Consider the following 72,089-nt stretch of genomic DNA (forward strand, 5'->3'; position numbering starts at 1 on the left):
CAAGACTTGCATCGCCATCATCATCATTCTTCCTCTCCACAAGTCATCGCACGTCAATATTCAACAAGCTGCACACACGTGCAAGTAACCTCTCGACCCGCCACCTGCACAGTTAACGCGATCAGACCCGGGGATCAAATTAAAATTGTGTCTTTGGTGACGTATTGCAATCGGTGACATTGACAATGGTGTCCGCTTTTGCGGTATCTGCGTGCGGTCTTTTAATTATATAGATACGTAGTCAGTTCATTAGTATCGGGTTCCTCTATAAGGAATTGTAATTGTAAAATGTATTACTTAATAATACGCTTCCAGGCCGCACTTAGCTTGTAGCAGTCAGAGCAGTTAAAATGACTGTACCTGTGTAGGTATAAAATAAAATAAATTTAATTAAAATAAAATAAATTTTAGTTATTAAAACATTTAATTTAACGTAGGTATAAAATAAATTTAAGTTAAACAAATTTACTAAAAAATAATTTAGCATAGGTATAAAATAAATGTAAATACATGTAATTTATTAAAATTTTAATTTAACGTAGGTATAAAATAAATGTAATTTATTAAAATTTTAAATTAAACGTAGGTATAAAATAAATTTAAATACATTTAATTTATAAAAAAAATGCAATTTAATTTAACGTATGTATGAAATAAAATTTAATTTATTACAATTTAAATTAAATTTAACTTAGGTATAAAATAAATTTTAATTAAAATATAAAAACTCATTCATTTACAAAAAAATACGTAGGTATAAAATAAGTTTCAATCAACTTAATATAAATTTTAAATAAAATTTAACGTAGGTATAAAATAAAATGTAATTAAATTAAATAATAAATACATTTTATTTTCTACCTCCGTGACTTCACCGAAAGAAGCAAAGAGTGTGGACCCACGTGACATCAAGGCTGTCCTAGTCTAGGCAAGGCCTCAGGGTGTACCGGGACTTTCACAACAGCAGCAGCAGCAACAACAACGGTTCTCTTGAGAAAATGCTTTTAAAAAAATCAACGTAGCTTACCTTGACACTCGCGAACTTTAAAGATTAAAATAATTTAAACAAAACTAAACACTCACACGCACATGGGCACGCGGCGTTCAGCGTGTAGGGCATTAAAAATGGTAGCGTCCTCCCGCGATCTGATTGGTCGCCGCGTGCCAAAGTGGGGAGGGGGGGGCCAGCGATCCGATTGGTCGAGAGGCAAACCTGGGAGCGTCTCCGGCGATGGTGCGCAGCGATTGGTCAACGGTTGTCCTATGCTAATTTTGGTATGCTAATTAATTTTAATCTGTATGCTAATGCAGTATATTTATCCATACTCATTAAGTTTAATGTTTATCCTAAATTAGTTAAAAATGTATGCTCGTTTAGTTAACCTTCTATGATAGTATCGTTATATTTTTTTATGCTATGATAACAGCAGTGCATATTGCTGTGGTGGTACCTGCTATGATTACAGCAGGTATACTGACTAGTGGTACCTGACACCTCTCCTTCTTTCCACAGAGCTACAAGACAATCAGAGTCTAGTCGTCCTTCACATCGTCAGCAAGACGGATGAGGTGAGCTACGTCTGGCTGTGTGTGGCGCCGAGCGTGAATATTTTCTTCTCTTCTGCAGCGTGCGTCCACGTCAACTTTCACCATCAAGCGCGCCCAGACTCCTCCACGACTCCGCTGCCTCTCCTGCCCTCATCCTCCTGCTTCCGCTCCGTCCGATCGCCCCCCTCTCCTCCCGCCCCTTGCCGTCTCTCTTCACACGCGCACTCCGACCTCCCTCGCCTTCCATGTCAGGAGGTACGCCAGAGATCAATCGTCCTGGCCGCACCAACGGCTCACCCATCGTCCGACCGCGTTTCCGTTCATGCAGGTAAGGGCACCATCACGGCGTAGCGGTTAGCGGCGCTGCGCCATTCTCGCTCACGGCCAATACCAGCGACAATTAGGGGCCGTCCGTGAATGACGTCACGCACCTAGAGGGGGGGGGGGGGCAGGGTCAGACATTTGTGACGATGTGACGAGGGGGGGGGGTTTGAGAAAAGTGACGTCACATCAAATTGCGCAACTTTAAATAGACAATACGTTCTACTTAATTAGACTTTGTAATAAATGTTTTCTACCTACATCAGAGTGCAGCGCCACATTAACGACGCACTACAGTGACAACAATAGTTTAAAGCGATTTGAAGCATGTTTTCTTTTTTTTGGGGGGGGGCAGACCTTTGTGATGTCATAATTGAGGGGGGAGGGGTCTGACTGTGACGTCGTGTGACGATGGGGGGGGGGGGGGGGGGTCAAAAATCCTCTAAAATCACGTGACGTCATTTAAGGTCGGCCCCTTACCTGAAGCAGTCCCGAGCGTCACTTAGGTGGACTCAGCCATAATTAAGGAGGTGGTGAGGTGGGTGGGGGTGCTAACATCAGAATGTGAGAGAAGAGCGGCCAGCCGTGGTTCTGTCCACACCAGCCCCTGGTGGTGTTCCATTGCGACCCTCACCGGTGCTCGCTAACAGCGCACGCCCAGTGGGAGTCGATGAGTCCGTGGGTTTCTGTGCGAGTTCGTAGGTCCATGAGTGGGTCTGTGGATGCGTCAGTCTACATTGGGGAGCCTTTGTCTTTGCAGTTTGGGGACTAGTGCAGCACTAGTGTGTAGTAGTGTATAGTGTACTGTAGTGTATAGTAGTGTGTAGTGTAGTGTATAGTGTAGTGTATAGTGTAGTGTATAGTGTAGTGTATAATAGTGTATTGTATAGTAGTGTATAGTGCAGTGTATAGTAGTGTATAGTGTAGTGTATAGCGTAGTGTATAATAGTGTTTAGTGTATATTGTAGTGTATAGTCTAGTGTAGTGTGTTGTAGTGTATAGTAGTGTGTAGTGTAGTGTATTGTGTAGTGTATAGTAGTGTATATTGTAGTGTATTGTGTAGTGTATAGTAGTGTGTAGTGCATATTGTAGTGTATATTGTAGTGTATAAGTGTAGAGTGTAGTGTATAGTAGTGTAGTGTATTGTATAGTAGTGTTTAGTGTAGTATATAAGTGTATAGTGTAGTGTATAGTAGTGTATAGTGCAGTGTATAGTAGTGTAGTGTATAGTGTAGTGTATAATAGTGTATTGTATAGTAGTGTATATTGTAGTGTATAAGTGTATAGTGTAGTGTATAGTAGTGTAGTGTATAGTGTAGTGTAAAGTAGTGTATAGTGTAGTGTATAGTAGTGTATAGTGTAGCGTATAGTAGTGCAGTGTATAGTGTAGTGTATAATAGTGTATTGTATAGTAGTGTATAGTGTATAGTAGTGTATAAGTGTATAGTGTAGTGTATAGTACTGTAGTGTATAGTGTAGTGTATATTAGTGTTTATTGTAGTGTATAGTGTAGTGTATAGTTTAGTATACTAGTTATCACGTGACTAGTGTAGCTAGCAATGTGGTGACCACACTCGTGCGTGCATCTCCACTCGTCCGTGTTTGCACGTAAGCGCTCGTGTGTGTATGTGCACCCGCGTGTTTGTTCGTGTCTGTATGTACGCACACTGTTGCACATGGTTCGCTCGTGTGGGTGTGTAGTGGAACGCACTGCTCATGAAAACGTTGCCTCGTTACGCGGTAAATGCTGCGGCACAACAGGAGGGAACTGCAGGGATGGAGAAATTTGAGACTGACGCCATCCAGACTGCCACTCTGCACCCAACCTTATGGAAGAGGTACGTGGATGACACTTTTGTCATCTGGCCACATGGCCGGCCTGCTCTAGACCAATTCTTCGACCACATCAATTCCATACACCCAGCCATCAGATTTACCATGGAAGTCGAAATAGATGGCAAGCTACCTTTTTTGGATGTCCTAATTAAAAGAGACCTGATGGTTCAATGAGCCACTCTGTCTACAGGAAAGCGACCCATACGGATGCTTATCTGAAACCGGATTCCCACCACCATCCATCACAGAAGAATTCTCTCATTAAGACTCTGTATCATAGAGCCCAATGCATATCCGACCAGGAACACATAGGCAGTGAACTCAAGCACGTACACCAAGCTCTTAAGGCTAATGGTTACTCCGACTATACAATCCGCAAAGCTATCACTCAAACCATGAATAAGGACCCCCTTGAGGAGCCTTTCAAAACCATCACTTTACCCTACATTGCGGGGATCACAAAATAGATCTCCAAAATCTTGAATAAACACAAGATCCAGGTCCGTTTTAACACATTACATAAAATCCGTGATCTGGTTCCGTCTGTAAAAGATGTGATTCCGGACATACAATACCCTGGTGTCTACAAACTAAGTTGCCTCTGTGGTAGTAGTTACATTGAAGAAACCAAACGCCATGTCTCGGACCGCATTCGTGAAGACAAAGCAGACCTTAAACACGGTAGGACCAACACCTCGGCCGTGGCAGATCATTGTTATAATTCAGTAGGCTCACATGCCATTGACTTTTCCAAGACAGAGGTTCTTTGTAAGCCATCTGGCTACCATGAGAGATTCGTTCATGAGGCTATCCACATATACAAGCACAGAGACAATTTCAACCGAGAAGATGGATTCTATCTTAGCAATCATTGGAAAGATTTGATAAACCATTTCAGGTCTTAATTGATTGTTCACGCTTACAGTGGCTTTCAGACAGCATACATTAAAAAAAAAAATTTGTCTCCCCCCTCCTCTTTTCAGAATATAGATGGACTAGTCCTAAATAAACTGGCAAATCGCTGCGCGTGGCGCTAACGTTTTTTCTCTTCAAATAAATAAATAATTGCAACGTTTAAAAATACATTTATGCAAACCAACACACCTGAAGACGACCGTTTGTGTTATGGTCGAAACGTCGTGAGAATTTTTATTGTTTTATATATATTTTATTATTTTGTTGTTTCCCTTCAACGTGACTTTACCGAAAGAACTAAGAATATGAATTACTGCAGTCACGAAAGCTTTCAATCAAAATTTAACCGCCTCTACGGGGAGGGTTTTCACATAACTTTAAGATCCTTCAACAAACTCCGGGATAAGAAAGCTCAGCTGATCGAGTCTCTCACCTTCCTGAAGCGATGACGCGACTCTGGGGTAATACCAATCGCATTTACACTGACCTCTGCAGGCTGTAACTTCTTCTAATGCGAAACGAATTCTTTTCAAAACTAGCTTAGCTCTTATCTCAGACAAAATCAGACTTATACGCACCGAACTAGATCTGTTAGACAAGACACTCTACAAATCACACTTATCATTGAGGGCAACAATGTCCACATCGGATTGGGAACATGTAGACAATATGACTGCCTCTTCAGCTGCTACTATGTCGACCAAATGTAAGGAAAACTTGATTTCCAAATTTAACCTCCTCTTCAACAAAAGACCGGACCCACACACCAAAAAGTTAGACGTTAACAAAGTTGTAATTAATCGCAGTAACAGTTCTATTTCCGATTGTCTGAAATCCGTTTTAGCTAAAGGTCTAAACTTTGCAGTCACACCTAAACACATACCAGTTAATGATATAATTGCCCAAGTAGACATTGCTCTCAGGGGCCTGGGTCACATTGCTGCAGACATAGCAAGATCTGAAATCGCTGCAACCCTCAAAAACGCTAAGATGCCAGCTAGCAACCTCAGCAAAGATGAGCGTTTTGAATTATATAAATTAAAAAAGAGGGATGATATTGTAGTCCTCTCAGCTGACAAAGGCAATGCTACTGTCATCATGGATAAAATAGAATACAACAACAAAATTAAAGAATTACTCGACGATGGTATTTATACAAAAATAAAAAAAAAGATCCCACCAACAGCCTCGTCACACAAACCAACAAAATAATTTCTGATTCAACCGCATTAATTGATCAATCTAAACAGTTTTCGTTGAAACCTTCTGCTGCCAGGCCACCAAGATTATACGGCTTACCAAAAATACATAAAGTAGATACACCCCTTCGTCCCATCGTCTCTACTATCAACTCCCCCACCTACAAACTAGCTCGTTTTTTGTCTGAAATCCTGCGTCCTTTCACTGGAAAAACCACCTCTGCGGTACAAAATTCTACTCACCTGGTATCGACAATCAAGGGTATTTCCCTGTCCCCAGACGACCTGCTTGTCAGTTTTGATGTAGTTTCCTTATTCACCAAGGTTCCTGTACCTGACACCATTGCAATCATTGAAGACTTGGTTCATCAAGGACTAAACACTGAGGTACCCACCCTGGTGAGACACTGTTTAACCAATACATACTTCACTTGGAATGGAACTTTCTACAAACAAACTGAGGGCACCCCAATGGGCTCCCCGCTTTCTCTGGTTATAGCTAACATTTTCATGGAGAAATTTGAGACTGACGCCATCCAGACTGCTACTCTGCGCCCAACCTCATGGAAGAGGTACGTGGATGACACTTTTGTCATCTGGCCACATGGCCGGCCTGCTCGAGACCAATTCTTCGACCACATCAATTCCATACACCCAGCCATCAGATTTACCATGGAAGTCGAAATAGATGGCAAGCTACCTTTTTGGATGTCCTAATTAAAAGAGACCTGATGGTTCAATGAGCCACTCTGTCTACAGGAAAGCGACCCATACGGATGCTTATCTGAAACCGGATTCCCACCACTATCCATCACAGAAGAATTCTCTCATCAAGACTCTGTATCATAGAGCCCAATGCATATCCGACCAGGAACACATAGGCAGTGAACTCAAGCACGTACACCAAGCTCTTAAGGTTAATGGTTACTCCAACTATACAATCCGCAAAGCTATCACTCAAACCATGAATAAGGACCCTCTTGAGGAGCCTTTCAAAACCATCACTTTACCCTACATTGCGGGGATCACAAAAAAGATCTCCAAAATCTTGAATAAACACAAGATCCAGGTCCGTTTGAACACATTACATAAAATCCGTGATCTGGTTCCGTCTGTAAAAGATGTGATTCCGGACATACAATACCCTGGTGTCTACAAACTAAGTTGCCTCTGTGGTAGTAGTTACATTGGAGAAACCAAACGCCATGTCTCGGACCGCATTCGTGAACACAAAGCAGACCTTAAACACGGTAGGACCAACACCTCGGCCGTGGCAGATCATTGTTATAATTCAGTAGGCGCACATGCCATTGACTTTTCCAAGACAGAGGTTCTTTGTAAGCCATCTGGCTACCATGAGAGATTCGTTCACGAGGCTATCCACATATACAAGCACAGAGACAATTTCAACCAAGAAGATGGATTCTATCTTAGCAATCATTGGAAAGATTTGATAAACCATTTCAGGTCTTAATTGATTGTTCACGCTTACAGTGGCTTTCAGACAGCATACATAAAAAAAAAATTCGTCTCCCCCCTCCTCTTTTCAGAATATAGATGGACTAGTCCTAAATAAACTGGCAAATCGCTGCGCGTGGCGCTAACGTTTTTTTTCTTCAGATAAATAAATAATTGCAACGTTTAAAAATACATTTATGCAAACCAACACACCTGAAGACGACCGTTTGTGTTATGGTTGAAACGTCGTGAGAATTTTTATTGTTTTATATATATTTTATTATTTTGTTGTTTCCCTTCAACGTGACTTTACCGAAAGAACTAAGAATATGAATTACTGCAGTCACGAAAGCTTTCAATCAAAATTTAACCGCCTCTACGGGGAGGGTTTTCACATAACTTTAAGATCCTTCAACAAACTCCGGGATAAGAAAGCTCAGCTGATCGAGTCTCTCACCTTCCTGAAGAGATGCCGCGACTCTGGGGTAATACCAATCGCATTTACACTGACCTCTGCTGCTGTAACTTCTTCTAATGCGAAACGAATTCTTTTCAAAACTAGCTTAGCTCTTATCTCAGACAAAATCAGACTTATACGCACCGAACTAGATCAGTTAGACAAGACACTCTACAAATCACACTTATCATTGACGGCAACAATGTCCACATCGGATTGGGAACATGTAGACAATATGACTGCCTCTTAAGCTGCTACTATCTCGACCAAATGTAAGGAAAACCTGATTTCCAAATTTAACCTCCTCTTCAACAAAAGACCGGACCCACACACCAAAAAGTTAGACGTTAACAAAGTCGTAATTAATCGCAGTAACAGTTCTATTTCCGATGGTCTGAAATCCGTTTTAGCTAAAGGTCTAAACTTTGCAGTCACAACTAAACACATACCAGTTAATGATATAATTGCCCAAGTAGACGTTGCTCTCAGGGGCCTGGGTCACATTGCTGCAGATGTAGCAAGATCTGAAATCGCTGCAACCCTCAAAAACGCTAAGATGCCAGCTAGCAACCTCAGCAAAGATGAGCGTTTTGAATTATATGAATTAAAAAAGAGGGATGATATTGTAGTCCTCTCAGCTGACAAAGGCAATGCTACTGTCATCATGGATAAAATAGAATACAACAACAAAATTAAAGAATTACTCGACGATGGTAGTTATACAAAAATAAAAAGAGATCCCACCAACAGCCTCGTCACACAAACCAACAAAATAATTTCTGATTCAACCGCATTAATTGATCAATCTAAACAGTTTTCGTTGAAACCTTCTGCTGCCAGGCCACCAAAATTATACGGCTTACCAAAAATACATAAAGTAGATACACCCCTTCGTCCCATCGTCTCTACTATCAACTCCCCCACCTACAAACTAGCTCGTTTTTTGTCTGAAATCCTGCGTCCTTTCACTGGAAAAACCACCTCTGCGGTACAAAATTCTACTCACCTGGTATCGACAATCAAGGGTATTTCCCTGTCCCCAGACGACCTGCTTGTCAGTTTTGATGTAGTTTCCTTATTCACCAAGGTTCCTGTACCTGACACCATTGCAATCATTGAAGACTTGGTTCATCAAGGACTAAACACTGAGGTACCCCCCCCCTGGTGAGACACTGTTTAACCAATACATACTTCACTTGGAATGGAACTTTCTACAAACAAACTGAGGGCACCCCAATGGGCTCCCCCCTTTCTCCGGTTATAGCTAACATTTTCATGGAGAAATCTGAGACTGACGCCATCCAGACTGCCACTCTGCACCCAACCTTATGGAAGAGGTACGTGGATGACACTTTTGTCATCTGGCCACATGGCCGGCCTGCTCTAGACCAATTCTTCGACCACATCAATTCCATACACCCAGCCATCAGATTTACCATGGAAGTCGAAATAGATGGCAAGCTACCTTTTTTGGATGTCCTAATTAAAAGAGACCTGATGGTTCAATGAGCCACTCTGTCTACAGGAAAGCGACCCATACGGATGCTTATCTGAAACCGGATACCCACCACCATCCATCACAGAAGAATTCTCTCATCAAGACTCTGTATCATAGAGCCCAATGCATATCCGACCAGGAACACATAGGCAGTGAACTCAAGCACGTACACCAAGCTCTTAAGGCTAATGGTTACTCCGACTATACAATCCGCAAAGCTATCACTCAAACCATGAATAAGGACCCTCTTGAGGAGCCTTTCAAAACCATCACTTTACCCTACATTGCGGGGATCACAAAAAAGATCTCCAAAATCTTGAATAAACACAAGATCCAGCTCCGTTTGAACACATTACATAAAATCCGTGATCTGGTTCCGTCTGTAAAAGATGTGATTCCGGACATACAATACCCTGGTGTCTACAAACTAAGTTGCCTCTGTGGTAGTAGTTACATTGGAGAAACCAAACGCCATGTCTCGGACCGCATTCGTGAACACAAAGCAGACCTTAAACACGGTAGGACCAACACCTCGGCCGTGGCAGATCATTGTTATAATTCAGTAGGCACACATGCCATTGACTTTTCCAAGACAGAGGTTCTTTGTAAGCCATCTGGCTACCATGAGAGATTCGTTCACGAGGCTATCCACATATACAAGCACAGAGACAATTTCAACCAAGAAGATGGATTCTATCTTAGCAATCATTGGAAAGATTTGATAAACCATTTCAGGTCTTAATTGATTGTTCACGCTTACAGTGGCTTTCAGACAGCATACATTAAAAAAAAATTCGTCTCCCCCCTCCTCTTTTCAGAATATAGATGGACTAGTCCTAAATAAACTGGCAAATCGCTGCGCGTGGCGCTAACGTTTTTTTTCTTCAGATAAATAAATAATTGCAACGTTTAAAAATACATTTATGCAAACCAACACACCTGAAGACGACCGTTTGTGTTATGGTTGAAACGTCGTGAGAATTTTTATTGTTTTATATATATTTTATTATTTTGTTGTTTCCCTTCAACGTGACTTTACCGAAAGAACTAAGAATATGAATTACTGCAGTCACGAAAGCTTTCAATCAAAATTTAACCGCCTCTACGGGGAGGGTTTTCACATAACTTTAAGATCCTTCAACAAACTCCGGGATAAGAAAGCTCAGCTGATCGAGTCTCTCACCTTCCTGAAGAGATGCCGCGACTCTGGGGTAATACCAATCGCATTTACACTGACCTCTGCTGCTGTAACTTCTTCTAATGCGAAACGAATTCTTTTCAAAACTAGCTTAGCTCTTATCTCAGACAAAATCAGACTTATACGCACCGAACTAGATCAGTTAGACAAGACACTCTACAAATCACACTTATCATTGACGGCAACAATGTCCACATCGGATTGGGAACATGTAGACAATATGACTGCCTCTTCAGCTGCTACTATCTCGACCAAATGTAAGGAAAACCTGATTTCCAAATTTAACCTCCTCTTCAACAAAAGACCGGACCCACACACCAAAAAGTTAGACGTTAACAAAGTCGTAATTAATCGCAGTAACAGTTCTATTTCCGATGGTCTGAAATCCGTTTTAGCTAAAGGTCTAAACTTTGCAGTCACAACTAAACACATACCAGTTAATGATATAATTGCCCAAGTAGACGTTGCTCTCAGGGGCCTGGGTCACATTGCTGCAGATGTAGCAAGATCTGAAATCGCTGCAACCCTCAAAAACGCTAAGATGCCAGCTAGCAACCTCAGCAAAGATGAGCGTTTTGAATTATATGAATTAAAAAAGAGGGATGATATTGTAGTCCTCTCAGCTGACAAAGGCAATGCTACTGTCATCATGGATAAAATAGAATACAACAACAAAATTTAAGAATTACTCGACGATGGTAGTTATACAAAAATAAAAAGAGATCCCACCAACAGCCTCGTCACACAAACCAACAAAATAATTTCTGATTCAACCGCATTAATTGATCAATCTAAACAGTTTTCGTTGAAACCTTCTGCTGCCAGGCCACCAAAATTATACGGCTTACCAAAAATACATAAAGTAGATACACCCCTTCGTCCCATCGTCTCTACTATCAACTCCCCCACCTACAAACTAGCTCGTTTTTTGTCTGAAATCCTGCGTCCTTTCACTGGAAAAACCACCTCTGCGGTACAAAATTCTACTCACCTGGTATCGACAATCAAGGGTATTTCCCTGTCCCCAGACGACCTGCTTGTCAGTTTTGATGTAGTTTCCTTATTCACCAAGGTTCCTGTACCTGACACCATTGCAATCATTGAAGACTTGGTTCATCAAGGACTAAACACTGAGGTACCCCCCCCCTGGTGAGACACTGTTTAACCAATACATACTTCACTTGGAATGGAACTTTCTACAAACAAACTGAGGGCACCCCAATGGGCTCCCCCCTTTCTCCGGTTATAGCTAACATTTTCATGGAGAAATTTGAGACTGACGCCATCCAGACTGCCACTCTGCACCCAACCTTATGGAAGAGGTACGTGGATGACACTTTTGTCATCTGGCCACATGGCCGGCCTGCTCTAGACCAATTCTTCGACCACATCAATTCCATACACCCAGCCATCAGATTTACCATGGAAGTCGAAATAGATGGCAAGCTACCTTTTTTGGATGTCCTAATTAAAAGAGACCTGATGGTTCAATGAGCCACTCTGTCTACAGGAAAGCGACCCATACGGATGCTTATCTGAAACCGGATACCCACCACCATCCATCACAGAAGAATTCTCTCATCAAGACTCTGTATCATAGAGCCCAATGCATATCCGACCAGGAACACATAGGCAGTGAACTCAAGCACGTACACCAAGCTCTTAAGGCTAATGGTTACTCCGACTATACAATCCGCAAAGCTATCACTCAAACCATGAATAAGGACCCTCTTGAGGAGCCTTTCAAAACCATCACTTTACCCTACATTGCGGGGATCACAAAAAAGATCTCCAAAATCTTGAATAAACACAAGATCCAGCTCCGTTTGAACACATTACATAAAATCCGTGATCTGGTTCCGTCTGTAAAAGATGTGATTCCGGACATACAATACCCTGGTGTCTACAAACTAAGTTGCCTCTGTGGTAGTAGTTACATTGGAGAAACCAAACGCCATGTCTCGGACCGCATTCGTGAACACAAAGCAGACCTTAAACACGGTAGGACCAACACCTCGGCCGTGGCAGATCATTGTTATAATTCAGTAGGCTCACATGCCATTGACTTTTCCAAGACAGAGGTTCTTTGTAAGCCATCTGGCTACCATGAGAGATTCGTTCATGAGGCTATCCACATATACAAGCACAGAGACAATTTCAACCGAGAAGATGGATTCTATCTTAGCAATCATTGGAAAGATTTGATAAACCATTTCAGGTCTTAATTGATTGTTCACGCTTACAGTGGCTTTCAGACAGCATACATTAAAAAAAAAAATTCGTCTCCCCCCTCCCCTTTTCAGAATATAGATGGACTAGTCCTGGGTAAACTGCCAAATCGTTGCGCGTGGCGCTAACGTTTTTTATAAATAAATAAATGCGCCGTTTAAAAATACAATATTTACAATAAAACAAAGTTACAAAGTGGCGAGCCGGGTGAAGACAAATTAAACTTAAGCGAGATCATTAAAGTGAATGCAATCAGGCGAGGGCAGGAGGCAAGGCCCCGCGTGGCTAGGCCCCACGTTGTAAAGTTCCAACCTGGACATCGATTCCCATGCTCGCTGCTACTCAACTGACATCCCTGAGAGAGAGAGCGAGGCTCTACCTTGGTAAACAACAACCACCACCACCATGAGAATTTCTCACCTCGGATTTCAGTGCAAGCGCGGATCGGCAGCCTCCTCTTACTTCGCGACGTCACGCGGGTAAACAGGTAACATGACGTCACTTCCAGGGTAAGAGACACGCCCTTCCCACGAGCGGCTCTGTAACAGAATTAATTATGTTAATGAGCCTAGCCCATATGTCGAGGGATGGGGCGTGGCTGCTGAACGCCTCGCAATCAACTCTCGACGGCTTCAACGGCTACATTATGTTAATGAACCGCCAGTCACTGGGCGAAGCTTTGCCCAAATAAGGATTGCCACTGGACCGATATCGGCAGCGACCCAAGCGGAGGTGACGTCACGCTCAAGAGCGCGGTGGACGGGCGAGGGGTGAATACCTTGGTGACATGACGTCACTAGCGAGGTACACCTCACCCTGGCGTTTCACGCCGATGAGGTAATGCAAAGTGGTGACGTCACAGAGTTGAAGTTTAGATTCATTTTCCATTGCTCCCTCCCTTGGGTGTGTGAGCTCAGCTACAACAACAACGTGGACATTATTGTGTATACACTGTGTGTGTGTGTACACTGTGTGTGTACACTGTGTGTATACACAGTGTGTACCCTATGTGTACACTGTGTGTGCACTGTATGTACACTGCATGTGTGTACACTGTGTGTGTATACACTGTGTGTGTACAGTGTTTGTGTACACTATGTGTGTACACTGTGTATACACTGTGTGTACACTGTATGTGTACACTGTGTGTACACTGTGTGTGTACACTGTCTGTGTACACTGTGTACATTGTGTGTACACTGTGTATAAACTGTGTGCACACTGTGTGTGTACACTGTGTGTGTGTATACTGTGTGTATACACTGTGTGTGTACATTGTGTGTACACTATGTGTATACACTGTGTGTGTGTGTGTGTACACACACACACAGTGTGTAAACTGTGTGTACACTGTGTGTGTACACTGTGTGTGCACACTGTGTGTGTACACTGTTTGTGTGTACACTGTTTGTTTCCACATTGAACCGAACCCCTGGCAAGGCCATCTACTTAACGTTGAGAGAAAATTCACACGAAATGTCCTTTGCAATGAAGTCTTCCAGATGTAAATTGATACAAGCTTTTAATGAAGAAATAAAATCATCTAATTCAAAACACAACACAATTCAAAGATGTTTCATTTTAAAACTTCAAAACGGAGCATGGGGTACTTGCGTGAATGCGTCCTTCGTGTGCAAATGTTGTGACTTTCCTGGCCTGAAGGCCATCAATGTGTTGGACCATTATTGGTGCACAGCGTCTCAATAACAGCAGTGGGGTTTGCTTCAACCGATAGGTACGAACATCCAGACGTCAATCAGCAAGGAGCATTTATAGTCCTAGCTAGACAAAATCTACGTCAACACGTAAGACAAAACTACAATTCGTGTTGTAGAGAATGTACCTCCTCCTATACGTGTAACTTTCAAGTGGTATGCCTTGTAACTGATTAATGATCCGAGCGTGCTCCCTATTTCAAAGACAATGAGTTGCTGCAGAGGCAGACGCTTCGTGAAACACAAAAGTACCCTTTGACCTGTATCACAAGAACAACGGGTCTCACCCGAGTTCTCTGTACAGGTTACTTACAAAACACACCCACGCACTTTGTCCTAACATCACATATTCAATGTTTGACCCCCAGACAAAATGTTACATGTACGCGCACAATCAGACAAGTATAAATTCTAAATGATTGACGGGCATATTAACATTGATTACTGCAGCGAAATTGACTGCATCACGTTACATCGTATTAACAAGAAAAATACGCACCGTCTGCTTAACAGTGTATGTACAAATCATTTCTGTTCTTAATTAATTGTATTTTTACGATGACCTTCAGACCGCAGCTCTTTTGCCAGCATTGCCTCTTAATACCTCTCACACCACGGTTAATGGTATAGTTTTACAATATGGAGCATACTAGGGCCTCGCAGCTGTCTCTCTCCCCCTCCTCTGTTCCGACCATGGACGAACTCGTCCGTCTGAACGGGACCCGTAGCTATCCGTGGGGCTGAAATTTGAGGGTAAGAATCCACCCATTTTTTCGCCATATAGCATTGTGATATATAACGACTTATTGTTGGTAGCTTAGCTGATTGGAGAATATAGAGTTTATTGATAACATGAAGGTAATTTATATTTTAGTTTTTATTGGTTCACTATATAGTACTGTGAATAGCTCAGATGTGTAGTCATTTCTGTGACCAGTCACTAGCTAATCACTCAGTTGTTTCAATGCTGGATTCGCCTAGTTATTTCAATGCTAAATTCTCCTGTTTGATTTGTACTAAGGGCCTCGGTGAATGTGTATGCTCTGACTTTAACGTAGCTATTTCTGCAGCAGGTACAAACTAACCACTCAGCTATCTCAATGCTAAATTCTATGCTAATTCCATTGTCAAGATGTGTATGCCTTAACTTAGCTATTTCAATGCTAAATTCTATGCTAATCCCTTTAACAATGGGTGCCTCTGCGGGTGTGTATGCTTTAACTTTTAACATAGCTATTTCTGTGACCAGTCACAAGCTAATCATTCAGCCATTTCAATGCTAAATTCTATGCTAATTCCTTTGTCAAGGCGCTTTGTTCCTCTCACACAGCTTAAAGGCCGTATCTGAACGTGGCTCTTTCACTCCAGCGCTGTCCTACCAGACAGTCTCGCTCCCTTCACCTGATGAAGGCCGCTTGTGTTGTGGCCGAAACGTCGTGAGAATATTATTGTGTTATTTTATTTTATAAATTTATTATTTTATTATCATTCTACGTGACTTTACCGAAAGAACCAAAGAAGATGAATCATTGCAGTCACGAAAGCTTTAAATCGAAATTTAACCGCCTCTACGGGGAGGGATTCCACACATCCTTAAGATCATTCAACAGACTTCAGGATAAGAAGGCTCAACTAATCGAGTCTCTCACCTTTCTGAAGAGATGCCGCGACTCTAAGGTAATACCAACCGCATTTACACTAACCTCTGCTGTTGCAACTTCTCTCAATGCAAAACGAATTCTAGCTAGAACTAGCTTCGCTCTTATCTCGGAAAAAATCAGACTTACACGCACCGAACTCGATCAGTTAGACAAGACACTCTACAAATCACACTTAAAATTGACAGCAACAATGTCTACATCGGATTGGGAACATGTAGACAATATGACTACCTCTTCGGCTGCCACTATGTCGAACAAATGTAGGGACAATTTGATTTCCAAATTCAATCACCTCTCCAGCAAAAAATCGGATCCACACACCGAAAAGATAGACGTCAACAAAGTCGTAATTAATCGCAGTAACAGTTCCATTTCTGATGGTCTGAAATCCGTTTTAGCTAAAGGTCTAAACTTTGCTGTCACACCGAGACACTTACCGGTTAATGATATCATTGCCCATGTCGACGTTGCACTCAAGGGCTTGAGTCACATCTCTGCAGACGTAGCAAGATCTGAAATCGCTGCAACCCTCAAAAACCGTAAGTTGCCACCCAGCAACATCAGCAAAGACGAACGTTTTGAATTATCTCAATTAAAAAATAGGGATGATATTGTCGTCCTTTCAGCCGACAAAGGCAATGCCACTGTCATCATGGACAAAACAGAATATAACAACAAAATTCAAGAACTACTCAACGATGGCAGCTACACAAAAATAAAAAGAGATCCCACCAACAGCCTGGTCACCAAAACGAACGAAATAATCTCTGATTCAACAGCATTAATTGATGAGGTCAAACAGTTCTCGTTGAAGCCCTCTGCTGCCAGACCACCAAGATTATATGGCCTTCCAAAGATACAAAAAAGATACACCCCTTCGTCCCATCGTCTCTACTATCAGCTCCCCCACCTACAAACTGGCACGTTTTCTTGCTGATATACTGCCACCTTTCACTGGAAAAACCACCTCTGCGGTACTAAATTCTACTCACCTGGTATCGACAATCAAAGGCATTTCCCTGTCCCCAAACGACCTGCTTGTCAGTTTTGATGTGGTGTCCTTGTTCACCAAAGTCCCGGTACCTGACACCATCGCTATCATTGAAGACCTGGTTCATCAAGGACTGCATACTGATGTACCCCCCCTGGTGAGACATTGCTTAACCAACACTTACTTCACCTGGAATGGAACTTTCCACAAACAAACTGAGGGCACCCCAATGGGCTCCCCCCTATCTCCGGTTGTAGCCAACGTATTCATGGAAAAATTTGAAACTGACGCCATCCAGACTGCCACTCTACGCCCGACCTTATGGAAGAGGTACGTTGATGACACCTTTGTCATCTGGCCACATGGCCAGCCTGCTCTAGACCAATTCTGCGACCACATCAATTCCATACACCCAGCCATCAGATTTACCATGGAGGTCGAAAAAGATGGCAAACTACCCTTTTTGGATGTCTTAATTAAAAGAAGACATGATGGTTCAATGAGCCACTCTGTCTACAGGAAAGCTACCCATACAGATGTTTACTTGAAACCGGATTCCCACCACCATCCATCCCAAAAAAACTCCCTCATCAAGACTCTATACCATAGAGCCCAATGCATTTCCGACCAGGAACACATTACCAGTGAACTCAAGCACATACACCAGGCTCTCAGGGCTAATGGCTACTCCGACTACACAATCCGCAAAGCCATCACTCCAGTCATGAAGAAGGATCCTCTTGTGGAGCCACTCAAAACCATCACCTTACCCTACATTGCAGGGGTCACTAAAAAGATCTCCAAAATCCTGAACAAACACAAGATCCAGGTCCGATTCAACACAGTACATAAAATCCGTGATTTAGTTCCATCTGTAAAAGATGCTGTTCCAGACATACAGTACCCGGGCGTTTACAAACTAAAGTGCCTCTGTGGTAGTAGCTACATTGGAGAAACCAAAAGACATATCTCGGACCGCATCCGCGAACACAAAGCAGACTTGAAACACGGTAGGACGAACTCCTCTGCCGTGGCAGATCACTGTTATAATTCAGTGGGCTCACATGACATTGACTTCTCCAAGACGGAGGTTCTTTGCAAACCAACCGGCTACCATGAGAGATTCGTTCATGAGGCCATTCACATATACAAGCACAGAGACAATTTCAACCGAGAAGATGGATTCAGGCTTAGTAACCACTGGAAAGATGTTTTAAATCATTTCTGTTCTTAATTAATTGTATTTTTAAGATGACCTTCAGACCGCAGCTCTTTTGCCAGCATTGCCTCTTAATACCTCTCACACCACGGTTAATGGTATAGTTTTACAATATGGAGCATACTAGGGCCTCGCAGCTGTCTCTCTCCCCCTCCTCTGTTCCGACCATGGACGAACTCGTCCGTCTGAACGGGACCCGTAGCTATCCGTGGGGCTGAAATTTGAGGGTAAGAATCCACCCATTTTTTCGCCATATAGCATTGTGATATATAACGACTTATTGTTGGTAGCTTAGCTGATTGGAGAATATAGAGTTTATTGATAACATGAAGGTAATTTATATTTTAGTTTTTATTGGTTCACTATATAGTACTGTGAATAGCTCAGATGTGTAGTCATTTCTGTGACCAGTCACTAGCTAATCACTCAGTTGTTTCAATGCTGGATTCGCCTAGTTATTTCAATGCTAAATTCTCCTGTTTGATTTGTACTAAGGGCCTCGGTGAATGTGTATGCTCTGACTTTAACGTAGCTATTTCTGCAGCAGGTACAAACTAACCACTCAGCTATCTCAATGCTAAATTCTATGCTAATTCCATTGTCAAGATGTGTATGCCTTAACTTAGCTATTTCAATGCTAAATTCTATGCTAATCCCTTTAACAATGGGTGCCTCTGCGGGTGTGTATGCTTTAACTTTTAACATAGCTATTTCTGTGACCAGTCACAAGCTAATCATTCAGCCATTTCAATGCTAAATTCTATGCTAATTCCTTTGTCAAGGCGCTTTGTTCCTCTCACACAGCTTAAAGGCCGTATCTGAACGTGGCTCTTTCACTCCAGCGCTGTCCTACCAGACAGTCTCGCTCCCTTCACCTGATGAAGGCCGCTTGTGTTGTGGCCGAAACGTCGTGAGAATATTATTGTGTTATTTTATTTTATCAATTTATTATTTTATTATCATTCTACGTGACTTTACCGAAAGAACCAAAGAAGATGTATATTTGGAGTTTGCGCGTCACTCCGTTTAGCGTCTTTGACCGATAGACATTGACACACGTATTCTTTGTTCTTTCTGTAAAATTACGTGGACAGAAAATAACAATAACAGATAATACAATTACATTAAATAAAGACCACTTATGTTGCAATCAAAACGTATTTTTTTTTGCTTTATTTACTATTTTTTACGTTTGTTATGTTATTTTTATTTTATTTTTCTATCTACGTGACTTTACCGAAAGAACCAAGAATATTAATTCCTGCAGTCACCAAAGTTTTAAGTCAAAACATTCACACACGTTGACAAAGCCTCACCTTGTGTTGTTGTGGGCAGGTCGCTTCTGATAACAAGAGCGGTATAGCAGCTCAAGCGGGCTTGGCCTGGTAACAAAAGAAAATCAAAACTGCGTGAATATTTACAATAAAACAAAGTTACAAAGTGGCGAGCCGGGTGAAGACAAATTAAACTTAAGCGAGATAATTAAAGTAAATGCAATCAGGCGAGGGCAGGAGGCAAGGCCGCACGTGGGTAGGCCCCGCGTTGTAAAGTTCCCACCTGGACATCGATTCCCATGCTCGCTGCTACTCAACTGACATCCCTACGAGAGAGCGAGGCTCTACCTTGGTAAACAACAACAACCACCATAACCACCACCACAACAACCACAATCGCAATGAGAATTTCTCACCTCGGATTTCAGTGCAGGAAGCGATAGCTTCCTGCAGCAGGTGACATGACGTCACTTCCGGGGAACGGGACACGCCCCTCCTACAATGAGCTTCTCCGTAAATAAATAAATTAGAGTATGAATAAATTATGTTAATGTGCCTTTCGATATTAGTTCATTTTAGTTCATTTGTTCATTTGTTTGGTATAGCCCTGTGAGCCATTCGGCTCTTGAATCGGGTGCAACCGCAACAAACAAAAAACATGAACAAGAAAACATCTTAAAATGATTATGTGACTGTGCAAACAGAAAATACAGGAAAAAAATATCAAAATATTCCTGAAATAGCACCGTACACCAACTCTGTGTGCAAAAACCCCAGTGGGATGCAAGTCAAATAACAACAACCACAATAGAATCAGAATCAGAAAGGGTTTTATTCGCCATGAAAGTTCACACCGACACGGAATTTACTTTGGCAGGATGGTGCATACATTCAACATATAGGAATCTAAAATCTTAAATAAGTTTTAAACAAGTCTTACTATAATAATAAGGGTTAAAAGTATAACACCAAGGGGCTAAAGTATATAAAATTTAATAAATATCGAATATAAAATAGCTTTAAGATATAATTTAAAAATAAAAAAAATACAAATAGGTTAACATAGTTAATATCGGCAAGGTGTCATTATGTAGATAACTAAGATTAAGGCCATCAGTCTAACTCCGTACTACAATAAACATTAACATGGCCTAAACCCAAAAAACTTTTCGAAATCACCAAAATAAAAGCCATAAATGCAATGTAACAGTGATCATAGGGAGTGTGACCGAATTTTTTACAATAAACTACATGAATAAATTATAACACCAAAATCTAGAGCCATATTTTAGGCCACTGAATAGCAGTGGCAGCTAGGGGTGTACAACTCCTCTAGAGCAGTTTTGAGTGAAGATCTCATAGGTAGTGATTCAAGTTGCAGTTTATTGGCAATAGCATTCCAGACCCTGGGGTCATGAATAGCAAAGGCCCTTCCTCCAGTTTTTGTACGGCAATAGGGAATGTGAAGCTGGTAAATGAGCGAAGACCTGAGGTCAAATTTGTTCTTTGAAACAGAGAGGAAATCCAGTAGGTAGTCTGCGGAATTTTTTGTAAGTACATCGTGAATAAATAAGATCTGGTGCACAAGCCGTCGAACATTAAGAGATGTTAAGTTTGACCCAAATGTAGAGATCACAGTGGTGAGTCTATGGGGCAGTGTTGAGTCTATGGGCAGTGTTGAGTCTATGGACAGTGTTGAGTCTATGGGCAGAGTTGAGTCTACGGGCAGTGTTGAGTCTATGGTGCAGTGTTGAGTATATGGGCAATGTTGAGTCTACGGGCAGTGTTGAGTCTACGGGCAGTGTTGAGTCTATGGGCAGTGCTGAGTCTATTATGGTGCAGTGTTGAGTCTATGGTGCAGTGTTGAGTCTATGGGCAGTGTTGAGTATATGGGCAGTGCTGAGTCTATGGGCAGTGTTGAGTCTATGGGCAGTGATGAGTCTATGGGCAGTGTTTATCAATTCTACAGAATCTGAGCCTCGCTCGCACTGCGTGTTCGCCTATCCGCACTACGATTTATAAAAGCGCCCTGCTAAGGCCTCACGTGATAACAGCCCCGCCGAGTCGCCTGCCCGTGATTCGAGGCACGGAACGTCGAATCTCCTCCTCCACCACGACCACACGAGGACATTGCTTTGTTTGTAACCTCACCACGAAGGAGGATATAGCTCAAGACCCCCCCCCCCAGACACCTACGCAGCGTTGCGCTGGTGAGTGCCGTGTTGAGGCCTATTCCGGGAGTGTCACCGGTCTCGGCTAGATTGCCCAGCCGGCCGAGGCGGCACTTTGGCCGGCTACAGATGCCGCTGTCATGCGATGGTCTCCATAGAGACCTGGAAGATGGTCTCTAGGTTATGTTGTGGGTTAGCAAGCTTCCAAAGGATGCCTGAAGGCTGCCGCTAGGCTTTTGTAACGAATCTTTGCTGCGTGTTTTAAACTTGAATTGTTTGCGATGCACGCGTGTCAATGTGGTGATGCGTCGCTCAAAGACTTCACTCGAGCGCGTCGTGTTCAAGCTCGCTTTGTCTACCTTAGGAGCTTACAAAGTGCGCCCAATAATTTACCGTGCGTCTGCCTCTTAGACCCGAGTGAATCGCTTGAACAAGTGCACATTCAGAAGCATAAACTCTGCGAGTATCTCGTTTTAAATTTTGATTTGAAGCTTTCGTAACTGCGGTAATTCATATTCTTAGCTCTTTCGGTAAAGTCACGTTGAAGGGAAACAATAAAATATATATAAAACAATAAAAATTCTCATGACGTTTCAACCTGATGACGACCGTTTGTGTTATGGTCGAAACGTCGTGAGAATTTTTATTGTTTTATATATTTTATTATTTTATTGTTTCCCTTCAATGTGACTTTACCGAAAGAGTTAAGAATATCTCGTTTTATTCATAGTCCGTGTTTCCAAGGATAAAACAAATTGCACATTCTCATTACCAATACATCGACCTGGCTGGCGGTCACAGTTGCCAGGAGCCCCTTTCCCTGTCAGCTTGACATTTTTTTCGACTCAATTGTTTTTATTACACAGCTCTTGGACAGACGTGCGGCAGTGTTGGTTTATATCCTGGAAGGTGCTCTCACTTCAGGGGGTGTTTCATTGATGGGAAAAAAAACCTGAGCTGGGGCTGTAATCAATGTTGTTTTATTGATCTAGTTTAAAACATCAGCACGAACATCGGTGCCAAACTAACACGATGTGAGGCGCTAGATTTGAAGCTTTCGTGATGTGCAAGGATTCATACTCTTTGGATTTTTTTCGGTAATGCCGCAGAGGTAAAAAAAATAAAGTTAAACCCAAGTTAAACTTTAGCAGCCTTATAGTTTACAGCAGTATGCTCTGCAAGGCAACCAGTTTGTCAGCTTAACTACTGCCCCCTGCCTCTGGTTCATGTGTGTAACGCTCTTCAACCTGCACACGGCCATCTCTCCGTCCCCCCCAACCCCCTGCAGCATAACAGAAGGCGGCTTAACTTAGCCCCCCCCCACGGCCCTTCTTATCTCCCCCCCCCCTTAACCTGTATACAATCTCGGGTGTCTTAGAGTTCTCTTCACCTGATGCAGCAATTTTGCCGTGACGGTTTCCACCTCAAGACGGAAGCTTGTGCTGCTGCCTCCGAAACGTCGTGATTTTAATTGAGTTGTTTTTTTCATTTATTTATTTTATAGATTTTTTTTTACCTACGTGACTTTAGCAAAAAAAACAAAGAGTCCGATGCGAGGAGGCGTTTCCCCCAACGTTCGTTTTCTGCGGTGGCAAAAAATGCAGCCTCTGCGAAACGATGAGAACCTAAACATTTTGCTCAACACAGGAGGAACGTGTCCATCAGTGAGGGAGCCTTAGGCATGACTCCAATTGTCCCGTTGTGAAGGAGGAGGTCTTTAACCCGGCATGGTTGTCACCTGGTGTACAGGAGGTCGTGGGGTTTGATACCGACCCTGACATTCCCTGCTCTATCTTTGGAGTTGACGTTTCTCGCGCCCCGCGGCCGCGTGGATTTCTCTCCCAAAGTCCTCCGGTTTTTTCCCCTCCACATTCAGAAACGCCACGCGTTTAGAGTATTTTGCCCTAAATGTCCACTTGATATCAGCCCACCGTTTATGGGCCAATGTCTCTTCTTAAAAAGAGCTATGTAGCACGGTGGTGTGCTTCGCGTGGCAAGATTAAACATTGGTTAGTTTTATTAGTATATATATTTTTTTAAAGTGATTTGTTTTACTCTTCCTGTAACTCTGCACTCACGCCGTGTTTTTGTTTTGTGTTTGTTGTCATGTTTCTGACCCAGCGCCACAGCTGGACATCTGTGAAAAAAGAGCTTCATAGCGCTTTGGATTCCTCCTCTTGCAGTCTAAATAAATATCATTCCCACTGCTCCTCCTACTCCCTCCCCTTCACCCCTCCTAGCCAAGTGAAGGAAGCCGCCAGGCCGACCATCTGTCACCCCCCCCCCCCCATGGAGACTTTCCACACCACCACCCGTTTAGTGGCCTTGCTGGTCGTTGTGCTGGGCGACCGTCACAACCCCTTCGCCCTGCCCCTTGACCGTGAGTAGCAAACAGTGCCGCTACCCCACTTGAGACGATGCCCCCTCTCAACGCTACTCCCACTAAAGGCCATCGACTAAACTCGACTCTTTTGACTTCACCAGGCAATGCCCACTGAGCTTCGTGGCTCTTTTTTTTTCAGAAGCACCCCGGCTCTTGCAAATGATAGCTTCAACGAAGCACTTCGACGTTCAAGCGGGGCCGAGTACTCGAAACACTTGTGGGTATCTGTTTGAGTAGTGTGTGGGTCTCTGTGTGAGTAGTGTGTGGGTATCTGTGTGAGTAGTGTGTGGGTCTCTGTGTGAGTAGTATGTGGGTCTCTCTGTGAGTAGTGTGTGGGTCTCTGAGTGAGTAGTCTGTGGGTCTCTGTGTGAGTAGTGTGTGGGTCTCTGAGTGAGTAGTGTCTGGGTCCCACACACAGAGACACACAGACTACTCACACAGAGACACACAGACTACTCACACAGAGACTCACACACTACTCACTCAGAGACCCACACACTACTCACACACAGAGACCCACACACTACTCACACAGAGACCCACACACTACTCACACAGAGAGACCCACACACTACTCACACAGAGACCCAATACACTACTCACACAGAGATCCACAGACTACTCACACAGAGACCCACACACTACTCACACAGAGACCCACACACTGCTCACACAGAGAGACCCACACACTACTCACACAGAGACCCATACACTACTCACACAGAGACCCACACACTGTTCACATAGAGACCCAGACACTACTCACAGAGAGACCCACACACTACTCACACAGAGAGACCCACACACTACTCACACAGAGACCCACACACTACTCACATAGAGACCCAGACACTACTCACACAGAGACCCACACACTACTCACACAGAGACCCACACACTACTCACATAGAGACCCAGACACTACTCACAGAGAGACCCACACACTACTCACACAGAGAGACCCACACACTACTCACACAGAGACCCACACACTACTCACACAGAGACCCACACACTACTCACACAGAGAGACCCACACACTACTCACACAGAGACCCACACACTACTCACATAGAGACCCACAGACTACTCACAGAGAGACCCACACACTACTCACAGAGAGACCCACAGACTACTCACACAGAGAGACCCACACACTACTCACACAGAGACACACACTACTCACACAGAGACCCACACACTACTCACACAGAGACCCTACTAACACTCTGCTGTATTTTCGCCCGCAGCTGCGGTTATCATCTCTGGCCACGTACGGTACCAAAGAAGCTCACATCAGGTGTATGCAGCAAAGCAGCAACCTCCGGACACACGACGGAAAGGTGCACGGTTGCGACATCACACACACACACGTACAGGGCCCAGTTGAGTACGCAGTTTGTTAAGGTGCAGCACTGCAAGTACTTGCTCGGCCCGGAGCGACCCCCCCCCCCACCCTCGGGAGCGACCTCTGCCCGCTCGCTGTCTCTGCCCCCCCCACCACCGCCTCACACAGCCAGCCCCCCGTCGATGCTGACGGAGCCAGACAGGATGTACAGGGCGAGAGAGGGAGAGGCGGTGTACATGGAGTGCTCGGTGTGGCCGCCCGCCACCATCCTGTGGTGAGACCGAACGCTGCGCCTGAGCGTCCGTCCCTCTCCGCCTCTCCTCTCGCTCTCCGCTCGCTGGAGACTCTTTTTGTTTATTTCACCGCCTGATGCCCACCGAGCCGTGCAGCTGTTTTTCAGAAGCTACCCGGCCATGTCGCAAACGACAGCCCTGACGACGAAGAGGCTCCTCGTTCATTCGGCACACCGTCATCGCGCTTCGACGCTCCCTGTCGCGAGGGCTGTACGTGCCCTGAACTTCTTTCGCACCCTACGTGGCCAACCGTGCTAATCAGAGGTACGGGGGTTGAGTCTGTTTTGTGAATGCCGCCAGCGGGTTTGCATGGCTGGCCACGTACGGAGCGAAAGAAGTTCAACATAGAACACTCCCATAGACTTCAATGTTAAAGACTCCCATAGACTTCAATGTTAAAGACTCCCATAGACTTCAATGTTAAAGGTTCCCATAGACATTAATGTTAAAGACTCCAATAGGCTTCAATGTTAAAGGCTCCCATAGGCTAACATTTATAATTTCGCGCGCGCGGGGGTGGGGTTGGGTGACTGTCGATGGCCGCCACGCGGACGTGGCTCAGAGCAAGAGAGTGAGAGGGGCACTCAACGCGGCGGAGGGCCGCGTGAACCTCGCCGCTCCAACGTCCCGCGGGACGTTCGCCTCCGCGTCTCCCGAAGCCGCCGACCCCGGATCTCAAATCCCCCGACGGCATCGCCGTCAAACCGCAACGGTTCACGCCCCCCACGCCCCCCACGCCCCCCACGCCTTCCCGCGCACCGCCAGGTTCAGGAACTACCGGAGCTTGAATGTTGAGGGCGAGCGCTTCCAGATCTTCGAGAACGGCACCCTTCGCATCCTGGACTTGCGGCGCGAGGACACGGACACTTACACCTGCTTCGCCACCAACAACCTCAACACAGACCAGCTGCGGGCGCACCTCTCCGTCGAAGGTGAGCAAAGTCGCCGCCGGCAACAAACCCGCCGGCCGGAATCCCTCTCCGATCCGGCGCCGAGCCATTAACCGCCGCCGTCGAAGACGAAGATCCTCCGCCGTGTAGCCTCAACAGGCCGCGGGGGCGAGCGCCGTTAGCGAGCGGCGCCTGTGAAGGCCGGCACGGCGCACGAGGGGGCGGGTGGCCGGCGCCACGCCCGACCGCCTTTGTCTCCCCGGTGCTGGCGATGTTCGCCACACACCGCGCCGGGTGCTCGTTTGAGGCCGAGTCGACCTAGGGGAGGCCCAAGACCGGTTCAGATAATCGTCACCGCGTGTTGGTGGCCGTGAGCGGGAATCGAACTCGGGTTCGCAGGGTTCGTAGCGCGGTGTAGCGCGGTGTAGACCGCTACACCCGCCACCGCCACCATTAACTACCACCACCATCACCCCCACAACCACCCCCACAGTGGCGCCGGGCGGTGAGGAGGAGGACGAGGAGGAGGACGAGGAGGACGAGGAGGAGGACGAGGAGGGAGACGAGGAGGAGGACGAGGAGGAGGACGAGAAGGAGGAGGACGAGGAGGAGGGCCAGGACGATGGCAAGGAGGCCTCTACGTCCTCGCCATCGGCCCCCAACGCCGGTAGCGGCCGTGACGGCGGTGCTGACGATGGCGAGGATGACGACGACGAGCTGTTAGCTACCTCGCCAGGTACGCGGGAGGGCGGCGGCTTGGATCGTCTGACCACCCTGACGATGCAAATGGCCGTGGTCAGCCCAATGAGATCGGCGGCGCGGAAAGTCCTGGGTTTTAAAAAAACTTGGTTTCTGGCCACCCCGTGAATCTCCATTGGCTGCTCGGGTTCCCAAGTGCTTGCTCCATTCATGCTTGGATTCAATGTTAAAGGCTCCCATAGACTTCAATGTTAAAGGCTCCCATAGACTTCAATGTTAAAGACTCCCATAGACTTCAATGTTAAAGGCTCCCATAGACTTCAATGTTACAGGCTCTCATAGACTTCAATGTTAAAGGCTCCCACAGACTTCAATGTTAAAGGCTCCCACAGACTTCAATGTTAAAGGCTCCCGTAGACTTCAATGTTAAAGGCTCCCGTAGACTTCAATGTTAAAGGCTCCCGTAGACTTCAATGTTAAAGGCTCCCGTAGACTTCAATGTTAAAGGCTTCCATAGACTTCAATGTTAAAGGCTCCCATAGACTTCAATGTTAAAGGCTCCCATAGACTTCAATGTTAAAGGCTCCCATAGACTTCACTGTTAAAGGCTCCCATAGACTTCAATGTTAAAGGCTCCCATAGACTTCAATGTTAAAGTCTCCCATAGACTTCAATGTTAAAGGCTCCCATAGACTTCAATGTTAAAGGCTCCCATAGACTTCTATGTTAAAGGCTCCCATAGACTTAAATGTTAAAGGCTCCCATGGACTCATGGAGGTGCACACATCGAGGGCAGTCAACCAATTTGCGGTCAAACGGAGATAAAATAACGCTTTGACAATAAAACGATTCTCAGCATCGCAACTCTGGGCAGGGGTTTGCTGTTTTGGCAAAGAGCGTTGTTGACACGCGGGTGGCGGTGGTGGTGGTGGTGGTGGTCCACCGCTCACCGCAGAGGAGTTACAATCGGGCACCTGACGTCGATGATGTGACAGTCGGCGTTTTAATTTACCAAATAGTTTTAAACGTAGTGTGATGGATCGTCTCTCTGAATGAGTGATTGGGTGGGTGGGTGAGTGGCTGAGTGAACAAGTGAGGAAGAGGTTTCAGTCTCAACTACCAACAACCTCCAACAAATCTTCCATCCCCTAGGAGGTGGTGGCGGTGGTGGTGTTAGTGGTGTTGGTGGTGTTGGTGTTGGTGGTGTTGGTGTTGGTGGTGTTGGTGGTGGTGTTGGTGGTGGTGGGGTGTTGGTGGTGTTGGTGGTGGTGTTGGTGGTGATGTTGGTGGTGATGTTGGTGGTGGTGTTGGTGGTGTTGGTGGTGATGTTGGTGGTGTTGGTGGTGATGTTGGTGGTGGTGTTGGTGGTGATGTTGGTGGTGGTGTTGGTGTTGGTGGTGTTGGTGGTGTTGGTGTTGTTGGTGGTGGTGGAAATGGAGGAGGAGGCGGAGGGTTGTAGGAGGCCCCCCCGGTACTCGTACATTGCTCTCATCGTAGCGATGGCGACTGACGTCTCGTTTCTCCGCTTGCCCCTTTGCAGCGGCGATGGCGTCATCAGCAGCGGCGACGACGTCAGTGGTGACGACGTCAGCGGGGCGGGCGTCCGCCACCAGCAAGGCGTCTTGCTGCCCCGGTGCCGCTTGGCCCACGGCGCTTCTGCTCGCGCTGGTGCCGTCGTTGGCGCGCGGCGGCGACGTCTAGAAGGAAGCTTTTCTTTCTCGCTCTCGCAAAAATCTTTACGATTTGCGATGCCCCGTTGCGTTCCGACATCGTTTCTCGTTTCCACGCATTCACGTTGTCCCGAGTTTTATTCGGGGAAAAAAGTAACTCGCCGTGTGCCCGCGACGTCTCGCGGAGAGCCGTCTTGCGTGACGATTTTAAACGCGAGTTGCGACTGAGTCATGCCCTGAAGTTGTTCCGTGCTGCTGCTGCCGTGCTGAAGACGTAATGATAAAGGCGCCAAGTTAGCTGTTGCTGCTGTTGTTGACACAAATGTTGCCGTTGTTGATGGTCCAGCTGAGGCAGGGAGAAGCTGCCTTAGTCTTGCGGGGCGAACGCTGTTGTGGATCTGGTGGGTGGGGGGGGGGCGCTGTGGTGCTCTGTGAGTGATGTACAGCAAAGGGAGACTAGAGTCTTGTGCGTCCGTCTCGTCTCACACGCTTAGGTGAGGACATCACTGATTAAGAATATTATTTTGTTACCAGGTTAAGAAGGGCCCACAACTGGGGCCTATCGTTGGCTTCCGATTTCACCGATTTTCCTCGAGTCGAAATAAAAACATCTGATTGTGAATATAACAGCACGAGCTTTAACTACCCGGCTTCGCCCGGGACTTGGATTCACCACGTCCGGCCGCCTTTGTCTCCCGATGTTCACACCACAACATTTACACGTTTGAGGCTGAGTCGACCTAGGGGAGGCCCAGGACCGGTTGAAATAATCGTCACCGGTGGTGGCCGTGAGCGGGAATCGAACTCGGGTCGCCGGGTTCGTAGCGCAGCGTAGCGCTAACCACTACACTACCGCTCCCCCCCCCACACACAGACACACACAGACACACACACAGCCACACACAGACACACAGACACACACAGACACAGACACACACACACACAGACACACACACAGACACACACAGACACACACAGACACACACACAGACACACACAGACAACGCTAACCGCTACACTACAATGCGTTACGCTTCCACGTGCGCGGGTCACGTGACAGATTTGATGTCACAGCTCACTTGCCGTGCAAAAAATAAATGCATTATTGAGATCCCCTCCCCCCCTAAAATAGAAGCTAAAAGTGTATTTTTATAATGTTTGCACGGTGTACAGTCTGGAAAGTACCCACATGGCAAATTTAAAGTTTGTTGCATGTCGGGAAGTACGCTAAACATTTTGAACAGACACACATAATCACAACTTTGCCTTTTATATATCTGGAGATAAGGGAAACTACCGTTCGCAAACTATCACGGTTTGAAAGAGACGCTTAACGACGCCTCGGTGGTGTTTAAAGAAGTTGTTACCACGTAAAATCTCCACATTCTATGGGGAGCAAAATAAACATCATGCTCCAGTTTAAATGCCCCGACCACCCGTGAGATCACCACGGAGCTTAGGCCAAGTTCGCTGACAGGTCACGGGACAGACCCAGATGCCATGGGTTGACTCACTTGAGACAATTGGCAGATGCATCACAGTACACATCCACACCCACCCTCCCACTCACCCACCAACCGATTCACCCACCCTTTCACTCACTTACCCACTCACCTACCCAGCCACTCATCTACTCATCCAGTCATTCGCCCACTCACCTACCCACCCACCCACTCATCTACCCATCCAGTCATTCGCCCACTCACTCACCTACCCACCCACTCACCTACCCACCCACTCACCTACCCACCTACTCACCTACCAACCCACCCACTCATCTACCCATCCAGTCATTCGCCCACTCACTCACCTACCCACCCACTCATCTACCCACCCACTCACCTACCTACCCACTCACTCACCTACCCACTCGCTCACCTACCCACTCACTCACCTACCCACCCACTCACCTACCCACCCACTCACCTACCCATCCACTCACCTACCTACCCAGTCATTCGCCCACTCACCTACCCATCCACTCACCTACCCACCCTGTCATTCGCCCACACACCTACCCATCCACTCACCTACCCACCCACTCACCCACCCACTCACCTACCCACTCACCTACCCACCCACTCACCTACCCATCCAGTCATTCGCCCACTCACCCCACACCACACCGCACCGTTTGAACCTCTTCCTCCTGCGCTGATACGAGCCGTCATCAAAGATGTTCGCAGCCGCCGGGTCCACGACCCAGTGATTGCTTCTGCCCGGCCGGCCCGGCCTTCTGGGCACTTTAACGAAGCAGTCTTCAAACGTGAGGCAGCGACGGACAGAGTTTCCCCGCTTCTTGTCATTGTTCTGATAGAAGGGGAAGTTCTCAGTAATGAAGCGACGGATGTCCCTCGCTGTCAGGCGCCCCTCGGCCGGGATGACAATTGCCATTGTGGTGCCACAACAGAGAAGCCGCTCCGTCGAAACCGGGGCAGTCGCTGTGCTGCTGCGACCGAGAAGCCACCTGGCTCCCATCACAGCACTTCCCCTGCCCCCCCCCCCCCCACCTAAACACACACACACTCAAGTAGGGCCTCATGGGGAGGGGGGGGGGCACCTGCCCTGAGTTGTTACCCGAGAGGCCCCCTCGTGGGGGTGCTCCACGGTTTCTCAGGGTTAGGGAATTGGCAGGCACCCCCCCCCCCCCAGGCCAAATGGCACTGCGGCGCCGTGGCTTAACTTAGAATTAAATGACCATGGAGAACTCGCTGAGAACTGCAGTGAGGAGATGCCTAGAACACACGCGGACCAGCAGACAGGTGGGGAGCGGGGCAGCGCGGGTTAAGCGTCTCTACCCATGGTGCACCGCGGGTTAGCGTCTCTACCCATGATGCACCGTGGATTAACGGCCCTACCTATGATGCACCGCGAATTAACGGCCCTACCCATGATGCACCGCGGATTAACGGCCCTACCCATGATGCACCGCGAATTAACGGCCTGACCCGTGATGCACCGCGGATGGGCGGTGCGAGGGCTTTGAAAGGAGGATAAAAAGGGACGCTTTGGGGAAGCACGGGGAGAGAAAATAGAGGGCAGACAGGTCGATTAAGTATCAGGCAGTAGCGAGATAGGTTAGACCTGTCCTGCTGGTCCGTACTGACACGCACAGTCTAGTTCGTTTATTCGTGGGGAATAAACCGTCCGTAGGGTATAAACCGTATCGTGTTGTCTCTGTGAGTACGGAGGGGCGGTGCGTGGTGTGGCGAGCCTGCCCGCGGTGATTTTTTTGTTTGCGCGTGAGTGAGTAATTTTACCCACGTGTTTACGCTCGCACGGGTGAGTCCACTCGGGGCTTGACGCGCATGCCGGGGCAGCAGCAACGTGCTATCGCCCTGGGAATTAAAGTACGGGTCCTTCGATCATTAAATGCACTCGTGCGTGGTGTGGTGAGCCTCTGCATTGTGTGGTACTGGTTGCACTTCGCCCGCGCCAGTACGGGGACGTGCAGGAGCAGCGGCGCTCACGGCACGCGCCGCGCGTGCCGGGAATTGCGCAGCGCGGCCTAATTAGTTGCTTCCGACCGGCTGCGAAGGTAAATGAAACAAGATTACACAATTCAAGCACGCGATGCTGCTGGCGGTGGTTACCGCGTGAGTAGAGCTGCGCCGTGAGGTACACGGGTACCCACGGGCATAATCATACAACGGGTGTTGCAGTTGTGGTAGTGGTATGAATTTAACGGGGGAGTCGGGGGCCAACGGCCCCGACAATTCGGTGATGGCGGGGGACGGTAGCCCCCACAAATGCATTTTTCTGTTTCCACCACCATAACCACAACCTTAGTAATGTGTGAACAACAGATCAATGTTGGTGAACTGATATACATGGGTTATCTCCACTGTAATGAAGGTGAGTGGTGCTGTTCAACAAAGCTGTAAGTATATTTGTACAACCACTATACTGCAGTCTTTTTTCGGGGAGACTGGTTCCCATTAAGTGAAAAATGGATCTCCCCTTCTCACGCATCAAATTAGAGCAGAAATGTAAATATACACACACAGCAGATTGAGCAGTTGCTAACGTTCATCATCCATATTTCATTAGAATATTTACCCAGGAAAGCACCACTGAGACTGAAGACTACGTGCATAGATAAAAATGAATGCTCTTACAGACACCACAGTGCTGCCCTGCAAGTCGGGCGTGCAGAGTTTTACGATCTCTGCGTGATCCATAACTCAAAGAGTTGCTGTGTAAGAGGAGTGTGGGCACCGTACTCCGCTGATGAAAAAAGAGCTCCATCCTCTGCTTTCACAGATAACATTAAAACATTAACCTTGTTTATATAAAGTGTTTTAGAAATGCTTGACAAGTTTCTTCACTTCCTGGGAAAACTGTTAGAAAGTTCACAGACCTTCAATAATGCACACCATACATTTCATCAATGTGGTATACTTCCATAAAACATATATTTGAGCTTATTTCCATTCACATTAATGAATGGCATCTCGGCTTAAATAAAATTAACGTTATGCACACTTGAAGGTCAGAAGCTGTATTCCTGTATAAGCATCTGTTTGAATGCAAAATGCAACCTATATGTTAACCTTATCCAGAAACACAAATCAAAGTGTCACCATTGTCAAATATACATTTGACGGCTCTCATCTGAGCTTGAGGGTGGAAATTATACATTTATTGGCAGGCACCGGCCTCTGCATAGGATGACTCTTCTATTTAGGATGTATAGCAAGGTTTGCTACGTACTGTGCGAAAGAAGTTCAACATACACACATGAGGATTACAATAATAATAAGAATAACGCGAATGAATTTGTCCAGAATAGCCTCCTTGAGTCTCGAGATATTCGTGTCGAGAATACTGCCATTGGGATGCTGTGATGACGGTGATAGGCGCCTGCAAACGTGGGAGGAGGAGCACCCGGAGAAGATTCCTGACCTTCACGCTTCAGGGTCGCCCCTTCTTCATATTTCACCGTCACTCGTGGCCACGTAGCGAAGCGTTTTTCTGGATTTTGTTGTTATTCTGTCTCTCACTGTTCAAATAAACCTACCATTAAAATTATAGACTGATCATTTCTTTATCATGGGGCTAACGTACAAAATCAGCAGGGGATCAAATACTTTTTTCCCTCACTGTAGACTCAACACTACCATAGACACAACACTACCACCCATAGACTCAACACTACCATAGACTCAACACTACCATAGACTCAACACTACCATAGACTCAACACTACCCATAGACTCAACACTACCATAGACACAACACTACCACCCATAGACTCAACACTACCATAGACACAACACTACCATAGACTCAACACTACCACCCATAGACTCAACACTACCACCCACAGACTCAACACTACCATAGACTCAACACTACCATAGACTCAACATTGCCCATAGACTCAACACTGCCCATAGATTCAGCACTACCCATGGACTCAACACTGCCATAGACTCAACACAGCCCATAGACTTATGGACCACAACGCCTCTGTCACCAGACTTATGGACCTCAACGCCTCTGTATCACCAGACTTATGGACCACAACGCCTCTGTGTCACCAGACTTATGGACCACAACGCCTCTGTGTCACCAGACTTATGGACCACAACGTCTCTGTGTCACCAGACTTATGGACCACAACGCCTCTGTGTCACCAGACTTATGGACCACAACGTCTCTGTGTCACCAGACTTATGGACCACAACGTCTCTGTGTCACCAGACTTATGTTTGTTGCGGTTGCACCCGACTTATGAGCCGCATGGCTCACAGGGCTATACCTAATAAATTAAACTTCTGTGTCACCAGACTTATGGACCACAACGCCTCTACGTGTACAAATACATTTTTTTTTTTACCAATTCCACTTTACAATAAAATTGTAGACACGGCACAATATATATTTCTGAATCTTTATTTTTACCAACATTTAAAAAAAATATTCTCCGTTAAGGCAAAATTCTGAAATATTGGATTTTTTACAAAGCCTTGTGAATTCACCTTGTATCTGAACAAGTTCAATTTGTGCAAATATTTTTTTGTCAAACGTATAAATAACAAAGACATTGCTTACAAATATCAGCTCCTATGTTTTCAAGTCAATACAGTTTGGGTAGTGAATAAATTATAGTCTAAATAAGCTACACAATACGAATTGTAGGCAAATATAGTTATAATCAAAGACATTTTTTTTTAACAATCACGTGGTCCCTGTAGTCGCTGTTAGAGACGAAATATGCTTGAAAGAAGCTTTTAATGAAGAAATAACAATCATCTAATTCAAAACACAACACGATTCAAAGATGTTTCATTTTAAAACTTGAAAACGGAGCACGGGGCGCTGGCGTGAATGCGTCCTTCGTGTGCCGTAAATGTTGTGACTTTCCTGGCCGAAGGCCCTAAAATGCTTGGACCCTCATTGGTGCACAGCGTCTCAGCAGCAGCAGCAGTGGGGCTTGCTTCAACCGATAGGTACGAACATCCAGACGTGAATCAGCAAAGGGCATTTCTAGTCCTAGTTAGACAAAATCTACATCAACACGTAACAAAACTACAATTCGTGTTGTAGAGAATGTACCTCCTATACGTGTAACTTTTAAGTGGTATGCCTTGTAACTGATGAATGATCCGAGCGTGCTCCCTATTGCAAAGACGATGAGTTACTTCAGAGGCCGACGCTTCGTGAAACACAAAAGTACCCTTTGACCCGTATCACAAGAACAACAGGTCTCACCCGAGTTCTCTGTACAGGTTACTTCCAAACAGACACACTTTGTCCTAACATCACTTATTCAATGTTTAGCCCTCAGACAAAATGTTACATGCACACGCACAATCAGACAAGCATTCATTCTAAATTATTGACAGGCATTTTAACAAAATTTAATTACTGCAGTGAAATATACTGCATCAGGTTACATCGTATTAACAATAAGCTATTTTTTAAAAATATGCACCGTCTACTTAACAGTGTATGTACAACGTACTATTGCCATTTGCACGCTGGCGTCTCGGTCAAAATTAATAACATTCTAAACATTTTTTTTGGTTCTTTCGGTAAAGTCACGTAGAATGAGAATAAAATAATAAATTGATAAAATAAAATAACACAATAATATTCTCACGACGTTTCGGCCACAACACAAGCGGCCTTCATCAGGTGAAGGGGGCGAGACTGTCTGGTAGGACAGCGCTGGAGTGAGAGAGCCACGTTCAGATCACGGCTTTTAAGCTGTGTGAGAGGAACAAAGAGCCTTGACAAAGGAATTAGCATAAAATTTAGCATTGAAATGGCTGAATGATTAGCTTGTGACTGGTCACAGAAATAGCTATGTTAAAAGTTAAAGCATACACATCCGCAGAGGCACCCATTGTTAAAAGGAATTAGCATAGAATTTAGCATTGAAATAGCTAAGTTAAGGCATACACATCCGCAGAGGCACCCCTTGACAATGGGATTAGCATAGAATTTAGCATTGAAATGGCTGAGTGATTCGCTTGTAACTGCTACAGAAATAGTTACGTTGAAGTCAGAGCATACACATTCACCGAGGCACTTAGTACAAATCAAACAGGAGATTTAGCATTGAAATAACTAGGCGAATTTAGCATTGAAATAACTGGGTGATTTGCTAGTGACTGGTCACAGAAATGACTACACATCTGAGCTATTCACAGTACTATATAGTGAACCAATAAAAACTAAAATATAAATTACCTTCATGTTATCAATAAACTCTATATTCTCCAATCAGCTAAGCTACCAACCATAAGTCGTTATATATCACAATGCTATATGGCGAAAAAATGGGTGGATTCTTATAAGCCCTCGTATCTTCAAAATGAATGTTCACCCAAAACTCTGAGTACACAATTTCAGCTGTCTGGCTACAAAAGGAATATTTATGAGAGCTAAATTCAGCTGACATAGCAAAAAGTGTTGAAAACAATACTATTTGTGTTATGCAGAAATTCATAAATTAACGTTCAATCGCAACTTAGAGGTGTGAATCCAGGCTCAGATGTCCTTGAATGCTGGGATGAACAGTTCCGACTTCAGCTGAATGTGTGTGCTGTGTAAACTTCCTGTTTCCAATCTTATAAAGAGTTCCAGAGGAAAACAAAAGTAAACTATTGTTATGCTATAACCTCCGTGTTCAACAGAGTTAATAGACGTTACTGCAAACACAAACTGTACACTGTCACTGGTTAAACAGTTGGTGGCGTGTCTAGAATCATGCCTGGCCACCTTCATCTGCTCAGCATTATTTCTTCCTCACTAAACCAAGTCATTAAGGATCAACGAACATAGCCGAGGCTAACTGGAGTTTGCGTGTCTCTCTCCGTGGTGAGATGTTAACTACCTCACCTGGTATACAGGAAGTCGTGGGTTCGATCCCGACCCTGACGCCTGCTATATATTTGGAGTTTGCGTGTCTCTCCGCTGAGCATCTTTGACCGATAGAGATTGACACACGTATTCTTGTCTCTTTCAGTAAAGTTACGCAGATAGAAAATAACAATAACAGATAATACAATTACATTATATAAAGACCACTTGTGTTGCGATCAAAACGACTTGAGTTTTTTTGCTTTATTTACAATTTTTTTAATAGTTATTTTTATTCAATTTTCTATCTACGTGACTTTACCGAAAGAACCAAGAATATGAATTCCTGCAGTCACCAAAGTTTTAAGTCAAAACATTCACACACGTTGACAAAGCCTCACCTTGTGTTGTTGTGGGCAGGTCGCTTCTGATAACAAGAGCGGTATAGCAGCTCAAGCGGGCTTGGCCTGGTGAAAAAGAAAATAAAAACTGCGTGAATATTTACAATAAAACAAAGTTACAAAGTGGCGAGCCGGGTGAAGACAAATTTAACTTAAGCGAGATAATTAAAGTGAACACAATCAGGCGAGGGCAGGAGGCAAGGCCCCGCGTGGCTAGGCCCCGCGTTGTAAAGTTCCAACCTGGACATCGATTCCCATGCTCGCTGCTACTCAACTGACATCCCTGAGAGAGAGAGGCTCTACCTTGGTAAACAACAACAACCACCACCACCACAACAACCACAACGACCACCACAACAATGAGAATTTCTCACCTCGGATTTCAGTGCAGGAAGCGATAGCTTCCTGTTACCTCGTGACGTCACGCGGTAGCAGGTGACATGACATCACTTCCGGGGAACGAGACACGCTCCTCCCACAATGAACTTCTCCGTAAATAAATAAATTAGAGTGTGAATAAATTATGTTAATGTACCATTCGATATATATGTGCTGAACCCGTCGCAATAAACTCGCGACGGCTTTAAACATTATGTTAATGAGCCACCGGTCACTGGGCGTAGCTTTGCCCAAATAAGGATTGGCACTGGAACGATAACGGCAGTAACCCAAGCGGAGGTGACGTCACGCTCAAGAGGCGGTGGAATACCTTGGTGACATGACGTCAATAGCGAGGTACACCTCCCCCTGGCGTTTCACGCCGATGAAGTAATGCAGAGTGGTGACGTCACAGAGTGGGGTTGGAGTTTAAGTTGATTTAGATTCATTTTCATTGCTCCCTCCCTTGGGTGCGTGGGCTCAGCTACAACAACGTGGACATTAATGTGTGTACACTGTGTGTGTGTACACTGTGTGTACGTATATATACACTGTATGTACATACACAGGGTATACACTGTGTGTACACTATGTGTGTGTACACTATGTGTGTACACTGTGTGTGTACACTGTGTGTGTATACACTGTGTGTGTGTGTACTGTGTGTGTACTGTGTGTGTACACTGTGTGTACACTGTGTGTGTGTGTACTGTGTGTGTACTGTGTGTGTACACTGTGTGTGTGTACACTGTGTGTACACTGTGTGTGTACTGTGTGTGTACACTGTGTGTGTGTACACTGTGTGTGTACTGTGTGTGTACACTGTGTGTGTACACTGTGTGTACACTGTGTGTGTACACTATGTGTGTGTGTGTACACTGTGTGTACACTGTGTGTGTACACTGTGTGTGTGTACACTGTGTGTGTGTACACTATGTGTGTGTACACTGTGTGTGTACACTGTGTGTGCAAGCCAACTGTGGACCGGTTTTGGTGGACAATGTCTCAACAGCAGTGGGGCTTGCTTCAAGCCATGGTTGTGAACATCCAGACGTTAATCAGCAAGGAGAATTTCTAGTCCAAGTTCGACAAAATCTACGTCAACACGTAAGACAAAACTACAATTCGTGTTGTAGAGAATGTATCTCCTCCTATACGTGTAACTTTAAGGTGGTATGCCTTGTAACTGATGAATGATCCGAGTGTGCTTCCTATGTCAAAGACAATGAGTTGCTCCAGATGCTTCGTGAAACACAAAAGTACCCTTTGACCTGTATCACAAGAACAACGGGTCTCACCTGACTTCTCTGTACAGGTTACTTCCAAAACACACACACGCACTTTGTCCTAACATCACTTATTCAATGTTTGACCCTTATAAATGAAATGATGCATGTACACACAAAATCAGACAAGTGTTTAATCGAAATAATTGACAGGCATTTTAACAACATTTAATTACTGCAGTGAAATATACTGCATCAGATTAAGAAGCTATTTAAAAAAATATGCACCGTCTGCTTAACAGTGGATGTAAAACATACTATTATAGTTTCATTCAAAACGAGTAGGCCACTGCATGCTGGCGAATTCTAAACATTAGCAACAAATTGCAGAGGGTTCAAATACTTATTTCCCTCATTAAAATGCAAATCAATTCATAACATTTTTGACATGCGTTTTTCTGGATTTTCTTGTCATTCTGTTCTCTCACTGTTCAAATAAACCTACCATTAAAATTACAGACTGATCATTTCTTCGTCTGCGGGAAAACGTACAAAATCAGCAGGGGATCAAATACTGAATGAGGGGGTGTCCAGGTCTGGCTCAGGTGTCACTCGCCACTTGACGGTTAGCCGTGACGGAGAATCAAACTCGGGCGGTCGAGTTCATCGCGCACCGCGCTCACCGCGGCGACAACCAAAAACTTTCGCGGCTGCAGGAATTAAAATATTCCTCATTTGCAGTCTACGTCTACGTGACTTCACCGAAAGAACCAAGAATATCGATGTGAAACACAACACACGATTCGCAATAGCTAAACGGTTTGCGCCTCGGTACATGCTAATTTGTGTCCCATTCTCTCTGAAACCCAGTCCCTCCATATCTGGCTATTTAAGGCCTCGGTACAGAGCTGCTTCACCTCTTAACTGTGTGCGTGTCTCCCCCCATAGGTCTCTCTATGGTATGTATTCTATCACTATCTTAAATTTCACACTCAACTTACAATTTAACAATCTTGAAATAGTGTATTCAACCAGACCATGTGTTAATTGTGTTTTAACCGACCGTCTGTGTTGCTTTATACAGTTTCAAAATTTTGCTAAACCCTGTTTGATAAGTGTGATGCTCCGTCTCTCTGTATCCCCTGGTATATCTGTGTTAATTCCCTCTACTTAAGGTCTGTATATATATCTGCGGTTACGTGTTTCCTCTACCTGCTGATGATTGCTTACGTTGCAATCGAAACATCGTATGTTATGTAATTTTATTTTTTCTTATTTCTACGTGACTTTACCGAAAAAAACAATGATTAATTCAGTGGATGTTTGTTCGATGCGACGTCGGTGTTGGCGCGTAGGGGGCTGCGTATTTGTGGAACGTCGTCGGTTCAGACTCAGAGTTTGCTGCCAGCGGCGGAGACCGCTGTGGCTCGCAGCTGTGGGCTTGTCGGAGCAAACCCGAAACTTGGGGGGGCTTGCCCCACTTCCTCCTCCCTTGGTGGCCGTACCAGACGAGAGCCGCTGACTTCTTTGGCAATGGAACCCATTTCAAAGCGTCTCTTCTTCTTCTGCTGCTGCTGCTCACCCAAGCATTGCCGCCACCCTTCCCAGATCGGCAGCTGCGAGCTCGTCGTGAAGATCCCTCATTGCTGCGACGCGAAAGACGACCGATTACAAACAGCGTCTTACGACGACAATGCAACTGAAGATGTGGACAGCGGCGACTGGGCGCATTGACAGCTCAGGCTGCGGCACGGGAGAGTTTGATGTGTGCACGACCGTGTCTCGCGTTATATATTAATACACACGCCTACTCGGGATGTGTGTTTTAAGAGAGAAGGGCCTTTGTGGTGCTCGGTTTTTTTGTTATCGCCTCTGACGTATTATGGCCTAAGTCGACCTTCGACTTTCATTTGAATGTTCAACCTCTTGACCCCGAGGAAGGCTATACACAGTTAATACCGCTCAGCTTATACAACAATATCCTCGCTTTTACAGTTGTGTTTGATCAACCTCTTGACCCCGAGTAAGACTATACGCAGTTAATACCGCTCAGCTTGTATAACAACACCTCGATTTTACAGTTGTATTTGATCAACCTCTTGACCCCGAGTAAGACTATACGCAGTTAATCTTGCTCAGCTTAAACAACAACACCTCGCTTTTACAGTTGTGTTTGATCAACCCCTTGACCCCGAGTAAGACTATACGCAGTTAATACCGCTCAGCTATACAACAACACCTCGCTTTTACATTTGTATTTGATCAACCTCTTGGCCCCGAGTAAGACAATACGAAGTTAATCCTGCTCAGCTTATACAACAATACCTCGCTTTTACAGTTGTATTTGATCAACCTCTGCGTACCTTATTCGTACGTAAATGGAATTGTAAATCCACATGAGGCAGGTAGGACTTGTGACAGCCTTTATTATGAACGAGCTTTACTACCCGGCTTCGCCGGGGACTTGGATTATCGTCTTGGATTAATTTAATATTCCCTTTTATTTCAGTGGAAAACCCTGAAAAAACATTGATGCCTGCAAGAAGGAAAAACATTCAAAACAAATCAATTTAACTAAATCGGATGTCTTTCACTTAAGGAAATTGAACCTTAACCAGGCAACTCGGAAGGGGAATGACGTGGCGAGCTGAAAATTTCGATTTAAAGCTTCCAGCGCTGTGCTACCAGACAGTCTCGTCCCTTCACCTGATGAAGGCCGCTTGTGTTGTGGCCGAAACGTCGTGAGAATATTATTGTGTTATTTCATTTTTCAATTTATTATTTTATTCTCATTCTATCTGACTTTACCGAAAAAAACAAAGAAGAGCTGAAAATTGTCGCGTTCCCTTAGAAATTCCAGACGGCGTAAGCTGTGCAAATTTCATGACGATTTAAAGCTTTCGTGACTGCAAGGATTCATCTTCTTTGGTTCTTTCGGTAAAGTCACCACGTAGAATGAGAATAAAATAATAAATAAAATAACACAATAAAATTCTCACGACGTTTCGGCCACAACACAAGTGGCCCTCTTCAGGTGAAAGGAACAGACCTGTCGTCCGACCTGAAGAGGGCCACTTGTGTCGTGGCCGAAACGTCGTGAGAATTTTATTGTGTTATTTTATTCTATTAATTTATTATGTTATTCTCATTCTACGCGGTGACTTTACCGAAAGAACCAAAGAAGAAATTTCATGATGTCGGAGTGTCAGCGTTCGAGAGTTTTTGCCGCTTCGCACAAACAGATGAATCTTTATTTTATTTCATGCAGGGCCACCACCTTGTGCCACACCGGGGCAGCTGCTACTTGGGGATGCTCTTCGAGCGTCTCAGACGAGATACAAAACTCCGAGTTGCTGAGGTGATTTATCAAGCACCGTGTAAAAGCAATTATTATGATAACATAGTGAATGCTCCTGGTCAGAGATCTCCCCAACCCACAGGTCCACAAAGACTGGCCGCTCGCTCTTACTCTGCAGGTTGAACCTGTCTCAAGCTCTAGATTTAAAGCTTTCGTGACTGCTAGGATTCATACTCTTTGGTTCTATTGGGTAAAGTCACGTAGGTGAAAATAAAATAACAAAAAATCACGACGTTTCGGCCACAACACAAGCGGCCTTCATCAGGTGAAGGGACGAGACTGTCTGGAGGACAGCGCTGGAGTGGAAGAAGCCATGCTTAGATCACGACCTTTAAGCTGTGTGAGAAGAAAAAGACCACGCGCCTTGACAAAGGAATTAGCATATAATTTGGGAGGGATGTGTGTGTGTACACTGTGTGTGTGTACACTGTGTGTGTGTACATTGTGTGTGTACACTGTGTGTACACTGTGTGTGTACACTGTGTGTACACTGTGTGTGTCTACACTGTGTGTACACTGTGTGTGTGTGTGTACACTGTGTGTCCGCATTGAACCGAACCTCCGGCAAGGCCATCCACTTAATGACGAGAGAAAATTCACACGAAATGTCCTTTTCAGTGAAGTCTTCCAGATGTAAATTGATGCAAGCTTTTAATGAAGAAATAAAATCATCCAATTCAAAACACAACACAATTCAAAGATGTTTCATTTTAAAACTTCAAAACGGAGCATGGGGTACTTGCGTGAATGCGTCCTTCGTGTGCCGTAAATGTTGTGACTTTCCTGGCCTGAAGGCCGTCAATGTGATGGACTATTATTGGTGCACAGCGTCTCAACAGCAGTGGGGTTTGCTTCAACCGATAGGTACGAACATCCAGACGTGAATGAGCAAGGTGAATTTCTAGTCCCAGTTAGACAAAATCTACGTCAACACGTAAGACAAAACTACAATTCGTGTTGTAGAGAATGTACCTCCTCATATACGTGTAACTTTTAAGTGGTATGCCTTGTAACTGATGAATGATCCGAGCGTGCTCCCTATTTCAAAGACAATGAGTTTCTCCAGAGACCGACGCTTCGTGAAACACAAAAGTACCCTTTGACCTGTATCACAAGAACAACGGGTCTCACCTGAGTTCTCTGTACAGGTTACTTCCAAACACACACACACACTTTGTCCTTACATCACTTAATCTAGATTTGACCCTCAGACAAAATGTTACATGCACACGCACAATCAGACAAGTATTCATTCTAAATTATTGACAGGCATTTTAACAAAATTGAATTACTGCAGTGAAATAGACTGCATCAGGTTACATCGTATTAACAAAAAGCTATTTTTAAAAGATATGCGCCGTCTGCTTAACAGTGTATGTACAACGTACTATTGCCATTTGCATGCTGGCATCTCGGTCAAAATTGATAACATTCTAAACATTACCTACAAAGTCACGTAGAAGGGAAATAATAAGATAATAAAATAATCAAATAAAATTCTCACGACGTTTTGGCTTCTTGCGAACGTCGTGAGAATTTTATTTTATGTTTCATTTTTATTATCTTATTATTTCCCTTCTACGTGACTTTACCGAAAGAACCAAGACGAAGAATCCCTGCTTTCACGAAAGCTTTAAATAGAAAAATTACCTACAAACTCCACAACTAAGATGCCAAATCAACCAACACCCGCTACTGACAGGATCTTGTTCACATGCAGGCCGGTGCAGGGCCACCACCTTGTACCACACAGGGGCAGAGTTGCTGAGGTAATCTTTATTTGAAGTTTGTGACTGCAGGGATCCATACTCCTTGGTTCTTTCGGTAAAGTCACGTAGGGGCGATTAAGCAGCCACCATATAAATGCAATTGATAAAATAGTGAATGCTGGGGAGCTTATTGGCTCTCGCTCCTGGTTAGAGATCAACCCAACCCACAGGTCCACAAAGACTGGCCGCTCTTACTCTGCAGGTTGAACCTAGGACCTGAGTGTTCAACTTCGCATTCTTTTCATTAAAGGCCTGTGACAAAGGTGCATCTATTGTAGCGACATCGTCTCTGGCTTACACATCTACCAGGTCTCCACTTGACTATGTATTGTCTCGGAGAGTCCACCCACACCTCCACTTCCACAAACTGCTGGGAGTTGCCTCACTCTGCCTCAGTCAGAATTCTCCTCCTGCTTCACGATGTAAAGGTCCCATTTTGGAGTTGAATCTTCATCTTCACATTTTACCTTCACTTCTTCGCTCATCACTTCTTCCCTCTTCATCATCACCTCTTCATATTTCACCTTGATAACTTTAAAAGTGTCCAAGCTGGGATTTTCTTCCGGTTCTTGTTTCATGAGGGATGGGCTCATTGCGGCACTTTGACTTTCACAAGCTGATTTCAGACTCCACTCCTTGTGGATATTCTGATGCTTCTGTGTTCTCTGGTGTACTTGAAGATTTGATGAATGTGCACATGCCTTCCCGCAAACACTGCACTTGAAGGGTTTCTCTCCCGTGTGTGCTGTCTGGTGTTTTTTAAGAGCAGATGACTGTGAAAATGCCTTCCCACACACAGTGCACTTGAAGGGTTTCTCTCCCGTATGTGTTCTCTGGTGTGTTTTAAGAGCAGATGACTGTGAAAATGGCTTCCCACACACACTGCACTTGAAGGGTTTCTCTCCCGTGTGTGTTCTCTGGTGTTTTTTAAGAGCAGATGACCGTTAAAATGCCTTCCTACAAACACTGCACTTGAAGGGTTTCTCTCCTGTGTGTTTTCTGGTGTCTTTGAAGATTATATGAATCTGGAAATGCCTTCCCACACACAGTGCACTTGAAGGGTTTCTCTCCCGTGTGTGTTCTCTGGTGTGTTTTAAGAGTAGATAAATCTGAAAATGTCTTCCCACACACACTGCACCTGAAGGGTTTCTCTCCCGTGTGTGTTCTCTGGTGTGTTACAAGAGGAGATGACTGTGAAAATGTCTTCCCACACACACTGCATTTGAAGGGTTTCTCTCCCGTATGTGTTCTCTGGTGTTTTTTAAGAGCAGATGAATCTGAAAATGTCTTCGCACACACACTGCACTTGAAGGGTTTCTCTCCCGTATGTGTTCTCTGGTGTGTTACAAGATTACATGACTGTGTAAACGCCTTCACGCACACATTGCACTTGAAGGGTTTCTCTCCTGTGTGTGTTCTCTGGTGTTTTTTAAGAGTAGATAAATCTGAAAATGCCTTCCCACACACAGTGCACTTGAAGGGTTTCTCTCCTGTGTGAGTTCTCTGGTGCCGTGTCAAATTTCCAGTCCGGTCCGTGCTGTATGCACACCGGTCGCATTGTTGACTTGTCGTACCGAGCTGCGCTGAGTGCCTTTGCTCCATCAGACCAATTCTGCAGAGGAAGCGTCAGCTGCAGACAGAAAAAAAGAATATCCACACCATCTACACGTCAGGCACAGAGGAATGCACACGTGACTTACACGTCTATACTTATTAATATATTCATGATGTAATGAAAATTTTCTCAAATTCATCAGATTTGATGAACGTGCTAACGCCTTCACGTACAGAGTGCACCTGAAGGGTTTCTCTCCACGGGCTGCTATGGCACACAATGAGAGGGAAAATGTCATTAATATGCCTGGAAGCCTTCATATCTTCCAAGATGAATGCTAACCCAAAACTCTAAGCACACAAATTTGGCTGTCTGACTACAAAATGAATATTTATGAAAGCTAAATTCAGCTGACATAGCAAATGGTGTTGAAAACAATACTATTTGTGGTTTGCATAAATGCATGAATTAATGTTCAATCACAACTTAGAGGTGTGAATCCAGGCTCAGATGTCCTTGAATGCTGGGATGAACAGTTCCGAATTCAGCTGCATGTGTGTGCTGTGTTCACCTCCTGTTTCCATTCTTAGTAAGAGTTCCAGAGGAAAACAAAAATAAACTATTGTTTTGATATAACCTCCGTGTTCAACAGAGTTAATAGACTTTACTTCAAACACAAACTTGACACTGTCACACACTGCCATGGGTAAACAGGTGGCGGTGTGACCAGAACCATGCCTGGCCACCTTCATCTGCTCAGCATTAATTCTTCCTCACTCCACCAAGTAATGAATCGAGGATCATCAACATAGCCGAGGCTATCCGTGTCTCTCTCTCTCTCTCTCCCCGTGGTGAAGTGTTCCCCTCCACACATTCAGAGTCAACAGCGGCACGCGCTTAGCGTCTTTGACCGATAGACACATTGACACACGTATTGTTGGTTCTTTCAGTAAAGTCACATAGATAGAAAATAAAAATAACAGATTAAATTCAATAAGATAAAGACCACTTGTGTTGCGATCGAAACGTCGTGGGTTTTTTGCTTTATTTTCAATTTTTTATTTTATTGTTATTTTAATTTTATTTTCTATCTACGTGACTTTACCGAAAGAACCAAGAATATTAATTCCTGCAGTCACCAAAGTTTTAAGTCAAAACATTCACACACGTTGACAAAGCCTCACCTTGTGTTGTTGTGGGCAGGTCGCTTCTGATAACAAGAGCGGTATAGCAGCTCAAGCGGGCTTGGCCTGGTAACAAAAGAACGAAAATAAAAACTGCGTGAATATTTACAATAAAACAAAGTTACAAAGTGGCGAGCCGGGTGAAGACAAATTAAACTTAAGCGAGATAATTAAAGTAAATGCAATCAGGCGAGGGCAGGAGGCAAGGCCCCGCGTGGCTAGGCCCCGCGTTGTAAAGTTCCAACCTGGACATCGATTCCCATGCTCGTTGCTACTCAATTGACATCCCTACGAGAGAGAGAGGCTCTACCTTGGTAAACAACAACAACCACCACCACCACAACCACCACAACGCTGAGAATTTCTCATCTCGGATTTCAGTGCAAGCGCACAAACGGCAACTTCCTGTTACCTCGCGACAGCAGGAAGTAGTATGACGTCACTTCCCTCCCAAGAGCGGCTCTACAACTGAATAAATTATGTTAATGAGGCCGGCCCATAGTGGAGGGACAGGGGCGTGAGCGCTGAACCCGTCGCAATAAACTCGCGACGGCTTTAACGGACACATTATGTTAATGAGCCGCCAGTCACTGGGCGTGATGAGTACTAGGTGCCTCGTTGAATGTATATGCTCTGACTTTAACATAGCTATTTCTGTGACCAGTTACAAGCTAATCACTCAGCTATTTCAATGCTAAATTCGATGCTAATTCCTTTATCAAGGGGTACCTCTGCGGATGTGTATACTTTAACTTAGCTATTTCAATGAGCCATTTCAATGCCAAATTATATGCTAATTCCTTTGTCAAGGCGATTGGTCTTTTTCTTCTCACACAGCTTAAAGGTCGTGATCTAAGCGTGGCTTCTTCCACTCCAGCGCTGTCCTCCAGACAGTCTCGTCCCTTCACCTGATGAAGGCCGCTTGTGTTGTGGCCGAAACGTCGTGATTTTTTGTTAATTTTTTTATTTTATTTTCACCTACGTGACTTTACCCAATAGAACCAAAGAGTATGGATCCTAGCAGTCACGAAAGCTTTAAATCTAGAATTTACCCAATAGAACCAAAGAGTACTGGGCGTAGCTTTGCCCAAATAAGGATTGCCACTGGAACGATATCGACAGTGACCCAAGCGGTGACGTCACGCTCAAGAGCGCGGTGGGCGGGGTTGGGGTGAATACCTTGGTGACATGACGTCACTAGCGAGGTACACCTCCCCCTGGCGTTTCACGCCGATGAGGTAATGCAGAGTGGTGACGTCACAGGGTTGGAGTTTAAGTTGATTTAGATTCATTTTCCATTGCTCCCTCCCTTGGGTGCGTGGGCTCAGCAACGTGGACATTATTGTGTATACACTGTGTGTACACTGTGTGTGTGTACACTGTGTGTGTGTACACTATGTGTGTGTACACTGTGTCACTGTGTGTGTCACTGTGTGTGTACACTGTGTGTGTACACTGTGTGTGTACAGTGTGTGTACACTGTGTGTACGTATATACATTGTGTGTGTACACTGTGTGTGTGTACACTGTGTGTCACTGTGTATACACTGCGTGTGTATACACTGTGTGTACACTGTGCGTGTGTACACTGTGTGTATACACTGTGTGTGTCACTGTGTGTCACTGTGTGTAGCTGTGTGTGTCACTGTCACTGTGTGTGTGTCACTGTGCCTGGCACAAGCGTCGTGGTGACGTCACCACCACTTAGTGGCGAATGGCGGTTGTTACGTCACTGTGTCACTGTGTATGTCACTGTGTCACTGTGTGTACACTGTGTGTGTACACTGTGTGTCACTGTGTGTGTGTCACTGTGTGTGCACACTATGTGTGTCACTGTGTCACTGTCACTGTGTGTGTACACTGTGTGTGTGTGTACACTGTGTATACACTGTCACTGTGTGTACACTCTGTGTATACACTGTGTCACTGTGTGTCGCTGTGTGTGTCACTGTGTCACTGTGTGTGTGTCACTGTGCCTGGCACAAGCGTCGTGGTGACGTCACCGCCACTTAGTGGCGAATGGCGGTTGTTGTTGTGTCACTGTGTCAGTGTGTGTCACTGAGTGTGTACACTGTGTGTGTGTACACTGTGTCACTGTGTGTCACTGTGTGTGTACACTGTGTGTGTCACTGTGTGTGTACACTGTGTATACACTGTGTGTATACACTGTGTATGTACCCTGTTTGTGTCCACATTGAACCTAACCCCCGGCAAGGCCATTTACTTAATGACGAGAGAAAATTCACACGAAATGTACTTTTCAATGAAGTCTTCCAGATGTAAATTGATACAAGCTTTTAATGAGTAAATAAAATCATCTAATTCAAAACAACACAATTCGAAGATGTTTCATTTTAAAACTTCAAAACGGAGCATGGGGTACTTGCGTGAATGCGTCCTTCGTGTGCAAATGTTGTGACTTTCCTGGCCTGAAGGCCGTCAATGTGTTGGACCATTATTGGTGCACAGCGTCTCAACAATAGCAGTGGGGTTTGCTTCAACCGATAGGTCCGAACATCCAGACGTTAATCAGCAAAGAGCATTTCTAGTCCCAGTTAGACAAAATCTACGTCAACACGTAAGACAAAACTACAATTCGTGTTGTAGGGAATGTACCTCCTCCTATACGTGTAACTTTCAAGTGGTATGCCTTGTAACTGATGAATGATCCGAGCGTGCTCCCTATTTCAAAGACGATGAGTTGCTCGAGAGGCAGACACTTCGTGAAACACAAAAGTACCCTTTGACCTGTATCACAAGAACAACGGGTCTCACCCGAGTGATCTGTACAGGTTACTTCCAAACACACACACACACTTTGTCCTAACATCACTTAATCTAGATTTGAACACTTAATCAATGTTTGACACTCATAGAAAAATGTTACATGTACACGCACAATCAGACAAGTATTCATTCTTAATTATTGACAAGCATATTAACAAAATTTAATTACTGCAGTGAAATATCCTGCATCAGGTTACATCGTATGAACAAGAAGCTATTTTTAAAAATGCGCACCGTCTGCTTAACAGTGTATGTACATATTCTTGGTTCTTTCGGTAAAGTCACGTAGAAGGGAAACAATAAAATAATCAAAATATAAAACAAAATTCTCACTGCAGTCGAAACGTCGTGAGAATTCTGTTGTTTTATATTTTTATTATTTTATTGTTTCCCTTCTACGTGGCTTTACCAAAAGAACGAAGAATATGAATCCCTGCAGTCACGAAAGCTTTAAATCAAAAGTGTATGTACACCGTACTATTGTTGCGTCATTCAAAATGAGTAGGCCGTTGCATGCTGGCGTCTTGGTCAAAATGTATCAAATTCTAAACATTACGCTACAAATAATAGATCACGGCACTTCGATGGCAACACAAGCAATCATCATCAGGTGGGACAAGCACAGCAGCAATAATAAGAAACTGCTGGAGTAGGCGCCTACTACTTCAGCAGTTTCTCTTGCTGTGGTTGTCCCACCTGATGACGATTGCTTGTGTTGTGATCTAAACGCCGTGATCTGTTATGTTTCTACCCACGTGGTGACTTTACCGAAAGAACTCAAGAGTGTGGATTCCTGCAGCCACGAAAGCTTCGAATCAAGATTACCTACAAACTACACAACTGAGATGACGCATCAATCATCGCCCCCTACTGATAGGTTCTTGTCGACATGCAGGCTGGTGCAGGGCCACCACCTTGTGCCACACAGGGGCAGCTGCTACTTGGGGATGCTCGAGTGTTTCAAACGAGGTACGACACAAAACTCCGAGTTGCTGAGGCGGTTAAGGAAGCACCGTGTAAATGCAATTATTATTATAACATAGTGAATGCTTGGGAGCTTATTGTCTCTCGCTCCTGGTTACAGATCTACCCAACCCACGGGCCCACAAAGTGTCCAACTTCACGTTCTTGTCATTAAAGGCCTATGACAAAGGTGCATCTATTGGAGCGACATCATCTCAAGCTTACACATCTACCGGGTCTCCACTTGACTTTGTATTGTCTAGGAGCAAGTCCACCCACACCTCCACTTCCACAAACTGCTGGGAGTTGCCTCGCTCTGCCTCAGTCAGAATTCTCCTCATGCTTCACGTTGCCTCCATCGATGTGAAGGTCCCATTTTGGAGTTGAATCTTCATCTTCACATTTTACCTTCACTTCTTCCCTCTTCACCATCACCTCTTCATATTTCACCTCGATACCTTTAAAAGTGTCCAAGCTGGGATTTTCTTCCGGTTCGTGTTTCATGAGGGATGGGCTCATTGCGGCACTTTGACTTTCACAAACCGATTTCAGACTCCACTCCTTGTGGATCTTCTGATGCTTTTGTGTTCTCTGGTGTACTTGAAGATTTGATGAATTTGCAAATGCCTTCCCAGACACACTGCACTTGAAGGGTTTCTCTCCCGTGTGTGTTCTCTGGTGTGTTTTAAGAGCAGATGAATCTGAAAATGTCTTCCCACACACAGTGCATTTGAAGGGTTTCTCTCCCGTGTGTGTTCTCTGGTGTCTTTGAAGATGAGACGAATCTGAAAATGCCTTCCCACACACACTGCACTTGAAGGGTTTCTCTCCCGTGTGTGTTCTCTGGTGTGTTTTAAGAGCAAATGAACCTGAAAATGTCTTCCGACACACACTGCACCTGGAGGGTTTCTCTCCCGTGTGTGTTCTCTGGTGTTTTTTAAGAGTAGATGAATCTGAAAATGTCCTCCCACACACACTGCACTTGAAGGGTTTCTCTCCCGTGTGTGTTCTCTGGTGTCTTTGAAGAGTAGATGAATCTGAAAATGTCTTCCCACACACAGTGCACTTGAAGGGTTTCTCTCCCGTGTGTGTTCTCTGGTGTTTTTTAAGAGTAGATGAATCTGAAAATGTCCTCCCACACACACTGCACCTGAAGGGTTTCTCTCCCGTGTGTGTTCTCTGGTGTGTTTTAAGAGTAGATGAATCTGAAAAAGTCTTCCCACACACAGGGCATTTGAAGGGTTTCTCTCCCGTGTGTGTTCTCTGGTGTTTTTTAAGAGCAAATGACTGTGAAAATGCCTTTCCACACACACTGCACTTGAAGGGTTTCTCTCCGGTGTGTGTTCTCTGGTGTGTTTCAGGGGCAAATGAATCTGAAAATGTCTCCCCACACATACTGCACTTGAAGGGTTTCTCTCCCGTGTGTGTTCTCTGGTGTCTTTGAAGATGAAATGAATCTGAAAATGCCTTCCCACACACACTGCACTTGAACGGGTTCTCTCCCGTGTGTGTTCTCTGGTGTTTTTTAAGAGTAGATGAATCTGAAAATGTCTTCCCACACACAGTGCACTTGAAGGGTTTCTCTCCGGTGTGTGTTCTCTGGTGTGTTTTAAGAGCAGATGAATCTGAAAATGTCTTCCCACACACACTGCACCTGAAGGGTTTCTCTCCCGTGTGTGTTCTCTGGTGTGTTTTAAGAGCAAATGAATCTGAAAATGTCTTCCCACACACACTGCACTTGAAGGGTTTCTCGCCCGTGTGTGTTCTCTGGTGTCTTTGAAGATGAGATGAATCTGAAAATGCCTACCCACACACACTGCACTTGAAGGGTTTCTCTCCCGTGTGTGTTCTCTGGTGTGTTTTAAGAGCAAATGAATCTGAAAATGTCTTCCCACACACACTGCACTTGAAGGGTTTCTCGCCCGTGTGTGTTCTCTGGTGTCTCTGAAGATGAGATGAATCTGAAAATGCCTTCCCACACACACTGCACTTGAAGGGTTTCTCTCCCGTGTGTATTCTCTGGTGTCTTTGAAGAGTAGATGAATCTGAAAATGCCTTCCCACACACACTGCACTTGAAAGGTTTCTCTCCCGTGTGTGTTCTCTGGTGTACTTTAAGAGCAGATGACTGTGAAAATGCCTTCCCACACACAGTGCACCTGAAGGGTTTCTCTCCCGTGTGTGTTCTCTGGTGGGTCTCAAGAACTGATGGCCATGCAAATGCTTTGTCACACACAGTGCACTTAAAGGGTTTCTCTCCTGTGTGAGTTCTCTGGTGCTGTGTCAAATTTCCAGTCCGATCCGTGCTGTATGCACGCCGGTCGCATTGTTGACTTGTCGTACCGAGCTGCTGTGCTGAGGGCCTTTGCTCCATCAGACCAGCCTCAGCTGCAGACAGAAAATAAGAATATCCACACCATCTACACGTCAGTATCGAGCCATGGAGGAATTAATATATACAGTCACACGTGACTTACACGTCTATATTCATTCATATATTCATGACTAGCTGTACTACCCGGCTTCGCCCGGGACTTGGATCCCCACGTCCGGTCGCCTTTGTCTCCCCAGTGGCGATGTTCACACCACAACAGTTACTCGTTTGAGGCTGATTCGACCTAGGGGAGGCCCAGAAGCGGTTCAAATAATCATCACTGGTGGTGGCCGTGAACGGGAATCAAACTCGGGTCGCCGGGTTCGTAGCGTAGCGCTAACCGATACACTACAATGCATTACGCTTCCACACACACACACACAGACACACACACAGACACACACAGATACACACACACAGACACACACACAAACAGACACACACACAGACACAGATACACACACACAGACACACACAGACAACAACAACAACCGCCATTCGCCACTAAGTGGCGGTGACGTCACCACGACGCTTGTGCCAGGCTATGTGCACCCTGAGGCCACGTGAAGTGTCGAACGCCCGCTGGCAGGAGGTCACGGGGCAGACCCAGGTGCCATGGGTCGACTGACTGAGATGACTGGCTGATGCACCACCTGTGCCCCCTACTGTGCCAACCTGCTGTGCTTTCGCCACCCGGCGCTTCGCTCGTTGTTCTGAGCGTCGCTCCTCCGCCCTCCGTTGTTGTTGGAGGGCGACTGCCTCCAACTGCCCAGTAGCATCCTTCACGAGCCTCCTCCACAGAGGCCGATCTTGGCACCGCTGGTACCAATCATCGGCGAGTCCACTCAGCTCCACGTCCTCCTGTACCACATCACTCCATCTCTTCTCTAGCCCGTGCCGCGCCCGCCTAGCCCCCTCAATCCGGCCAAACAAAAGCTGTTTCGGCATGCGGTGGCTGTGCATGCGGGCTACATGACCCAGCCATCGCAGCCTTGCCTGCCGGAGGAGCTCACCGATGGGACCCTGCCCAGATCTTTCAAGGATTTGTGAGCTCCTCACACAATCCAGTCTGGTTAAACCCAGGATGGATCGTAGGCAGGCCAGCCTAAATGTTTCTAACCGGCGAAGATGTTCCATTAGGGGGGTCCACGTTTCGCAAGCGTAGAGAAGGGAGGGAATGACCGTGGCCGAGAAGACCTGAAGCTTAGTGCGGAGCGACAGACCAGGTAGCTTCCACACAGCGTTACGCAACCGATGAAAAGATATTGCCGCTCGACTGATTCGGAGTGAGACCTCTGCTGTTAAACTGGAGCCAGTCATAAGCACACTGCCCAGGTATGGGAAACTCTCCACTCTCTCCACAACTGCCCCATCACCGATTGGGAGTTGTGGGGGTGGAGTGTCCGATGGTACAAAATACCCAGGCAGGTGCTTAGTTTTGGTGGGGCTGATGGTAAGGCCCCACCTCTTAGTGGCACGCTCCAGTCTCAGCAGCAGCGTCTCCAACTCCTCCTCTGACTGAGCAGCTATTACAAAATCATCAGCATACATAACGTGGTTGAGCAACAGGGAGCCATCCCTTGACCGCACCCGGGCATCGATTAGTCTCCCATTATATCTGTACCATATGGAGATTCCCCCGGTACAGCTATTGAAGGCTTCACGAACTACGTGGTCAAAATAGATGTTAAATAATGTGGGAGCTAGAGGACATCCCTGTCGCACCCCAAGGTGTACAGGGAATGGCTCTGACTCCCGGCCACGCAGTTTTACCCGGGCCCGCTCACCATCATGAAGGTCCTTAATGATCGTGAGCAGAGGGTCAGGTACTCCAAAAGCACGAAGAACGACCCAGAGCCCAGGCCTACTGATAGTATCATAGGCCTTGACCAGGTCAATAAAGCAGAGATGTAGGTCTTGTTGGAATTCCCTACACCTCTGCTGTAGCAGACGGACAGAAAATATGGCATCTGTGCAGGACCGCCCTTTCCTGAAACCGCATTGGGGCTCCGCAAGCCTCTCCTCAGCGTGCCTGGCAAGGCGATGCTGAATAATCCTTACCAGGACCTTTCCCAGCACACTGAGGAGTGAGATGCCCCTGTAGTTGTTACAGTCTGTGCGGTCACCCTTCTTAAAAAGGGGGACCACCAGGGCATCCTTCCAATCCTGCGGAACCCGTCCAGTGGTCCAGACTGTTGTTATGATGTCATAGAGGGCAGTCTGTGCACAAACGCCACCCTCCCTCAGCATTTCGTTTGAGAGATCATCTCTGCCCGCTGCCTTTCCTGGTCTCAGACTCCTGATCGCCTTCAATACTTCCTCAGCAGATGGCACCGCAGCCAGCCACTCACAGGGGGGTGACTTCTTCCAATATTTGAGGCACCGCAGCCTCAGCAGGGTCATCCTCACTTTGTGCCACGATGTTTTCCTGGCTGAAGGATTTTCCCTCCCCCAGGACCTCACAGAAATGCTCAGCAAATCTGCGAACCTGTTCCTGGGGGTCGGAGATTGGATCACCGTTTTTTCCCCTAATGATGGCAATAGGTGTGGCGCTGCAGGTTACTTTTTTGATGGAGTTAAATAGAGATTTGTGATCACGGGCCACTGAGGCAGACTCCATCTCCTCAGCAACCCGCGACCACCACCCATCCTTGCAGCGCCTCACGGCTCTCCGAACCTCCGAGCGAAGGCTGCGGTAAGCCTCCTCATTCTCTGACGTGGGATTCTGTAGCCGATGACAGTGGGCCTGTCGCTTTTTCTCAACCATCCTAAACACCTCCTCTGTCAGCCAGGGTCTCTGGGGAGGTCTGGACCGCGTACCCAAAGCAGCCATTGCAGCTGCATGAGTCACAGTCCTAAACCTCGCCCATTTACCCTCGACATCAGGAGGAGTCGGGGACGATGCCAATCCCATCCGCAAGCGATGATGAAATTCTCGCTTGCAACTTTCATCAGATAACTGAGACCAGGCCACTTTATGTTGGAATGGGGTCCAGGGTGTACACCCACCACCGGAGTGGAAGAATGGCAGGCGCATCTTACAGATGACTAGTCGATGGTCAGAGGGCAGATCAGCTCCACGGTAGGTCCTGGTGTCAAGGACATGGCCTCGCATTCGCTGGTCCGTCACTATGTAGTCCAGCAGATGTTCTTGCTTGGACCCGGCATGCATCCATGATGTTGTGTGGATGCGCCGATGCCGGAACAGCGTGTTGGTAATTACAAGCCCATGGGCTGCACAAAAATCTAGCAGCCTCCTACCGTTGTTATTGAGCTGATCTGGCCCATGCCCTCCAATCACTCCAGACCAGGTGCCAGTATCATGACCAACTCGGGCATTGAAGTCACCCAACATGATGACTCTATCCCGAGGGGCCACTTTAGCCAGCACCTGTGACAGGTCATAGAAGGCATCTGACTCATCGGCTTTGCCTGCATCCCTCCACGGATGTTCATCTTCGGTGGGGGCATAAGTAACCACGACCACCATTCCTCGCCTCCGGTTGATGGGAAGGCGAGCCCAAAGTAGCCTGGGGCTTACAGCTTCCCACACCTCACCGCCACGCTCCCACGCCCTCTTCATTCTTTTGTTCAAAAGAAGACCCACAACCTGTTGTTTGGCAGTCTGCTGCCCCGAGTAGAGGACTGTCCACCCCTCATGGTGGCAGGAGCCAGAGCCGGTCCACCGGACCTCCTGAATGCCGCATAGATCCAGGCGGTACCGGTCCAGCTCCCGACAGAGGAGTGGCAGCCTCTCCTCTGCAGTGAGCGTTCGAACATTCCACGTGGCCACCCGTAGTGGCTTTTCGTTGTTTCTGGAGTAGCCCCGAGGGTAGGTATTCAATCTCCTGGCTCCGCCAATTGGGGTTTGGCCAGGAGACGTCATAGACGCCTGGCCCCCCGGGGCCTCCGGCACAAGCTTATTAGTTACATATTTCAGTTTAATTCGTGGTTTCGTGGTAATTAATTGAAGGTGGAGGGGTTACCAGCCCCTCGCACCCGTCCAGAGCCCCCGTTTAGCCCCTGTGGTGGACACATATGCCATGAGGGGAGGAGCCAATCAAAATTGGATCTCCCCCCACAGCACTGTCCACGACAGAGTTGCCCGTCCGGCACCGCGAGGAGGTAGGGGGTTGTTTTGCCGGACACACACACACAGACACACACACACAGACACACACACAGACAACGCTAACCGCTACACTACAATGCGTGACGCTTCCACATGCGAGGGTCACGTGACAGATTTGACGTCACAGCTCACTTGCCGTGCAAAAAATCTATAAATTATTGAGCTCCCCTCCCCCCCCCCAAAAAACACAAAAGTGTATTTGTATAATGTTTGCACGGTGTACAGTCTGGAAAGTACCCACATGGTAAATTTCCAGTTTGTTGCATGTCGGGAAGTACGCTAAACATTTTGAACAGACAACACACACAATCACAACTTTGCCTTTTATATATATTTGGAGATGCAGTGAAAAACTTTCCCAAATTCATCACGCGGTTTCAGTTTTTTGATTTTCAGTTTGATTTATTTTGGTTAGAGTCCCGTGAGCCATTCGGCTCTTGAATCGGGTGCAACCACAACAAGCAAAAAAACAAAAACACGACCAAGAAAATCATCTTACAGTGACTATGTGTGACTGTGCAAACAGCACTGTCATGGCACGCAATGAGAGGGCAAATGTCATAAATATTCCTGTAAGGCCTCGCATCTTCAACATTAATGTTGCCATAGAAACGTTGTGGGGTGTATTGCTTCATTTAAAAAAAGAAAAATTATTACCTGTTATTTTAATTTAATTTTCTATCTACGTGACTTTACCGAAAGAACCAAGAATATTAATTCCTGCAGTCACCAAAGTTTTAAGTCAAAACATTCACACACGTTGACAAAGCCTCACCTTGTGTTGTTGTGGGCAGGTCGCTTCTAATAACAAGAGCGGTATAGCAGCTCAAGCGGGCTTGGCCTGCTAACAAAAGAAAATAAAAACTGCGTGAATATTTGCAATAAAACAAAGTTACAAAGTGGCGAGCCGGGTGAAGACAAATTAAACTTAAGCGAGATAATTAAAGTGAATGCAATCAGGCGAGGGCAGGAGGCAAGGCCTCGCGTGGCTAGGCCCCGCGTTGTAAAGTTCCAACCTGGACATCGATTCCCATGCTCGCTGCTACTCAACTGACATCCCTACGACAGAGAGAGGCTCTACCTTGGTAAACAACAACAACCACCACCACCACAACGACCACCACCACAACTATGAGAATTTCTCACCTCGGATTTCAGTGCAAGCGCGCACACGGCAGCTTCCTGTTACTGACAGCAGAAAGTAGTATGACGTCACTTTCCTCCCAAGAGCTGCTCTGTAACTGAATAAATTATGTTAATGAGCACGGCCCATATGTGGAGGGATGGGGGTGTGGGCGCTGAACCCGTCGCAATAAACTCGCGACGGCTTTAACGGACACATTATGTTAATGAGCCACCAGTCACTGGGCGTAGCTTTGCCCAAATTAGGATTGGCACTGGAACGATATCGGCAGTGACCCAGGCGGAGGTGACGTCACGCTCAAGAGCGCGGTGGACGGGGGAGGGGTGAATACCTTGGTGACATGATGTCACTAGCGAGGTACACCTCCCCCTGGCGTTTCACGCCGATGAGGTAATGCTGGGTGGTGACGTCACAGAGTTGGAGTTTAAGTTGATTTAGATTCATTTTCCATTGCTCCCTCCCTTGGGTGTGTGAGCTCAGCAACGTGGACATTATTGTGTATACACCGTGTGTGTGTGTACACTATGTGTATACACTGTGTGTGTCACTGTGTGTCACTGAGTACCTGGTGCGGTGTGTAAATATCGCCACTAGGGAGACAAAGGCGGTCGGGCGTGGTGCTGGCCACCCACCCCCTCGTGTACCGTTCTGGCCTTCATAGGTGCTCGCTAACAGAACTTGCCCCTACAGTCTGTTAAGGCTACACGGGGGATCTTTGTCTTTGTGTGTCACTGTGTGTGTACACTGTGTATACACTGTGTGTGTGTACACTGTCTGTGTACACTGTGTGTGTGTACATTGTGTATACACTGTGTATAAACTGTGTGTACACTGTGTGTGCACACTGTGTGTGTGTACACTGTGTGTGTGTACAGTGTGTGTGTGTACAGTGTGTATACATTGTGTGTGTACACTGTGTGTGTGTACACTGTGTGTGTACACTGTTTGTGTACACTCTTTGTGTCCGAACCCCCGGCAAGGCCATCTACTTAATGACGAGAGAAAATTCACACGAAATGTCCTTTTCAATGAAGTCTTCCAGATGTAAATTGATACAAGCTTTTAATGAAGAAATAAACTCATCCAATTCAAAACACAACACAATTCAAAGATGCTTCATTTTAAAACTTCAAAATGGAGCATGGGGTACTTGCGTGAATGCGTCCTTCGTGTGCAAATGTTGTGACTTTCCTGGCCTGAAGGCTGTCAATGTGTTGGACCCCAACAGCAGTGGGGTTTGCTTCAACCGATAGGTACGAACATCCAGACGTCAATCAGCAAGGAGCATTTCTAGTCCCAGTTAGACAAACTCTACGTCAACACGTAAGACAAAACTACAATTCGTGTTGTAGAGAATGTACCTCCTCCTATACGTGTAACTTTCAAGTGGTATGCCTTGTAACTGATGAATGATCCGAGCGTGCTCCCTATTTCAAAGACGATGACTTGCTCCAGAGGCAGACGCTTCGTGAAACACAAAAGTACCCTTTGACCTGTATCACAAGAACAACGGGTCTCACCTGAGTTCTCTGTACAGGTTACTTCCAAACACACACACACACTTTGTCCTAACATCACTTATTCAATGTGTGACCCTCAGACAAAATGTTACATGTACGCGCACAATCAGACAAGTATTAATTCTAATTAACATTGATTACTGCAGCGAAATTGACTGCATGTAAGCAGGTAACATGACATCACTTCCGGGGTAAGAGACACGCCCCTCCCATAATAATTGGCTCGGCAACTGAATAGATTATGTTAATGTAAACTGGCCATATGTCGAGGGATGGGGCGTGGCTGCTGAACTCGACGGCTTCAACGGACACATTATGTTAATGAACCGCCAGTCACTGGGCGTAGCTTTGCCCAAATAAGGATTGGCACTGGATTGACATCGGCAGTGACCCAAGCGGAGGTGACGTCACGCTCAAGAGCGCTGTGGACGGGGTTGGCAGTGTGAATACCTTGGTGACATGACGTCGCTAGCAAAGTACACCTCCCGATGGCACTTCATGCCGATGAGGTCATGCTGAGTGGTGACGTCGCAGAGCGGGGATGGAGTTTAAGTTGATTTAGCTTCATTTTCCATTGCCCCCTCCCTTGGGTGCGTGAACGCAGCAACAACGTGGACATTGTGTGTGTACATACACACACTGTGTGTGTGTATGTACACACTGTATGTGTGTACGTACACATACAGTGTGTACATACACACTGTGTGTGTGTGGGTAGTGGGGGGCAAAGGTGGTGTATTAGCCAGTCATCTGAGTCAGTCGACCCATGGCATCTTATCATCAATTTATTTTAATTTTTTTATCATTTTTATTTATTCGTATTTTTAAAATTTTATTTTTATTTTATTTTGTTTATTTTTTGTATTCTATCTACGTGACTTTACCGAAAGAACCAGGAATATGGTAGCGCATTCTCTATTTGTTGCAGAGGTTCAAAGTTCAAATCCGACAGGCACACCTGGCCACCCCAGTAACATTCACCACAATATGCGCTGTTCTGCTTCACGGCGGATGTAAAACAGAGTATTGTGTCACTCACAACGCACAGGTCATTGCATGTTGGTGTCACGGTCAAAATTGTGGTAATTCCAAAACATTATCCAGAAACTCAACAACGGAAATGTTTGGCTATGTACGGTTTGAAAGAAGTGTTAGTCAAACAGAATGTGTATTTACGTGCGCGTGTTTAAACGTATCTTTGTACGAGCGGTAGGGCAGCGGTTAGCGCTACGCTGCGCTACGAACCCAGAGACCCGGAGTCGTTTCCCGCTCACGGCCAACACCGCCAGTGATGATTATCTGAACCGGTCCTGGGCCTTCCCTAGGTCGACTCAGCCTAAAAATGAGTACCCAGTGTGATGTGAGCATCACCACTCGGGATACAAAGGCGGCCGGGCGCGGTGCTGGCTACCCACCCCCTCGTGTGCCGTGCAATCCTTCATAGGTGCTCGCTAACAGCACTTGCCCCAGCAGTCTGTTGAAGGCTGTACGGGGGATCTTTGTGTGTGTGTGTGAGTGTGTGAGTGTTTGTGTGCAATAAGATCAGGCAATGACTGGCAGAGAAAATTGCTTGAGATTATTTTAAAAGCATGGGTTTAGAAAAGTGAACAAAGCATGTCTCTATTATGTGCATTACCATTGAAGGGTGCTTTGGGTTCAAAGCCATCCGCATAGCCTCAAATCTGCATTAATGCCAATTTGTCTCCGTATCTGGTAAGATCATAGTATTACAGGAGGTCCTCTCACGCGCTAACCCAGACTGATGTGAGTGCACGATCTCTGTATTAGTTTTTTTATTGTCCTTAACTCAAATCAATCAATATGCAGTTCAGGTCAAATAAGACATTCCTTTTTAACGCTTTCCAACCAAGGTTGAGATGTTAATGCATTAGCTCTGTTCGTTCATATCTGCCCATCTGTCTGTAGCATGGCATTTCGATAACCCTCTTAAAGATGTATGGACTGATGCTGTACAAGAAGGATGTGGAGCTGAGTGGGCTTGCCGATGACTGGTACCAGCGGTGTCAAGATCGGCCTCTGTGGAGGAGGCTCGTGAAGCACGTTGCTGGGCAGTTGGAGGCAGTCGCCCTCCAGTAACAACGGAGGGCGGATGAGCGACGCTCACGACAACGAGCGGAGCGTCGGCCACACCAAGTCGGTGCAGTGGTGCCTCTGTCAGTCATCTTATTGAGCACATGGCAACTTGGGTCTGTCCTGAGCTGGCAGAGAGCCTTCGACACATCACGTGGCCTCACCACGTAAGACAAAACTACAATTCGTGTTGTAGAGAATGTACCTCCTCCTATACGTGTAACTTTTAAGTGGTATGCCTTGTAACTGATGAATGATCCGAGTGTGCCACCTATTTCAAAGACAATGAGTTGCTCCAGATGCTTCGTGGAACACAACACCGTTTGACCTGTATCACAAGAACGGGTCACACCTGAGTTCTCCGTACAGGTTACTTTCAAACACACACGCACTTTGTCCTAACATCACTTATTCAATGTTTGACCCTTACAGATCAAATGTTACAAGTATGCACAAAACCAGACAAGTATACATTCTAAATTGACAGGCATATTAACAAAATTGGATTACTGCAGTGAAATATACTGCATCACGTTACATCGTATTAACAAGAAACTTTTTTAAAAAGTTGCAGTCTGCTTCAGAGTGTATGTAAAACATACTATTGTGTCATTCAAAACGAGTAGGCCATTGCATGCTGGCGTCTAAGTGAAAATTTAGCAAATTCTAAACATTACCTACAAACTACACAACTGAGATGACACATCAATCATCGCCCCCTACGGACAGGCTCTTGTCCACATGCAGGCCGGTGCAGGGCCACCACCTTATGCCACACAGGGGCAGCTACTTGGGGATGCTCTTCGAGTGTTTCAGACGAGATACGGCACAAAACTCCGAGTTGCTGAGGCGGTTAAGCAAGCACCATGTAAAAGCAATTATTATGATAACATAGTGAATGCTTGGGGGCTTATTGTCTCTCGCTCCTGGTTAAAGATCTACCCAACCCATGGGCCCACAAAGTGTTCAACTTCACATTCTTCTCATTAAAGGCCTGTGACAAAGGTGCATCTATTGAAGCAACATCGTCTCTGGCTTACACATCTACTGGGTCTCCACTTGACTTTGTATTGTCTATGAGCAAGTTCACATACACCTCCACTTCCACAAACTGCTGGGAGTTGCCTCACTCTGCCTCAGTCAGAATTCTCCTCCTGCTTCACGATGTGAAGGTCCCATTTTGGATCTTCATCTTCACATTTTACCTTCACTTCTTCGCTCATCACTTCTTCACATTTCACCATCACCTCTTCATATTTCACCTCGATACCTTTAAAAGTGTCCAAGCTGGGATTTTCTTCCGGTTCGTGTTTCATGAGGGATGGGTTCATTGCGGCACTTTGACTTTCACAAGCTGATTTCAGACTGCACTCCTTGTGGATTTTCTGATGCTTCTGTGCTCTCTGGTGTACTTGAAGATTTGATGAATCTGCAAACGGCTTCCCGCACAGAGTACACTTGAAGGGTTTCTCTCCCGTGTGTGTTCTCTGGTGTACTACAAGAGCAGATGAATGTGCAAACGCCTTCACGCACACACTGCACTTGAAGGGTTTCTCTCCTGTGTGTGTTCTCTGGTGTTTTACAAGATCAGATGAATGTGCAAACGCCTTCACGCACACACTGCACTTGAAGGGTTTCTCTCTCGTGTGTGTTATCTGGTGTACTTCAAGATTTGATGAACGTGCAAACGCCTTCCCGCACAGAGTGCACCTGAAAGGTTTCTCTCCCGTGTGTGTTCTCTGGTGTTTTTTAAGAGCAGATGACCATGAAAATGCCTTCCCACAAACACTGCACTTGAAGGGTTTCTCTCCCGTGTGTGTTCTCTGGTGTTTTACAAGCGCCGATGACTGTGCAAATGCTTTCACGCACACACTGCACTTGAAGGGTTTCTCTCCCGTGTGTGTTCTCTGGTGTTCTACAAGAGCAGATGACTGTGCAAATGCCTTCCCACACACACTGCACTTGAAGGGTTTCTCTCCCGTGTGTGTTCTCTGGTGTGTTACAAGATGACATGAATCTGAAAACGCCTTTCCGCACAGAGTACACTTGAAGGGTTTCTCTCCTGTGTGTGTTCTCTGGTGTTTTTTAAGAGCAGATGACCATGAAAATGTCTTCCCACACACACTGCACTTGAAGGGTGTCTCTCCCGTGTGTGTTCTCTGGTGTGTTTTAAGAACAAATGAACCTGAAAATGTCTTCCCACAAACACTGCACTTGAAGGGTTTCTCTCCCGTGTGTGTTCTCTGGTGTGTTACAAGATTACATGACTGTGTAAACGCCATCCCGCACATCGTGCACCTTAAGGGTTTCACTCCCGTGTGTGTTCTCTGGTGGTTCTGAAAAACTGATGGCCATGCAAATGCCTTGTTACACACAGTACATTTGAAGGGTTTCTCTCCTGTGTGAGTTCTCTGGTGAATTGTCAGATTTCCAGTCCGGTCCGTGCTGTATGCACGCTGGTCGCATTGTTGACTTGTCGTACCGAGCTGCGCTGAGTGCCTTTGCTCCATCAGACCAATTCTGCAGAGGAAGCGTCAGCTGCAGACATAAAAAAAGAATATCCACACCATCTACACGTCAGGCACAGAGGAATGCACACGTGACTTACACGTCTATACTTATTAATATATTCATGATGTAGTGAAAAAGTTTCCCAAATTCATCAGATTTGATGAAGGTGCAAACGCCTTCACGCACAGAGTGCACCTGAAGGGTTTCTCTCCACGGGCTGTTATGGCACACAATGAGAGGGGAAATGTCATAAATATGCCTGGAAGCCTTCATATCATCAAGATGAATGTTAACTCAAAACTCCGAGCACACAATTTCGGCTGTCTGGCTACAAAAGGATTATTTATGAAAGCTAAATTCAGCTGACATAGCAAAGGGTGTTGAGAACAATACTATTTGTGTTATGCAGAAATGCATAAATTAACGTTCAATCGCAACTTAGAGGTGTGAATCCAGGCTCATATGTACTTGAATGCTGGGATGAACAGTTCCGACTTCAGCTGCATGTGTGTGCTGTGTTCACCTCCTGTTTCCATTCTTACAAAGAGTTCCAGAGGTAAACAAAAATAAACTATTGTTTTGATATAACCTCCGTGTTCAACAGAGTTAATAGACTTTACTGCAAACACAAACTTGACACTGTCACACACTGCCATGAGTAAACAGGTGGTGGTGTGACCAGCACCATGCCTGGCCACCTTCATCTGCTCAGCATTAATTCTGCCTCACTCCACCAAATAATGAATCGAGGATCATCAACATAGCCGAGGATATCCGTGTCTGTCTCTCTCTCCCCGTGGTGAAGGTGTTCCCCTCCACACATTCAGAGTCAACAGCGGCACACGCTTAGCGTCTTTGACCGATAGAAATTGACGCACGTATTGTTGGTTCTTTCAGTAAAGTCACGTAGATAGAAAATAAAAATAACAGATTAAATTTAATAAGATAAAGACCACTTGTGTTGCGATCGAAACGTCGTGGGTTTTTTGCTTCATTTTCAATTTTTTTATTTTTCTTTTAATTTATTATCTGTTATTTTAATTTTATTTTCTATCTACGTGACTTTACCGAATTTAACCAAGAATATTAATTCCTGCAGTCACAAAAGTTTTAAGTCAAAACATTCACACACGTTGACAAAGCCTCACCTTGTGTTGTTGTGGGCAGGTCGCTTCTGATAACAAGAGCGGTATAGCAGCTCAAGCGGGCTTGGCCTGGTAACAAAAGAACGAAAATAAAAACTGCGTGAATATTTACAATAAAACAAAGTTACAAAGTGGCGAGCCAGGTGAAGACAAATTAAACTTAAGCGAGATTATTAAAGCGAACGCAATCAGGAGTCAAGGCCCCGCGTGGCTAGGCCCCGCGTTGTAAAGTTCCAACCTGGACATCGATTCCCATGCTCGCTGCTACTCAACTGACATCCCTGAGAGAGAGAGACTCTACCTTGGTAAACAACAACCACCACGACCACCATGAGAATTTCTCACCTCGGATTTCAGTGCAAGCGCGGATCGGCAGCCTCCTGTTACCTCGCGACATCACGCGGGTAAGTACGTAACATGACGTCACTTCCGGGGTAAGAGACACGCCCCTCCCACAATGAGCAGCTCTGTAACTGAATAAATTATGTTAATGAGGCCAGCCCATATGTGGAGGGATGGGGGCGTGGCTGCTAAACCCGTCGCAATAAACTCTTGACGGCTTCAATGGATACATTATGTTAATGAGCCGCCAGTCACTGGGCTTACCTTTGCCCAAATAAGGATTGCCACTGGATTGATATCGGCAGTGACCCAAGCGGAGGTGACGTCACGCTCAAGAGCGCCGTGGACGGGGTTGGGGGAGTGTGAATACCTTGGTGACATGACGTCACTAGCGAGGTACACCTCTCCCTGGCGTTTCACGCCGATGAAGTAATGCTGAGTGGTGACGTCACAGAGCGGGGTTGGAGTTTAAGTTGATTTAGATTCATTTTACATTGCTCCCTCCCTTGGGTGCGTGGGCCCAGCTACAACAACGTGGACATTATTGTGTATACACTGTGTGTGTGTACACTGTGTGTGTGTAAACTGTGTGTACACTGTGTGTGTACAGTGTGTGTGTACACTGTGTGTACACTGTGTGTGTGTACACTATGTGTGTGTGTACACTGTGTGTACACTGTGTACACTGTGTGTACACTGTGTGTGTACACTGTGGGTACAGTGTGTGTGTACACTGTGTGTGTACACTGTGTGTGTGTACACTATGTGTGTGTACACTGTGTGTGCAAGCCAACTGTGGACCGGTTTTGGTGGACAATGTCTCAACAGCAGTGGGGCTTGCTTCAAGCCATGGTTGTGAACATCCAGACGTTAATCAGCAAGGAGCATTTCTAGTCCAAGTTCGACAAAATCTACGTCAACACGTAAGACAAAATTATAATTCGTGTTGTAGAGAATGTATCTCTTCTACGTGTAACTTTAAGGTGGTATGCCTTGTAACTAATGAATGATCCGAGTGTGCTTCCTATGTCAAAGACAATGAGTTGCTCCAGATGCTTCCTGAAACACAAAAGTACCCTTTGACCTGTATCACAAGAACAACGGGTCTCACCTGAGTTCTCTGTACAGGTTACTTCCACAACACACACACACTTTGTCCTAACATCACTTATTCAATGTTTGACCCTTATAAAAAAATAAAGTGATGCATGTACACACAAAATAAGACAAGTGTTCATTCTGAAATATTGACAGACATTTTAGGAAAATGTAATTACTGCAGTGAAATATACTCCATCAGATAACATCTGATTAAGAAGCTATTTGAAAAAAAAATATGCACCGTCTGCTTAACAGTGGATGTAAAACATGCTACTGTGTCATTCAAAACGAGGCCATTGCATGCTGGCGAATTCTAAACATTAGCGACAAATTACACAACTGAGATGAAACATCAATCATCGCCCCCTACTGACAGACTCTTGTTCACATACTCTTTGGTTCTTTCAGTAAAGTCACGTCGGTAGACAAAATAATAATAGAGCACGACGTTTCGATCGTAACACAAGCGGTCATCCTCAGGCGGAAAAAATAATAAATGCAGGCCGGTGCAGGGCCACCACCCTGTGCCACACAGGGGCAGCTGCTACTTGGGAATGCTCTTCGAGTGTTTCAGACGAGATACAAAACTCCGAGTTGCCGAGGCGGTTAAGCAAGCACCGTGTAAAAGCAATTATTATAACATAGCGAATGCTTGGGGGCGTATTGGCTCTCACTCCTGGTCAGAGATCTCCCCAACCCACAGGTCCACAAAGACTGGCCACTCGTTCTTACTCTGCAGGTTGAACCTAGGAATTGAGTGTTCAACTTCACATTCTTGTCACTAAAGGCCTGTGACAAAGGTGCATCTATTGTAGCGACATTGTCTCAAGCTTACACATCTACCGGGTCTCCACTTGACTTTGTATTGTCTCGGAGGAAGTCCACCCACACCTCCACTTCCACAAACTGCTGGGAGTTGCCTCACTCTGCCTCACAGTCAGAATTCTCCTGCTTCGCGTTGCCTCCATCGATGTGAAGGTCCCGTTTTGGATTTGAATCTTCATCTTCACATTTTACCTTCACTTCTTTGCTCTTCACCATCACTTCTTCACATTTCACCTTCACCTCTTCATATTTCACCTCGGTTCCTTTACAATGTCAAAGCTGGGATTTTCCTCGGGTTCTTGTATCATGAGGGATGGGCTCATTGTGGAACTTTGACTTTCACAAGCTGATTTCAGACTCCACTCCTTGCAGATATTCTGATGCTTCTGTGTTCTCTGGTGTACTTGAAGATTTGATGAAACTGCAAACGCCATCCCGCACAGAATGCACCTGAAAGGTTTCTCTCCTGTGTGTGTTTTCTGGTGTACTTTAAGATTTGATGACTGTGCAAACGCCTTCCCACACACAGTGCACTTGAAGGGTTTCTCTCCTGTGTGTGTTCTCTGGTGTGTTTTAAGAACAGATGACTGTGAAAATGCCTCCCCACACATACTGCACTTGAAGGGTTTCTCTCCTGTGTGTTCTCTGGTGTCTTTTAAGAGCAGATGACCGTGAAAATACCTTCCCACACACACTGCACTTGAAGGGTTTCTCTCCCGTGTGTGTTATCTGGTGTCTTTTAAGAGCAGATGACCGTGAAATTGCCTTCCCACACACAGTGCACTTGAAGGGTTTCTCTCCTGTGTGTGTTCTCTGGTGGGTCTCAAGAACTGATGGCCATGCAAATGCCTTGTCACACACAGTGCACTTGAAGGGTTTCTCTCCTGTGTGAGTTCTCTGGTGCTGTGTCAAATTTCCAGTCCGATCCGTGCTGTATGCACGCTGGTCGCATTGTTGACTTGTCATACCGAGCTGCGCTGAGTGCATTTGCTCCATCAGACCAATTCTGCGGAGGAAGCGTCAGCTGCAGACAGAATAAAATTATATCCACACCATCTACACATCAGTATCGAGGCACAGAGGAATGCATATATAGTCACATGTGACTTACACGTTTATATTCATATATTCATGATGTAGTAAAAACGTTTCCCAAATTCATCACACGGGCTGTTATGGCACACAATGAGAGGGCAAATGGTTATAAACATGCCTGGAAGCCCTCGTATCTTCAAAATGAATGTTCACCAAAAACTCCGAGCACACAATTTCAGCTGTCTGGCTACAAAAGGAATATTTATGAGAGCTAAATTCAGCAGACATAGCAAAGGGTGTTGAAATCAATACTATTTGTGTTATGCATAAATGCATAAATTAACGTTCAATCGCAACTTAGAGGTGTGAATCCAGGCTCAGATGTCCTTAAATGCTGGGATGAACAGTTCCGACTTCAGCTGAATGTGCGTGCTGTGTTCACCTCCTGTTTCCATTCTTATAAAGAGTTCCAGAGGAAAACAAATGTAAACTACTGCTATGATATAACATCCATATTCAACAGAGTTAATAGACGTTACTGCAAACACAAACTGTACACTGTCACTGGGTAAACAGGCGGTGACGTGTCTAGAATCACGCCTGGCCACCTTCATCTGCTTGGCATGAATGCTTCCTCACTAAACCAAGTAATTAATTGAGGATCAACGAACATATCCGAGGCTAACTGGAGTTTGCGTGTGTCTCTCCGTGGTGAAATGTTAACTACCTCACCTGGTATACAGGAAGTCGTGGGTTCGATCCCGACCCTGACGCCTGCTGTATATTTGGAGTTTGCGCGTCTCTCCGCTGAGTGTCTTTGACCGATAGACATTGACACACGTATTCTTGTTTCTTTCGGTAAAGTTACGAAGATAGAAAATAACAATAACAGATAATACAATTACATTAAATAAATATTACTTGTGTTGCGATCAAAACGACGTGAGTTGTTTTGCTTTATTTACAATTTATTTATTTTTATTGTCATTTTTAGTTTACTTTCTATCTACGTGACTTTACCGAAAGAACCAAGAATATTAATTCCTGCAGTCACCAAAGTTTTAAGTCGAAACATTCACACACGTTGACAAAGCCTCACCTTGTGTTGTTGTGGGCAGGTCGCTTCTGATAACAAGAGCGGTATAGCAGCTCAAGCGGGCTTGGCCTGCTAACAAAAAAATTAAAACTGCGTGAATATTTACAATAAAACAAAGTTACAAAGTGGCGAGCCGGGTGAAGACAAATTAAACTTAAGCGAGATAATTAAAGTGAACGCGATCAGGCGAGGGCAGGAGGCAAGGCCCCGCGTGGCTAGGCCCCGCGTTGTAAAGTTCCAACCTGGACATCGATTCCCATGCTCGCTGCTACTCAACTGACATCCCTACGAGAGAGAGAGCGAGGCTCTACCTTGGTAAACAACAACAACCACCACCACCACAACGATGAGAATTTCTCACCTCGGATTTCAGTGCAAGCGCGCACACGGCAGCTTCCTGTTGCCTCGCAACAGCAGGAAGTAGTATGACATCACTTCCCTCCCACAAGCGGCTCTCTAACTGAATAAATTATGTTAATGAGGCCGGCCCAAACTGCGAGGGATGGGAGCGTGAGCGCCGAACCCGTCACAATAAACTCGCGACGGCTTTAACGGATACATTATGTTAATGAGCCGCCAGTCACTGGGCGTAGCTTTGCCCAAATAAGGATTGCCACTGGAACGATATCGGCAGTGACCCAGGCGGAGGGGACGTCATGCTCAAGCGCGCGGTGGACGGGCGAGGGGTGAATACCTTGGTGACCTGACGTCACTAGCGAGGTACACCTCACCCTGGCGTTTCACGCCGATGAGGTAATGCAGAGTGGTGACGTCACAGAGTTGGAGTTTAAGTTGATTTAGATTCATTTTCTATTGCTCCCTCCCTTGGGTGTGTGAGCTCAGCAACAACGTGGACATTATTGTGTATACACTGTGTGTGTGTACACTGTGTGTGTCACTGTGCCTGGCACAAGCGTCGTGACGTCACCACCACTTAGTGGCGAATGGCGGTTGTTGTTGTGTCACTGTCACTGTGTGTGTGCACATTGTGTGTACACTGTGTGTGTGTCTACACTGTGTGTACACTGTGTGTGTGTGTACACTTTGTCCGCATTGAACCGAACCCCCGGCAAGGCCATCCACTTAATGACGAGAGAAAATTCACACGAAATGTCCTTTTCAATGAAGTCTTCCAGATGTAAATTGATACAAGCTTTTAATGAGGAAATAAAATTATCTAATTCAAAACACAACACAATTCAAAGATGTTTCATGTTAAAGCTTCAAAACGGAGCATGGGGTACTTGCGTGAATGCGTCCTTCGTGTGCAAATGTTGTGACTTTCCTGGCCTGAAGGCCGTCAATGTGTTGGACCATTATTGGTGCACAGCGTCTCAACAACAGCAGTGGGGTTTGCTTCAACTGATAGGTAACGAACATCCAGACGTCAATCAGCAAGGAGCATTTCTAGTCCTAGCTAGACAAAATCTACGTCAACACGTAAGATAAAACTACAATTCGTGTTGTAGAGAATGTACCTCCTCCTATACGTGTAACTTTTAAATGGTGTGACTTGTAACTGATGAATGATCCGAGCGTGCTACCAATTTCAAAGACAATGAGTTGCTTCAGAAGCAGACGCTTCGTGAAACACAAAAGTACCCTTTGACCTGCATCACAAGAACAACGGGTCTCACCTGAGTTCTCTGTATAGGTTACTTCCAAACACATACACTCTTTGTCCTAACATCACTTATTCAATGTGTGACCCTCAGACAAAATGTTATATGCACGCGCACAATCAGACAAGTATTCATTCTAAATTATTGACGGGCATATTAACAAAATTGAATTACTGCAGCGAAATTGACTGCATCACGTTACATCGTATTAACAAGAAGTTATTTTACAAATACGCACCGTCTGC

The 72,089-nt window shown here is 45.5% G+C and overlaps 1 protein-coding gene across 5 annotated transcripts; it reads left to right on the forward strand.

Moving 5' to 3' along the window:
- The first annotated feature begins 21,530 nt into the window (after positions 1-21,530).
- Positions 21,531-29,600, forward strand: LOC142918284 (uncharacterized). 5 transcript variants are annotated; one of them, XM_076062421.1, is made up of 8 exons: positions 21,531-21,729; positions 23,812-24,070; positions 24,213-24,290; positions 25,324-25,416; positions 25,590-25,695; positions 26,480-26,646; positions 27,098-27,340; positions 28,844-29,600. In XM_076062421.1, the coding sequence occupies exons 2-8, from the start codon at positions 23,980-23,982 to the stop codon at positions 29,002-29,004; spliced, it is 939 nt and encodes a 312-aa protein (XP_075918536.1). In that variant the 5' UTR covers positions 21,531-21,729; positions 23,812-23,979; the 3' UTR covers positions 29,005-29,600. The 5 variants fall into 5 exon arrangements, with proteins under 5 accessions (XP_075918536.1, XP_075918537.1, XP_075918538.1 ...); XM_076062422.1 differs by having other exon boundaries at positions 23,931-24,070; XM_076062423.1 differs by lacking the exon at positions 24,213-24,290.
- Positions 29,601-72,089: the final 42,489 nt, after the last annotated feature.

The sequence above is a fragment of the Petromyzon marinus genome, unplaced genomic scaffold (assembly GCF_048934315.1).
Source record: "Petromyzon marinus isolate PM22_M1 ecotype Great Lakes invasive population unplaced genomic scaffold, UKy_Petmar_22M1.pri1.0 PM_G_Scaffold_6, whole genome shotgun sequence".
NCBI classification, from domain to species: domain Eukaryota; kingdom Metazoa; phylum Chordata; class Hyperoartia; order Petromyzontiformes; family Petromyzontidae; genus Petromyzon; species Petromyzon marinus.

Bases quoted from the DNA above. Each gene is read 5' to 3' on its own strand.
- LOC142918284 (XM_076062421.1), top strand. From the start codon at position 23,980: ATGGAGACTTTCCACACCACCACCCGTTTAGTGGCCTTGCTGGTCGTT. The intron at 24,291-25,323 runs GTGGGTATCTGT...TTTCGCCCGCAG, and splicing joins GCCGAGTACTCGAAACACTT to CTGCGGTTATCATCTCTGGC. The intron at 25,417-25,589 runs GTGCACGGTTGC...CGCCTCACACAG, and splicing joins TCCGGACACACGACGGAAAG to CCAGCCCCCCGTCGATGCTG.